The sequence below is a fragment of the Nicotiana tomentosiformis genome, chromosome 11 (assembly GCF_000390325.3).
Source record: "Nicotiana tomentosiformis chromosome 11, ASM39032v3, whole genome shotgun sequence".
NCBI classification, from domain to species: Eukaryota; Viridiplantae; Streptophyta; class Magnoliopsida; order Solanales; family Solanaceae; genus Nicotiana; species Nicotiana tomentosiformis.
In genome coordinates, this window is record NC_090822.1 from 4,687,510 (window position 1) to 4,759,598 (window position 72,089).

General features: G+C 37.8%; 2 protein-coding genes across 3 annotated transcripts in view; one reads left to right on the forward strand and one right to left on the reverse strand.

Moving 5' to 3' along the window:
* The window catches only part of LOC104085299 (very-long-chain aldehyde decarbonylase CER3-like), a 10,258-nt gene extending 5,832 nt beyond the window's left edge, over nucleotides 1–4,426 (reverse strand). The window contains exons 1-5 of one of the 2 annotated variants that reach the window (XM_070187953.1): nucleotides 4,157–4,426; nucleotides 3,287–3,507; nucleotides 2,540–2,772; nucleotides 1,744–1,963; nucleotides 512–639 (exon numbers count right to left, since the gene is read on the reverse strand). In XM_070187953.1, coding sequence (XP_070044054.1) covers nucleotides 512–639; nucleotides 1,744–1,963; nucleotides 2,540–2,772; nucleotides 3,287–3,507; nucleotides 4,157–4,207 — 853 coding nt within the window. In that variant the 5' untranslated portion in view covers nucleotides 4,208–4,426. The remainder of the gene's footprint in view (nucleotides 1–511; nucleotides 640–1,743; nucleotides 1,964–2,539; nucleotides 2,773–3,286; nucleotides 3,508–4,156) is intronic. The other variant, XM_009589298.4, reaches the window with a different exon arrangement.
* A 31,876-nt stretch (nucleotides 4,427–36,302) lies between these two features.
* On the forward strand, nucleotides 36,303–39,825 carry LOC104085298 (WAT1-related protein At4g30420). The gene is made up of 7 exons (XM_009589297.4): nucleotides 36,303–36,509; nucleotides 36,802–36,870; nucleotides 36,962–37,078; nucleotides 37,194–37,440; nucleotides 38,184–38,342; nucleotides 38,840–38,988; nucleotides 39,395–39,825. Exons 1-7 carry the CDS (start codon nucleotides 36,334–36,336, stop codon nucleotides 39,621–39,623), a joined length of 1,146 nt encoding a protein of 381 aa, XP_009587592.1. The 5' UTR covers nucleotides 36,303–36,333; the 3' UTR covers nucleotides 39,624–39,825.
* Nucleotides 39,826–72,089: the final 32,264 nt, after the last annotated feature.

A 72,089-nucleotide genomic window follows, 5' to 3' on the forward strand; every position in this document is an offset into this window, starting at 1 on the left:
TACATTTAAAATTTGTTCAATTTGCTTTTTCTCTAGTGAATCGCTGTCTCATTAATTGTCCTTGGGCTATTATGTTTCCCTTTTTATATGTTGTCCTTGTCTTAGTTATTATAGTTTAAAACGTTATATGAAAAGCCTACCTAGAGCAATGTTAGTTTCTAAGAATAGATATAACCTTGTTTAATTCTGTATAATACTTTTTATAATCTATATTAAATAATTTAAGATTGAGTACTTTTGCACCAATAAATTTAAGTTCTCAAGAAAAGTCGATATATTTACATAATATTGAAATCCAAGTAAGTTAAACTCGATCGATAAACTTTAACATCTACTCTAACTCTGGCGTCAACCAAATAACATATCCATAATAGCTTAAAAGAGATCATTAATAAGGTCAATTACTTGCTACAATATGTTAAATTACATATATTGTGTAAAAATTCTTTATTTTATCGGTATATAAAAGTTAAATCGAATATCATTGAGCTATGTTAAGATAAGTATTTACCTGATTCAACACTTAATTTTGTGTGCATTTCCCATGATTTTGGATTTAGAGTATTCCCTAAAACATCAAAAAGTGGCATAAAGAGGCAATAATTGGTCTCCATTTCTGTGTGGTGTAGGCTGTGATACCTGTCAATATTATGGCCAAAAAAATGAGGAAAGAATGACAATAAATGAGTTATTAAAAAAATAGAAAAATAAATTTGGGATAGGTGAGCAAAAAGAAAAACTTATTGTTTTTTCTTATATAAAATATAATTTGATACAATGGCATTAAATTTTATTAGTTGTCTATGGCAGAGGGAGGCACCAACTTTTTTCAACCACATAATTCCTTGAAAGTGTAATAATAGCTGTAAATAGACTTTAGTGCATTTAGTGCTTATCAATATGCCCAAAAAGATTTGCTGAAAACATTAAATTCACTTGTTCTAACTTTTTCTCGTTTTCGATTTCACGAGGTACTGTGCAAAATAAGTCACCAATTTACCTTTTTTATTTTGGTCCAAAATAAGTGTCCATTTATTTAATCAAGAACAAATTTAATTTTTTTTTTCCAAAATTACCCTTATGTGCGTATCCCTAAAAAGTCTTTTACTCCTCACATTAACTATGCTGCAACATTTAATTAAGGGTAGTTTAGTCACACTAACTATTTTTGTCTAGAATTTTATATTTTCTTAATGAGTGCATGTGCCCAAGGCAAATTGGTCACTTATTGTGGACCAGAGGGAGTAAAACATAACTCGAGTCTATATCATCCATCTTTTAAAGTTTTTGTGTAGTTTTAGAATTTTTTTTTAATAAAATCAATGATAAGATTATTTGTCTAAAATACATTTTATTTCTCTCTTAAACGTTTCACTTAATTAATACTTCAGTAATTAGAGCAATAAGAATAATGAATTAAAAAAAGTTTCTTTAAAACATCAAATAATTTGTCAAAACAATTAATATTTTAGGGCCGAAAAATAATGATTTTTGTGATTGACAAAGTTTGACATGTATATACTCCGCCACTGCAGAGACTTTCTGCACAAATTACTGAAACTAAGTCTCATTATCTACGCAAACAATAACTAAAAGCCATATATATATATATATATATATATATATATATGTGTGTGTGTGTTTACCTTATGTTGACAATAATTTATTTATTAGTCGAAAAAGGGCGTGTAAAACTCAAACATGACAAGTAAAACGGATCGGAGGAAATAAGTAATCACTTACGTTGGGGTGTAGAGAAGATATTTAAGAGTAGGAAATGCTTGAAATAGTTGATGAGGAATAATCTCAAAATTGCTATGTCCCAAACATCTTAAGCAATCAAAGATCAATATATAACCATATATCATAGTTATTGATCCATATCCCAAGAGACAAGTTCCTAAAATTGGAATTCCCATCACTGCAGCTAATATTATGTGCTCCAAAAGTGTAGCATGTCCAGCTGAATTTCCACAAAACACAAGGAGAAAAAGTTTAGAACATCACAAATATTATACATATAAAGTTTGAAAAGTTTGAATATAACTAATATTCACTGACAGTGTAAAGATATAAAAAGGACATGACGGTACACAAAGTATCCCACATACACACATGGTGCAGGGTGCAGGGAAGTGTCGCACCCCTAGAGGTGCCCTAATACAAATACTAATGACCGCTTCCACGGCTCGAACATGTGATTACACTATTAGTATTATTTAGCTTGTTATATCGGGCCGTTGTCTCGCTTACTTTTCAAGTTGCTAGATGCATTCAATATGGGTAATTACCTGTAGTTATCTCTTAGGTGATTTAATAGTATAATTAAATATTCGTTTAGACAATCCGTTTAAAACGTCTGTTTAAACTATCAGATTACTTAAAAGATAACTATAAGTAACAACACATAATAATTGAGATTAGTAACCTGAAAAAAGGCATGTGATGACCTACTAATTTGGTTAAAACATATTAATAGTGAAAAAAATCTCTAAAAATATTTAATATAAAAAAAACTACATTTAAATGAAGAAATTACCTGTAAAGGGTTGGAGTACAGGTGACGAGTGATGGAGTGAATGATAATGGTTGAATAGATAGCTTCCATGAAATTTTTTATGCAAGAAATAATAAAGGGGTTCTGAAATTGCTATATGGAGAATTGCAACAGCCATTAATCCTTTGAAGTCCCATAAAGGAAGATTGATTAGGTCTTTAAGCATGTAGAAAACTAGTGAACCCATTATACCATGAAGCAATATGAAATTATCCCTGCAAAAAATAACAAAATTGTAATTAGTTCTAAATTTTGGGAACAGAAAATAGGCTTTAATAATATAATCATTGTGAATTTATATAGCCAATATATTGCTGATTAGGGCGTATAGCATAATTTCTTCGTGACAGCCTATGCACGAAGTGTCTCGCGTTCACGCAGGGTCCGGGAAAGGACAGCACCCAAGGGAGTTGCATAAGTGGCTGATTTCACTGCTCAAACCCGTGACCCACATGCCACATGAATAACTTTATTGGTGCTCCAAGGCTCCGCTTCAAAAATAAAGGGCAGCCCGGTGCACGAAACATCCCACGTTTACAGTGGGTCCGGAAAAGGGCCTCACTTCGAGGGGGTGTGATGTACGCAGCCTACCTTGATGCAAGTATCAGAGGCTGATTCCACGGTTCGAACCCCTGTTCTATAGATCATACGGAGAACTTTATCGTCGCTTCAAGGCTCCTATTCCGGAATACAAATAAATTATAAAATAAAAAAAGAGATTCAAATTACCAGTCCCACTCATTGTCAATTTGCTTAAAACCAACACCTTCCTTGTTTATTTGTCTGTTTCGAGTTAAGAACAACATGCCACTGAAAGTATTCCAGGTATGATGCATACTGCATCTAAGTAAACATATAATGAGAATATGTAGACACCATGTTTCCTTGATATTGTCTTCTTGATATCTTGAGTACAACCATTTTGCAAGCAAAGGTCCATATAGTAAATACTGTTCCAAAAATAACAAGAAAAAAATACATAGTAAGTACACATTATTCCCCCATGTAAAAAAATTATTTCACTACTAGAAACACGTGTTTTCGGCGGACGGTTGCATCAAAATCTTGGCAAAAATCTAAAATTCCCATGGAAATTGATGCAGCCCAGGGAGAACCAGTGAGGTGGGAGAATCCCAGGCTACATGAATCCCACATCAGCGCATTGCAATACCGATGTGGGACTCAAGTTTCATACCTTGTAATGGACCATAACAAACCACCACGCTTTGGATCCCTCGCTCCCGACGGCCGTGCGCTAGACATTTCTAGCCCCGAGCGAACACTGCGATACCGACATCACCATCCAAAGCACAGTGGGCATAGAGGGTGGTGGGTGGTTCTGATACCATCGATATAACTCAGGGAGAAGCACAACCCCAAAAACTAACTATAAAGGCGGAAGAGTACAAGGCTATATAAACCTCACATCAACATATTACAATAGCGATGTAGAACTCAAGTCCTATACCTTGCAATGTACCACAGACGAGCATAATTTTTGACTGAACAGAAGTCCGTCGAAAAAATGCGTGTTTTTAGTAGTGAAAGAGCAGGAACAAAAAAAAAGAAGATAAATAGATATTTTGGAATTTTAAGTACCTTGAAACTTCCCAAGTTGTCCCATGGCCAAGTTGACAATGGAGCTTCCATGTTAAACAAGAAAAAAGTACTCAAAATCTTCTTATTATTATGTTTTCTGACTAAGAGTTTTGCTCTTGAGAGCAAATAGAAGATAAGAACAGATCCCAAGATGAAAAAAAGAACTTGAGAGAAAGAATGGGAGGAAGATTTTGTTGTGTTTTATAGTTGAGATTTGCTCTGTGGTTCTGAGTTCGTTTTGTTTCTCAAGAAAGTAAATTAAGGGAACTATGATAACATGGGCTGTTCTGACATATATATAGATGAAAATGGAAACAAAAAAAGAAAGAAAATTATAAATATTTATGTTAATTCTACCCTCCTATCTAAAGGGCAGGTCCGCCTCTTTTTGTTTATGGATGTACCAGTACTTACTGCTAACAACCTTTAATGGTTCTAAAAAAATATATGTATACATCTTAAATAATTGGTATATATTTTGATTGACACCCTAAGATTTAAATCTTGGACAGCTGTATTAGTTGATTTGTAGGAGGATAACTTGACTGTATACTGCGTGAGTTCGATTCTGACTCTAGTATTTGCTCAAATTTATATTCGACAGTGATGTCCCCGCCACTTTCAAATCCTGAGTCCGCCTCTAATTGGAGGTCTCAAGTTCAAGCCTAGGTATGTATGGAGTCATTTTTGGTAGGAAACACTTGGCGTGAATTCGAACTAAGCGGGTTCTAAAGGGAATACCGGAACATCGGATAAAAAAACAAAATAATTTCTACAACTACTTAGAGAATATTATTTTTATTTTAAATGCACACAGTTAGAGTTCCTAATGTGTCTTTATTAGTGTTTGTAACAGACAAATGGTCTTTGAAAAAGTGAACAACGCGTCAAATTTGTTCCATTGAAATAGGAGTAAGTAGCACAGCTGTAGGGATGGTGAGAATTTAATGTGGCAAAAATGTGTATTGTATTGAGGTGGGAATTGTAGGGAAGCAATATGGGCAATCATACTGGGGACTGGTCTTTACACTTCCTCACCTTTGTCTCGTGGGTCTTATTTTATATAATAATTTTTTTATATAATTATGGTGTCCGAATCAACGTTCGCGTGTATTGATTGCTCGCCAAATACTTATTATCTCCCACCATTATAGATAATCAGACTAGCTTCCACAGCAAAGACATACCCACGCGCATTTCGATTATTTTGCTAGGTACTAGTACCCATGCCTACGTTCTACCTTTATAATATAGGGGTAAAGTTTGCATACATACTACCTTTCTCAGACTCCAATTGCATGTGAGAATACAATAGGTATGTTATTGTTATTGTTGTACTAGTACATGTGTCCGGAGCAGTTATTCTACTAGGTACATAATACCTCCGCCAGTACATGTGTCCAAATTATCAGGTTGCACACTTCGACTATTCTACTGGATACTTGATATCTCTCACCACTACGATATAGTATAACTTTGCCAATCAAGGAATAGAAAATTTAAAAAAAAATTACCTACTAGTATCTTTTGTCTCTATTATAAACTCACTTTATTGACCGCTACGCAGCACTTTTAAATATGTGTGGGCCTTAATTAAACACCACTGGATGCAATAACCTGTCACGTTGTTTTGTCCTCATTTTTATTGTTGGTTCAGTCGGTTCAAATTTTGCTGCTCCATGTTAAATATTGTTGGATCTTTAATTTGATTCATAAATGCATATACTAAACATTACAAGGGTTGGCTAGCTAGTGGGATGAATAGTCAATATATGGGTCTGTAAAATAGACTATGTTGTAGTACTATGTTCACATGTTGGCAGAGAGGGTCCGGAATGGTAAAAAAATATCTGCACCTAATATTTACAGTACACAAATAGACATATAATATGTAGTTGTTAGTAGGATATAATAATTTAATCATGATTTGCAGTTTTATCTATCTTTTTAATCTGATACTTGCTGAGGCATATTTCAAGGGTTCAAAATATAAGAAAAAGTAAACAAACAAAAAAAATCACGTTGATTCAACGTTTACTATATACATGAAAAATATTTTTGACCTAATATATATAATGTAATTTTTTGCCGAAGGAGGTTTGGATGTATTCCATCCGTCTCTAGCTCCGCTTGGGTCTGCTGGTAACTTTATACAAAAAGAGGAGAGAAATTCAAAAATAATCATATTTACAAGTGATAATTGAAAAATAGTCATCGTTTTAAAAGTAATAAAAATTTAGCCACTTTTCATGTAAAAGATAATCTAAACAAAAATACCGTTCAAAATCCGGAAATATTCCAGCACATTAATATGTTGGAGTTCGAATTTTTTACATGTGAACTTCTAGCATAACATGCTGGAATTCCATAATATGCTGGAGTTCCAACATAATATACTGAAAGTCCCTACACAGGTGCTCCAATCTCCAGTATATTATGCTGGAATTTTTCGTACACAGGTCAGTGCTCCAATCTCCAGTATATTATGCTAGAACTTTTCGTGTTGCAGCAAAATAGTGGTTATTTTTTAATGATTTTGCTAACGCTAGCTATTTTTTAATTACCAATGCGAAAACTGATTAGCCCGTACTATTTTGATCAAAAGGTGGTCGTAGCACCAGAATATTTGCTACTTAGGATTAATTGAGTCTCTCTTCCTCAAGAAAAATTAATAGTGGGCTACAAGTGGGTTAGACACTTGGAATATTGATGGATTCTATCGTATAACTCCTTCCGCTCTACATTATTGTGTGCTTATTTAATTGGAACTTTTCACAGTCAAAATCAACTGGCGCTTCTTGTGATAACTTTTCACATTCAATTTAGTGTTTGTACATAATTTAATAATTAATTCTACTTGTAGAAGATTTGCTAAAAAATTGCGATCCCACATGGCTGAGTTCTGCCTGTTTATTTTAAGAAAGATAAGGACAAGACATTATTGCTTGAAATCCAATGGATAATTAAATTTCATCTGGTTAATGGCTTAATTATTTTTAGTATCAGCAAACAAATTTGAGCTTCATTGTATATTTCCATGACAACAAATTTGTCACGACCCAAAATCTCACTAGTCGTGATAGCACATAACCCAACCCATTAGGTAAGCCAATTTCCAACTATTAAATTCTAATGAAATTAATTAAAAGAAAATATCTAAAACCAATACATCTCTCAAAGAACTGGTAGTACAAATCATGAGCTTTTGAAAATAGATTATACAAAGCGGAAATAAAATAATACATAGTCTGTTTGAATAATACATAAACAGAGCTTTTATAAATCTAGGGCTACCCTGAATAAGAGGCAGCTACAACAGGAACGCAGGTACATCTTCAGATCCCGCAACCATTGAGCACAGTAACAACGACAACCAATATCTGCACGCAATGTGCAGAAGTCTAGTATCAGTACAACCGACCCCACGTACTGAGTAAGTAACAAACCTAGCCATAGGTTGAAAGTAGTGACGAGCTTCCACCAAGGTTGGGTCCAAAACCACTAGTCCACAACAGTCCATAACAACATAAAGCAAATAATACCAGAAGTAACTCAGAGATAAAATGCTCAGCCAAATCATGATTTCAAAAATAATAGTTCTTCCTTTCAAGTACAATAGTGAAAAACCTAAATCGTTTACCGAAATTTCAAAAAAAATATGAATAAATTTGAAAGCAATAATTTTTCCAAAATCCGTTCAATAATAAATAAAATATCTCATTTTCTTTCCCAGATAACCGATGTAAAACAAATGCCTCACTATGACCATCTGTCAACATGTGTGTGAAATCATGAATAATGTGATACCGTACAATATGAAGAAAACACATCTCTATGCATATATGTCATGTGTTCATGTCAATGTAATGTATCTCAGAGATTGCACTCATGTACTCACACTCTCAGACTACTCAATCTCATTGTCTCGCATTCTCTCTCACTGTGCTCAGCATACTCAATCACTCAGCGCTATACAATACCTGCTGCGGCGTGCAGCCCGATCCCTGTTTATAGTCGACTGCGCTTACTGGGGTGTACAGACTCATGAGGGGCTCCTACAGCCCAAGCGCTATAAGCATGGACAACCCACGTACTGCACGGACAACTCACGTGCCATAATATAAATATCTGGATCCGCACGGACAACTCACGTGCCATAATATAAATATCTAGATCCGCACAACCAACTCACGTGCAATATTAATATAAGGATCTGCACGGCCAACTCACGTGCAATAATAATATCTGGATCCGCGCGGCCAACTCACGTGCAATAATATAATATATATATATATATATATATAAAGCCAACATGGCCTGCTGCGGCGCGCAGCCCGATCCCAAAAATATCCTCACAATCAGGCCATCGGCCTCTCTCAGTCATCAATCTCTCCAGTCTCTCTTTCATGGGCTCACAATGTCATGAGAATATCCCAAAAGAATGATGATATGATGTATCAATAAATAACAACAGAGATTGGGATATGATATGCAATGAAATGAATATGAGTGAGTATGAATTTTTATTTTAAAATAAATATTTCACAATAATATGACCTCCGTGGGTCCCAATAATACTGACACAGAGCTTCAACATGATTTTTAATATGCATTTCAGCTCAATTTCTTTAACTCATAAAATCGCATTGAAAATGCCAAGATCATTTAACTACAAAATTCAACAGAAACAATTACGCCAATAATTCTATAGTGTACGCCCACACGCCCGTCACCTACCATGTGCGTCACCTCCCAACAATTCACGAAATACATATATTGAGGGTTCATGCCCTCAACTCCAAGATTAGAAGAGTTACTTACCTCGAACAAGCCAAATCCAATAGGAAAATGGGACTAAGTCCTATTTTCTGAACTTAAACTTTCTGTCCAGACCACTCTTTTTCGCGAACGCGACAGGTCCCTCGCGTTCGCGAAGCACAAAATGTGCTTCCCAACATTTGCTCTTCGCGAACGCGAGACACTGTTCGCGAACGCGATGCTTTACAGAGCCCTTCTTCGCGAACGCGAGCTCCCTTTCGCGAACGCGAAGGCAAAAACCCATGCCCACTATGTTTCCCTTCACGAACGCGATACCCCATACGCGAACGCGATGCACAACCCAGTTTCTCTTCGCGAACGCGAGACCCCCTCGCGAACGCGAAGAGTAAATCCTGCCCGTCTGAAATTCCTCTTCGCGAACGCGAGGGCCCACTCGCGAACGCAAAAGAGAAAATTCGAAAAATGCAGCAACAGATATTCAGCAATCTCACAAAGGCCAAACATGATCCGTTAACCATCCAAAAATTCACCCGAGCCCCTCGGGACCTCAACCAAATATACCAACAAGTCCTAAAATATCATTCGGACTTAGTCGAACCCTCAAATCACCTCAAACAACGCTAAAACCATGAATTATACTCCAATTCAAGCCTAATGAACTTTGAAATTTCTAGTTCTACAAACGACTCCAGAACCTATCAATTCACGTTGGATTGACCTCAAATTTTGCACACAAGTCATAAATGATATAACGGAGATATAAAAAATTTCAGAACTGGATTCCGACCTCGATATCAAAAAGTCAATGCCCCGGTCAAACTTTTCAAAATTTAACTTTCGGCATTTCAAGCCTAATTCCACTACGGGCCTCCAAATAATTTTTCGAACACGGTCCTAAGTCCAAAATCACCAAACAGAGCTATTGGAATAATCAAAATTAAATTCTGGGGTTGTTTATACATAAGTCAATATCCGGTCAACTATTTCAACTTAAGCTTCCAACATGAAAATTCATTCTTCCAAGCTAACTCCGAAATACCTTAAAACCAAAACCGACAATTCACACAAGTCATAATACCTCGTAGGAAGTTATTCAAGACTTCAAATAGTTGAAAGAAACATAAATGCTCAAAATAACCGGTCGGGTCGTTATAATCTCAACTACTTAAACATACGTTCGTCCTCGAACGTGCCAAGAGTTGTTCTTAACCTTCAAATCTCTATTCCACCTTACCACGCACATACCCAGGGGTGATCTCATGTCACCCTATTCTATATAGGCCTGACCACACAATATAACTGAAAATCATTAATTTAACATTAGCCCAAAAACCTTGGAGCCAAATTTCTAATATCCAAAATTCTTTTCAAGACCCGAATATCCCATCTACACACTGTATAAGCCTGAACAATGTTGTATCAAGCTATAGCCATAACCCCAGATATGATCACATTGCATACTACACAACTCACATACTCGCAGCACCATTCCCGATCACAGTAATTACTCCAAACCAACATAGTACTAGTATAAAACCTCATATCAAGCCAAACCTCATTACAAAACATTCATACACTGCCAATGATGAAGAAACAATCATAAACTCATAACCACTCATCAGATCAACTAGCCATGGAGCTCTCTAGCCCCAACCAAAACCATAACCCTCTTGAATATACCATAATCAAGCCTGATAGTACCCATTCTAGGTCCAATGACCTTATATTATTAAACACAAATATCCCACAGACACGCCGCATCAATATAAGTCTAGCCACCACTGCACAATCCATGTACCCAAATATGGGAGATGTCTCAAGGAAGAGAATCGTATTACAAGTTCAACTAGCACTACCACAGCCGCAATGTTACAACCAATTCCTTAAATTTCGTGAAGCCATAGGCGCATGTGCACAATTGTAGAGGAAGAAAATTAATGAATCAGATAAATTATCATAGAAATAAAATTCCCACACATGACACGGACAACTCACGTGCCACGTGCCAATAATATGAATCGCCCGGCATGGTCACGGACCTCCAGTCCCAGCATATCATACATGAGAAATTAAATAAGTACACTTGTAAATGATAATAAAATAAGATTCCCATGCTCCTGGACTAGTATAAATAATACGCCATAGTGTAAGCATGTGCAAAGTCTGCTATCACACTTCAAATCGGCAATTTTACGTAGAATTAGTAACTACCCCGTTTATTTAGGGAATGATCTTCTTTGTAACCTCAAGTATAGCCCAGATAGTTCTCAACAAAGGTACGAATACGGGAAATGTTATAACTTTACGCTAAACAGTCGACTCTTGGCATATAATAGCCTAAGCATTCTTCCGAATATGAATACTTGCTCTAATGCCCGCACATAGGCTCCAACCTCACATATATGCACACTTATAGAGCGTAGCTATCATAAATAATTAACGCAACTAGTGCCTCCACTGAGTTATAATAAAATACTCACCTCAAACAGGCCGCAACCCGAAACAATATACTTCTGAGAACTCCCAGTCTCCAAATTCATCAATCACATGAATCACCGTAACTGATCCCAACTCCAGCACTAGAATGACTAACATATCTTCCATTCACGATCTTCCCATAAAGAATACTTTCATAATTCTTCCGTGCCATATAGCAATAATTTGAATATCAGCAGTCTATCAACCAGGTGAGTACTGCCATACCAATGCGCACCCTTTTCAGGGATTACCGAGCAGTTATAACATTTATCTAATTATCTGAAATTTGACCATTCTGTCCAAAATTTGTGATCTTCCTTTCAAGAATGAGCTGCCACCTCGTACATGCAAATCTTAATCCCGTGCCACACACCACATCTATCATGTCATCATGTGACAAGCACGAGAATCTCATTATCAACTTTGGGTAACCAACAAATTACATATCCGGTCATTCAGTAACCTTCATCTTGCTTCCTTCCAGGAGGAATTCATAATACACAACACGTTCCCTACACCGGTAGAATATATTCGGTTCAACCCATGGTAGAAACTATTAAGAACACTTTGAAACCATTTGCACATAACCAAGCTATCAGAACTAAATCCTTATAACTCTACCAAGCTACACAAGTTCCCAAATCCGAGAGTATTGTCACAAAACACCCGTAAAGCCTTACCTCATCATAAGAACTAAAAGAACCGAGCATACCATTACCATATTGATCCAGCATGTTGCCCATTTGTCCTATTTCCTTCGAGTTTCTTCTGGATTATCCTCAAGTTGCCATTTCTCCTTGTCAGAACACCACTACTTTACCCAAAGCTCACTAAAAGACATCCTAACATAAAACTACACCGTCCTAAGGCCCATAAGCCATTGTATTCTCCTTAAGCACCTCCATAAATACCACAACTGTAACACTCACTCTGAAAATACCTTATGCGAGTCTAAAATTGTTCCTCTTTCCTTTCTTATACTGAAATGTAGAATTCATAGTCAAACAGAATTACTGCACATCCCGATACCATCCAATGTAAGTAACTGATTCTAGTGATATACAAATTCGAAAAATTTTCAATTTCCATATATACATTTTGAATCCATTAAAAACCTCTCGAGAGTCATTCACTCTACTCAATTCTAATTTACTCCGCCCCAAACGAGCCGAAAGATATGTTCCCCTTTAGCACTATCAATACTCAAAGAAGTAAACCTGCCTTAACATGACCAATCGAATTCATACTTCGTGCGCACTACATCCTTCAAATTAACAGCTTAATCATTCCATAATTTTCATATTTTCATAAAGTTAAATGTAACCCGTATCCAGGAATTTACTTACCCGAGTCATCCTCGATCTTCACCTCTGTAAGTCATAACTAACCCACAAGTATGCCTCAAATCAAAACTAAAATTTAACATATATCCATGAAATTGAATTGTCAATAACAGACTTCCCCACTTGGCTCAAAGCCATAGAACAAAATATTCCATAATTCACAATACCCATACCCTATTACTGTCATAATACCGTAGTCAGTGCAACAAAATTCTTCTCAAGCTCATGCAATGCCGACCATAAAAATATCCCAAATCATCCGCTAAGATCGCAATCATTCTCTTGATACTCAGGTTAACTTTCTCAGCCAAATTCGAATTCAAATCTCCACACATACGCCCCACTAGCAGAAAAGAAACCCTCCACTCACATTACAAGGAACACACCTACATAGATTACTCTTCAGGAGATAACCCACCTCCCTAGCCTCAATTGGCATCTTGTTATGTATTTTCGCAACCACAATTTCTATGCAATCACTAAATCTTTCCAAGTCCAAACTTATTAACAAGACACAAGAATTTAGTCTATCCCAAAATTTAACAATGTAAAAGATCCTTCAAAATATTCATACTCGAGACTATACGTCACATCAAAACGAAAATCAAGCACCCAACGACCTTCCTTTACACATCAAGGAAACACTTCTCGCCACATTCACATCATCTTAACACATCCTGCAGTTACATCATACTCATCACAAAGCCATTTCACCGCTCATCGAGCCACAAATTCCAATATAGGGTCATTACCGGACATATGAGTACAATTGTACAGGTTATAACTGAAGCTACCGAGCTCAAGCTACGGTCTAACCATGGCCTCAAGTCCTCCAGACTGGCCCATCACTAAAACACAGAATACTTACCTCGAACCTCATTCCTAGAATCACAAGCCGGCGATGCCCAGCTGATACCGAGCGCTCATGCGCGCATACGAATACGTGAAAGGAATTCAAAGAGTTATGTCCCAAGCTGAATCAATCCCGAATGATAAGGAAAGAAAGATGGGAAGTATATATTCTAAATGCCTTGTAGCCTCTCGAAGATAAGTATGGACGTCATCAATACCGATCCGCAAGACTCTACTAGACACTTGCTCATGACTTGTAGAACCTATGAACCTAGGGCTCTGATACCACCTTGTCACGACCCAAAATCTCACTAGTCGTGATAACACCTAACCCAACCCGTTAGGTAAGCCAATTTTCAACTAACCCATTCCAATAAAATTAATTAAAAGAAAATATCTAAAACCAATACATCTCTCCAAGAACTGGTAGTACAAATCATGAGCTTCTAAGAATAGAGTATACAAAGCGGAAATGAAATAATACATAGTCTGTTTGAATAATACATAAACAGAGTTTTTATAAATCTAGGGCTACCCTGAACAAGAGGCAGCTACAACAGGAACGCATGTACATCTTCAGATCCCGCAACCATCGAGCATAGCAACAACGACAATCAATATCTGCACGCAATGTGCATAAGTGTAGTATCAGTACAACCGACCACATGTACTGAGTAAGTAACAAACCTAGCCGTAAGTTAAAATTAGTGACGAGCTTCCACCAAGGTCGGGTCCAAAACTACTAGTCCACAACAGTCCATAACAACATAAAGCAAATAATACCAGAAGTAACTCAGAGATAAAATGCTCAGTCAAATCACGATTTCCAAAATAATAGTTCTTCCTTTCAAGTACAATAGTGAAAAACCCAAATCGTTTACCGAAATTTCAAAAAAAAATATGAATAAGTTTGAAAGCAATAATTTTCCCAAAATCCGTTCAATAATAAATAAAATATCTCATTTTTTTTCCCAGATAACCGATGTAAAACAAATGCCTCACTATGACCATCTGTCAACATGTGTGTGAAATCATGAATAATGTGATACCGTACAACATGAGGAAAACACATCTCTATGAATATATGTCATGTGTTCATGTCAATGCAATGTATCTCAGAGATTGCACTCATGTACTTACGCTCTCAGAGTACTCAATCTCATTGTCTCGCATTCTTTCTCACTGTGCTCAGCACACACAATCACTCAATGCTATACAATGCATGTTGCGGCGTGCAGCCCGATCCTTGATTATAGTTGACTGCGCTTACTAGGGGTGTACAGACTCATGAGGGGCTCCTACAGCCCAAGCGCTATAAGCACGGACAATTCACGTGCTGCACGGACAAATCATGTGTCATAATATAAATATCTAGATCTGCACGGATAACTCACGTGCCATAATATAAATATCTGGATCCGCACAGCCAACTCACGTGCAATAATAATATAAGGATTCGCACGACCAACTCACGTGCAATAATAATATCTCGATCCGCACGGCCAACTCACGTGCAATAGTATAACATATAGATCCGCACGGCCAACTCACGTGCAATAATATAATATATATAAAGCTAACATGGCCTGCTGCGGCATGCAGCCCGATCCCAAAAATATCCTCACAATCAGGCCCTCGTTCTCTCTCAGTCATCAATCTCTCTAGTCTCTCTTTCATGGGCTCGCAATGTCATGAGAATATCCCAAAAAAATGATGATATGATGTATCAATAAATAATAACAGAGATTGGGATATGATATGCAATGAAATGAATATGACTGAGTATGAATTTTCATTTTAAAATAAATATTTCACAACAATATGACCTCCGTGGGTCCCAATAATACTGGCAATAGCCTCAACATGATTTTTAATATGCTTTTCAGCTCAATTTCTTTAACTCATAAAATCGCATGGAAAATGCCAAGATCATTTAACTACAAAATTCCACAGAAATAATTATGCCATAATTTCTATAGTGTACGCCCACACGCCCTTCATCTAGCATGTGCGTCACCTCCCAACAATTCACAAAATACATATATTCAGGGTTCATACCCTCAACTCCAAGATTAGAAGAGTTACTTACCTCGAACAAGCCAAATCCAATGTCGAGCAAGTTAAGCAATGCTCCAGAAATTCCACTCTGCGTGTATCAATTTCCAAACGGCTCGAATCTAGTCACAATTAATTTGATTCAGCCCACTAAATTTATAGAAATTAATTCCATATAAAATACTAATATTTTTACAAAATCCGAAATTACGCCCCAAAAATACTTGTGGGGCCCACATCTCGGAATCCGACGAAAGTTACAAAATATTAACGCCCATTCAACCACGAGTCCAACCATATAAATTTTACTCAAATCCGACATCAACTCGACCCTCAAATCTCCAAATTAAACCAAGAGGGTTTTCAAATATTTTCCAACTTAATTCACCAATTAAATGTTAAAAACAACCATGGATTCCGGTGATTTAACCAATATTGAGTTAAGAATACTTACCCCGTTGTTTCCTCTGAAAATCTCTCCCAAAATCGCCTCAATCCGAGCTCCAAATCGTTAAAATGGAAAATGGAAGTCCTATTTTCTGAACTTAAACTTTCTCTCCAGACCTCTCTTCTTCGCGAACGTGACAGGTCCCTCGCATTCGCGAAGCACAAAATGTGCTTCCCAACATTTGCTATTCACGAACGCGAGACACTGTTCGCGAACGCGATGCTTTACGGAGCCCTTCTTCGCAAATGCGAAGGTAAAAACCCATGCCCACTATGTTTCCCTTCGCGAACGCGATACCCCATACGCGAACGCGATGCATAACCCAGTTTCTCTTCGCGAACACGAGGGCCCACTCGCGAACGCGAAAGAGAAAATCTGAAAAATGCAGCGACAGATATCAGCAATCTCACAAAGGGCAAAAATGATCCGTTAACCATCCAAAAACTTACCTGAGCCCCTCGGGACCTCAACCAAATATACCAACAAGTCCTAAAACATCATACGGACTTAGTTGAACCCTCAAATCACTCAAACAATGCTAAAACTATGAATTACACCCAATTCAGGCCTAATGAACTTTGAAATTTCTAGTTCTACAAACGACTCCGGAACCTATCAATTCACGTTCGATTGACCTCAAATTTTGCACACAAGTCATAAATAACATAACACAGATATAAAAAATTTCAGAACTAGATTCCGACCTCGATATCAAAAAGTCAACTCCCCAGTCAAACTTTCAAAAATTCAACTTTCGGCATTTCAAGCCTAATTCCACTACGGGCCTCCAAATAATTTTTCGGACACGCTCCTAAGTCCAAAATCACCATACGGAGCTATTGGAATCATCAGAATTAAATTCCGAGGTCGACATATAAGTCAATATCCGATCAACTATTTCAACTTAAGCTTCCAACATGAAAATTCATTCTTCCAAGCTAACTCTGAAATACCTTAAAACCAAAACCGACAATTCACACAAGTCATAATACCTCGTAGGAAGTTATTCAAGACTTCAAATAATCGAAAGGAACATAAATGCTCAAAACGACCGGTCGGGTCGTTATAATCTCCCCCACTTAAACATACGTTCGTCCTCAAACGTGCCAAGAGTTATTCTTAACCTTCAAATCTCTATTCCACCTTACCACACACATACCCGGGGGTGATATCATGTTACCATATTCAATATAGGCCTGACCACACAACATAACTGAAAATCATTACTTTAACATTAGCCCAAAAACCTTAGAGCCAAATTTCTAATATCCAAAATTCTTTTCAATACCCGAATCTCCCATCTACACATTGTATAAGCCTGAACAATGTTTTATCAAGCTATAGCCATAACCCCAGATATGATCACATTGCATACTACACAACTCACATGCTCGCAACACCATTCCCGATCACAGTAATTACTCCAAACCAACCAAGTACTAGTATAAAACCTTATATCAAGCCAAACCTCGTTCCAAAACCTTCATACACTGCCAATGATGAAAGAAACAATCAAAAACAGATAACCACTCATTAGATCAACTAGCCATGTAGCTCTCTCGCCCCAACCAAAACCATAACCCTCTTGAATATATCATAATCAAGCCTGATAGTACCCATTCTAGGTCCAATGACCTTATATTATTAAACACAACTATCCCACCGACACGCCGCATCAATATAACTCCAGCCACCACTGCACAATCCGTGTACCCAAATATGGGAGATGTCTCAAGGAAGAGAATCGTATTACAAGTTCAACAAGCACTACCACAGCCGCAATGTTACAACCAATTACTCAAATTTCGTGAAGCCATAGGCGCATGTGCACAATTTTAGAGGAAGAAAATTAATGAATCAGATAAATTATCATAGAAATAAAATTCCCACACACGGCACGGACAACTCACGTGCCAATAATATGAATCGCCTAGCATGGTCACGGGCCTCCAGTCCGACCATATCATACATTAGCAATTAAATAAGTACACTTGTAAATGATACTGAAATAAGATTCTCATACTCCTGGACTGGTATAAATAACACGCCATAGTTTAAGCATTTGCAAAGTTTGCTATCACACTTCAAATCGGTAATTTTACGCAGAATTAGTAACTACCCCATTTATTTAGGGAATCAACTTCTTTGTAACTTTAAGTATAACCCAGATAGTTCTCAACAAAGGTACGAATACGGAAAATGTTATAACTTTATGCTAAATAGTCGACTCTAGGTATATAATAGCCTAAGCATTCTTCCGAATATAAATACTTGCTCGAATGCCCGCACATGGGCTCCAACCTCACATATATGCATACTTATAGCACGTAGCTATCACAAATAATTAACGCAACTAGTGCCTCCACTGAGTTAAAATAAAATACTCACCTCAAATCCGAGAGTATAGCCCTATAACTCCACCAAGCCACACAAGTTGCCAAATCCGAGAGTATTGCCCCAAAACACCCGTAAAGCCTCACCTCATCATAAGAACAAAGAGAACCGAGCATACCATTACCATATTGATCCAGCATATTACCCATTTGTCCTATTTCCTCCGAGTTTCTTATGGATTATCCTCAAGTTACCATTTCTCCTTGTCAAAACACCACTACTTTACCCAAAGCTCACTACAAGAAATCCTAACATAAAACTACACCGCCCTAAGGCCCATAAGCCACTGTATTCTCCTTAAGCACCTCCATAAATTCCACAACTGTAACACTCACTCTGAAAATACCTTATGCGAATCTAAAATTGTTCCTCTTTCCTTTCTTATACTGAAATGTAGAATCCATAGTCAAACAGAATTACAGCACATCCTGATACCATCCAATGTAAGTAATTGATTCTAGTGATATACAAATTCAAAAAATTTTGAATTTCATATATACATTTTGAATCCATTTAAAATCCTCTCGAGAGTCATCCACTCTGCTCAAATCTAATTTACTCTGCCCCAAACGGGCCGAAAGATATTTGCCCCTTTAGCACTATCAACACTCAAAGAAGTAAACTTGCCTTAACACGACCAATCGAATTCATACTTCGTGCGCACTACATCCTTCAAATTAACAACTTAATCATTCCATAATTTTCATATTTTCATAAATTAAATGTAACCCGTATCCAAAAATTTACTTACCCGGGTCATCCTCGATCTTCATCTCTGTAAGTCATAACTAACCCATAAGTATGCCTCAAACCAAAACTAAAATTTAACATATATCCATGGAATTGAATTGTCAATAGCAGACTCTCCCACTTGGTTCAAAGCCATAGAACAAAACATTCCATAATTCACAATACCCATACCCTATTACTGTTATAATACTGTAGTCAGTGCCATAAAATTCTTCTCAAGCTCATGCAATGCCGACCATAAAAATATCCCAAATCATCCGCTAAGATCGCAATCATTCTCTTGATACTCAGGTCAACTTTCTCAGCCAAATTCGAATTCAAATCTCCACACATACGCCCCACTAGCAGAAAAGAAACCCTTCACTCACATTACAAGGAACACACCTACGTAGATTACTCTCCAGGAGATAACCCACCTCCCTAGCCTCAATTGGCATCTTGTTATGTATTTTCGCAACCACAATTTCTACGCAATCACTAAATCTTTCCAAGTCCAAACTTATTAACAAGACACGAGAATTTAGTCTATCCCAAAATTTAACAATGTAAAAGATCCTTCAAAATATTCATACTCGAGACTATACGTCACATCAAAATGAAAATCAAGCACCCAACGACCTTACTTTACACATCAAGGAAACACTTCTCGCCACATTCACATCATCTTAACACATCCTGCAGTTACATCATACTCATCACAAAGCCATTTCACCGCTCATCGAGCCATAAATTCCACTGTAGGGTCATTACCGGACATATGAGTCCAATTGTACAGGTTATAACTGAAGCTACCGAGCTCAAGCTACGGTCTAACCATGGCCTCAAGTCCTCTAGACTGGCCCATCACCAAAACACAGAATACTTACCTCGAACCTCGTTCCTAGAATCATAAGCCGGCGATGCCCAGCTGATACCGAGCGCTCATGCGCGCATACGAATACGTGGAAGGAATTCAAAGAGTTATGTCCCAAGCTGAATCAATCCCGCACGATAAGGAAAGAAAGATGGGAAGTATATATCCTAAATGACTTGTAGACTCTCGAAGATAAGTATGGACGTCATCATACTGATCTGCAAGACTCTACTAGACACTTGCTCATGACTTGTAGCACCTATGAACCTAAGGCTCTGATACCACCTTGTCACGACCCAAAATTCCACTAGTCGTGATGGCACCTAACCCAGCCCGTTAGGTAAGCCAATTTCCAACTATCCAATTCCAATGAAATTAATTAAAATTTTTTTATCTAAAACCAATACATCTCTCCAAGAACTGGTAGTACAAATCATGAGCTTCTAAGAATAGAGTATACAAAGCGGAAATGAAATAATACATAGTTTGTTTGAATAATACATAAACAGGGCTTTTATAAATCCAGGGCTACCCTGAACAAGAGGCAGCTATAACAGAAACGCATGTACATCTTCAGATCCCGCAACCATCGAGCATAGCAATAACGATAACCAATATCTGCACGCCATGTACAAAAGTGTAGTATCAGTACAACCGACCCCATGTACTGAGTAAGTAACAAACCTAACCGTATGTTAAAAGTAGTGACGAGCTTCTACCAAGGTCGGGTCCAAAACCACTATTCCACAACGGTCCATAACAACATAAAGTAAATAATACCAGAAGTAACCCAGAGATAAAATGCTCAGCCAAATCATGATTTTAAAAATAATAGTTCTTCCTTTCAAGTACAACAGTGAAAAACCCAAATCGTTTACCGAAATTTCAAAAGAAATATGAATAAGTTTGAAAACAATAATTTTCCCAAAAATCCGTTCAATAATAAATAAAATATCTCATTTTCTTTCCCAGATAACCGATGTAAAACAAATGCCTCACTATAACCATCTATCAACATGTGTGAGAAATCATGAATAATGTGATACCGTACAGCATGAGAAAAACACATCTCTATGCATATATGTCATGTGTTCATGTCAATGCAATGTATCTCACAGATTGAACTCATGTACTCACACTCTCAGAGTACTTAATCTCATTGTCTCGCATTCTCTCTCACTATGCTCAGCACACTCAATCACTCAGCGCTATACAATACCTGTTGCGGCGTGCAGCCCGATCCGTGTTTATAGTCGACTGTGCTCACTGGGGGTGTATAGACTCATGAGGGGCTCCTACAGCCCAAGCGCTATAAGCACGGACAACTCATATGCTGCACGGGCAACTCACGTGCCATAATATAAATATCTGGATCCGCACGGCCAACTCACATGCTGCACGGCCAACTCACGTGCAATAATAATATAAGGATTCGCACGGCCAACTCACGTGCAATAATAATATCTGGATCCGCACGGCCAACTCACGTGCAATAGTATAACATATAGATTCGCACGGCCAACTCACGTGCAATAATATAATATATATATATATATATATATATATATATATATATATATATATATATATATATATATATAAAGCCAGCATGGCCTGCTGCGACGTGCAACCCGATCTCAAAAATATCCTCACAATCAGGCCCTCGGCCTTCCTCAGTCATCAATCTCTCCATTCTCTCTTTCATGGGCTCACAATGTCATGAGAATATCCCAAAAAAATATTGATGATATGATGTATCAATAAATAACAACAGAGATTGGGATATGATATGTAATGAAATGAATATGACTGAGTATGAATTTTCATTTTAAAATAAATATTTCACAATAATATGACCTCTGTGGGTCCCAATAATACTGGCACATAGCCTCAACATGATTTTTAATATGCTTTTCAGCTCAATTTCTTTAACTCATAAAATCGCATGGAAAATGCCAAGATTATTTAACTACAAAATTCCACAGAAATAATTATGCCACAATTTCTATAGTGTACGCCCACACGCCCTTCACCTAGCATGTGCGTCACCTCCTAACAATTTACGAAATACATATATTTAGGGTTCATCCCCTCAACTCCAAGATTAGAAGAGTTACTTACCTCGAACAAGCCAAATCCAATGTCAAGCAAGCTAAGCAATGCTCCAGCAATTCCACTCTGCTTGTATCAACTTCCAAACAGCTCGAATCTAGTCACAATTAATTTGATTCAGCCCACTAAATTTATACAAATTAATTCCATATCAAAATACTAATATTTTCACAAAATCCGAAATTACGCCCCAAAAATTACCCGTGGGGCCCACATCTTGGAATCCGATAAAAGTTATAAAATATTAACGCTCATTCAACCACGAGTCCAACCATATAAATTTTACTCAAATCCGACATCAACTCGACCCTCAAATCTCCAAATTAAACCAAGAGGGTTTTCAAAAAATTTATAACTTAATTCACCAATTAAATGTTAAAAACAACCATGGATTCGGGTAATTTAACCAATATTGAGTTAAGAACACTTGCCCCGTTGTTTTCTCTGAAAATCTCTTCCAAAATCGCCTCAATCCGAGCTCCAAATCGTTGAAAATGAAAAATGGGACGAAGTCCCATTTTCTGAACTTAAACTTTCTGTCCAGACCTCTCTTCTTCGCGAACACGACAGGTCCCTCGCGTTCGCGAAGCACAAAATGTGCTTCCCAACATTTGCTCTTCACGAACGCGAGACACTGTTCGTGAACGCGATGCTTTACAGAGCCCTTCTTCGCGAACGCGAGCTACCCATGCCCACTATGTTTCCCTTAGCGAACACGATACCCCATACGCGAACGCGATGCACAACCCAGTTTCTCTTCGCGAACACGAGGGCCCACTCGCGAACGCGAAAGAGAAAGTCTGAAAAATGCAGCAACAGATAGCAGCAATCTCACCAAGGCCAAAAATGATCCGTTAACCATCCAAAACTCACCCGAGCCCCTCGGGCCCTCAACCAAATATACCAACAAGTCCTAAAATATCATACGGACTTAGTTGAACCATTAAATCACCTCAAACAATGCTAAAATCATGAATTACACCCCAATTCAAGCCTAATGAACTTTGAAATTTCTAGCTCTACAAACGACTCCGGAACCTATCAATTCACGTTCGATTGACCTCAAATTTTGCACACAAGTCATAAATGACATAACGGAGTTATTAAAATTTTCAGAACTGGATTCCGACCTCGATATCAAAAAGTCAACCCCCCGGTCAAACTTTTCAAAATTCAACTTTTGGCATTTCAAGCTTAATTCCACTACGGGCTTCCAAATAATTTTCCGGGCATGCTCCTAAGTCCAAAATTACCATACGGAGCTATTGAAATCATCAGAATTAAATTCCGGGGTCGTTTATACATAAGTCAATATTTGGTCAACTATTTCAATTTAAGCTTCCAACATGAAAATTCATTCTTCCAAGCTAACTCCGAAATACCTTAAAACCAAAACCGACAATTCACACAAGTCATAATATCTCGTAGGGAGTTATTCAAGACTTCAAATATTCGAAAGGAACGTAAATGCTCAAAACGACCGGTCGAGTCGTTACAAAATTTCTTATGGATAAGGAAGCTGTCAAGATATTTGTCATCACGGGCGGAGCTAGAGTGTCATTTACGGGTTCAGCAGAATTCAGCAGCTTTAGTTCAAATATTGTATTTATCTTTAAAAAATAGGTATTATCACTTTTTGCCCGCGCTAGAAACTATTTACATCTGGTAGCTAAAAAAGTGTATAGAACTTGTATAATTTTTGTATATAACATAAAAACTATATTTATATACCAAAAAAATATATAAATTTTATATATTGTTTCGGCTATTATTTTTACACCGGCTATACAGTGTCATTTATGTATATTTTTTATATATCTTTTGTATATAAATATATGTTGTATGTTATATACAAAAATTATATAAATTTTATACATTTCGGCTACCTAATGTAAATAGTTTCTGGCACAGGTTAGAAGTGATAATACCCCTAAAAGATTCACGTAATATGTACAAATGATCAATTTAGAATCCAACAACTTAGAAAAATTAAAATTCCGAACTCATAAGTTTCGAATGCTGACTCTGTTTGCCTATCATTCTTATGTTTAACGAAGTTTTTGGATCTTTATAGTGTTTTGATAAAGACTTCTACATACATGAAAGATGTTCCAAAGACGAGAAAATCTTAGTAATAGTTAGTTGGAATCTGAACTTTACCTTATTATCAATTTAGAACCTAGTAACTTGAAAAATTAAAATTCCGAATCTATAAGATTCAAATTCTGACTCCGCCTTTGTCTGTTATTTTTTTATTTAGCGAACATTTTGGATATTTATAGTATTTTGATATAAGACTTCTACATACATGAAAGATGTTCTAAAGACGAGAAAATTTTGGTAATGCAGTTAGTTAGCTATCTGAATTTTCATCTTATTAGTGAAGATTTAATTCGACGCGTAATAATTTTTCGTCCCATTATATATAGTCTATACTATATTAAAAGCACAAAGGTCCTTAATGAAATGTCGTTCGCCTTTTTACTCTTTAAAAATACACTTTACATTGGATAAAACTGTAAAATAAAAAAAATCCTAATATTTAGGAGTTCTAAATCAAAATTTATTTTTATAAAATAAATATAATTTAGTGTTTGATATCTTCTCCTAATAGGGATATAAAATATTAAGACTCTAAAAGAATACAAAAAAGTAGGAGAAAAATTTCTTTTCCAACAAGGAAAATCCACGATGTATTTTTTTAGAAGCTTGGTTGTTAAATCTATTTGTTTCTATTCTTAAAATTTAATAAGGCATTAGGTTTTAAAATAGTAATTATTGTTGGAGAAACAAGGTAGAAGCTTGGTTGTTAAATCTGTTTGCTTCTATTCTTAAAATTTAATACGGCATTAGGTTTTAAAATAGTAATTATTGTTGGATAATTACATGAATTATTAATTTGTGATAAAAAATTAATTACCATAATTAATCTACAGAAATACCTAAATTATTAATTTTTTGGTAAAAAAGAAACTAATATTATTGCTAAGAAATTTTATTACATAACTTGACATTACAAAATAGGAATTAGTTACAAAATTCATTTTGTATAGCTAATAAGATATTCTTATAACCTATCACTAATTCTATCACTGAATATGAATTTTATTATATAGCTACATAATTGGTCCATCACTATTTTTATTTTTATTTTTCGTAACTGGCATATCTATAATAAGTACCTAGACGATCATTTTGATACGAAATTAAAATAAAAAAGGGATACATAATATAACATTGATCTTTCAAGATTATCTTGATTGTTTTCATGCTTAGTCAGGTCATTCGCTATTTTTGACTAAATAGGATTAATATTCATCATTTTCAAGAGCTTAAATTTTTTAAAATTTTATTTTCAAGATTTTATATGTTTTTAAATTTTATATACATCGATATAGGGTACACGCATCACGTGTATCCTAAAACTAGTAAAATTTAAAAAGAGAAAGATGTTCCAAAGACAATTGTTGAACTGAAATATTGTTTTATCCTTACTTTTACTAGTTACGTAATATCCTTTAATTTTTCTCAAATGCAATTTATATTTGGTTCCTCTATCTGTCTGTTTGTCGATTGTCAAGTATTTATATATCTATTAATATAATCCCACTGGTTCTGAATAGGACAAGCAAATTGAGACAGAGTTTTAGTTAGAAGTTAAAAGACTCAAAATTAATTAGGTTGGATAACTTAGCCTTTAAACCTCTTTCTCAAGTATTTAGCTTGCTATTTCGTGGATAGGTGTTTTTATCGACGAAGTCAGAATTTAAAGTTAATGAATTTTAAATTTTTCATCGAAATCATAAGTAATAAGTAGGCAACGGATGTATGACATGTCCCTAAGGGAAGAATAATTAAGTTATTCATTCACGTATAGATAATTAAATTTTGTTAATTATATTGGGCGAAATTCTTGAAGATTATCCCCTTTCATAAAATCCAATAAAAGGATTCAAAAAAACAAAAAAAAAACAAAAAAAAAACTAGCTATGAAATTCATCGCTAAATAACCTGTTACTAATAAAATTTTTGATAATCGCGTAACTAAGTAGAATTAACAATGGATTTTTTTTATTTTTAATGACAGAATTTATTTGTCCCTATCCTATTTTACTTGTAGTGATGTAAAAATACAATATCTAGTGGAGTATTTTTTTTTTTAACCACACTGCACTAATAGTTTTTTTATTATATTTATTTCGAATGGATTCAAAAATTTATATATATACAAAATCAATTTATTTTTACCCAATTTACGATGTAACTTTCGAATGAATAAAATTCTATTGATTCTCCTTGCTTACATGTGGCTCTGCTACTGTTGCCCGACTATCGTCGTAGAAATTCTTATTTATTTTCTTTAAAAATGCTATCATAATTTTTGTTCACCGTCCTAATTAATAACCCTAATTTTGTGTTATACAGCTACTACTATGGTCGACTTTGTTAGGGGAAGGTATACAGACCATGATTTTTGGCCAGAGTTAGTTGGGAGGGCTAAGCTGCATTTATTGCAAACTTTGAGGGGTCAAATTCTGATAAAGCAACATAATAGTTTGGGCCCTCTTTGTTGATTTGGTACTATAGCTTTTGAGACTTTAGAGAGGGCCCAATATTCCTGTTGCCTTTTCAATGTAGAAACAAAACGTCCATTTTTTACGCGAAAAAATAATACTATATAGCCGCCGTAAAAATATATAAAATTTATATGTATATGTTATATATAAAGACTATACAAATTTTATACACTTTTTCGGCTAGCAAATGTAAATAGTTTTTGGCTCGAGTTAAAAGTGATAATACCCTATTTTACGACAAGAAATTATATTTAATAACCTTTCACTATTAAGTTGACACATTTTGTTTATCGAGAGTCAATTTGACTACACTTTAAAGCTAAACTACAATATTTTTTTCAAGTGAAATACATGTCCAAATATAATTTCAAATTTCAAATGTTATTTTTTCAATTTAACTCCATAGACTATTTTTTTTAGAAAATAAAATACAATTTCTATGTCCAAACGTCTACTAAGTTAATATTCTTTTTCAACTTCAACTTCAAATACATCAATTCTGACTCAACCCATTGTGATTCATCCTTAATATTTAAGGTAAGTTGAGCAAAGTTTTGGACAATGTCCTTGAGTCAAGCCTAAATGTGTGGCATTGAACTTTTCTCAACTCAGTTATAATATACAATTGCAGGTCAATTTGTTAGAAAAATATAAACGTTATATTCAAGCAATTGGTTTGATTCTTTCCAACGTGCTTATTTAGGAAATCTTAAACCAAAAATAGAATCGTTGATCCGATTAATTTTGATTCACGCCAGATGCATCCATGAAGGAGCGTTAAACGCTCCAAGAAATTTTTTATTCCCAGTGCTCAAACCGAAGACGTATATATAAGGGTAGACATAGGCGGATTTAGGACTTATAGTGGGTGCACTAATAAAAAAAAAAGTATTATGTAGGAATTGATGCCTATTCTTCTTGGTAAATAACTCAATCTTCAACCAAATGCATCATTCAACCTTCTTAAAATATGGTTTCCAACAATTAATATTATACAAAGTTTAGAAAATATGTACATAAAATATCTAATTTTGCAGAAAGACCATGAGTTCACGTGCCCCATAATTTTGCCTATAAATCCACTCATGCTCTTAGGTGGTGCCTTAACTAAGATCAACTTTGAGTAGAAATGTATGTGAAATATGTTACTTCCTCTGTTTATTTCCTTATTGGTCTATATAAAAAAAAATTTACGTTTTATATTTTTTATGACAAATTTTTATAACCATACAAATGTTATGGCATACTTAAAATCACAAGTTTCAAAAGTTTATGATCACATAAATATTATGAAATATGTAATATCATAAGTTTCAAAAGTTTTTTCTTCTTTATCATCGAATCAAGCTACGATAAATACAGTGAAACGGAAGAGTAAATGTCTTGATATATAAGATACATATAAAAATAGATAAAATTGGAATTTAACTATCTAAATTCGTACTTTACACGTTTGGCAAAATATCTAAGTTCGTACTCCTTAATTATTAATTAGTTTGACTCTTTACCTTTTTGTTTTCTTATTAATAGGAGCAATAACTACTATCTTTTGCTGTACTGAACGATTTGAAACAAGATGTAAAATGTAACAAGTGAGCATTAATTGAAAGTAATATTACAAATCTTTACAAATTTATATATATCAGCTGCATCATGTGGTTTGTACTGTCAAGCAAAATCATCACCTCTTTTACGTAAGTTAGAATAATTGAGTCTCTATATTTTCCTTTTGGGATAGTACAACTTGTGAAAAACTTTCAACTACATACTTTAACAATCAACAGTATTCCCCCACAATGTTAAAAAATTCTGGTGATTCGTCAGAATTTGAGCTAAAATGCTGACGATTACTATAATTACTGTGTACTTTAAAATTTTGGTAATCGAAGAAAATTCTAGGGAGCTAACTTTAAAATTCTGGCATGAGACTATTTTACAAAATTATATTACCGAGCTAAAAAAAAAATCAATAGTAGCACCGAAGTGTCCGATATAATTTTGGAGCTTCTGATTAGATGGCAGATGCAAGTGCAATATGGGTTTCATCGTTCAGCTGAATCCAACATTTTCAACGCGCACATAACTTAAACACAAAGCGGAAGTTACAAAATTTTTATAAAATATAAAATTCATAATTTCATAAGTGTAATAGATACAATAATATGGACATACAAATTGAAATTAACCTGTTATAATTATGCAACGAAGAAAAAAAGGTTCGAGCTAAATGAAAACATTGAAAGAATCACAAAGACAAACACCTCACAACCCTATTCTAATTACGTTAACTATAATGTGAAATATACATCACATAATCGTTGATTAATGCAACAGGATATATATGATTAAATTTTAAAACTTAAATACAATCATGTATTTCTCATATTGTATACGTGGATATATTTAGCTTTGTTTTTCACGAACTACTGCTGAATCCATGGGTAAGCAAGAGATAACCTGGTGAACGAAAATATCTTAATTAGTAGCAAGAGAAAAAGAAAGTAAAAGTAATTCTTGTAGTAGCGGCAAGTAAAGTGAGAGCCACTTAAACCGTGAAAAAGGAATTGTGAGAGAACAATACAAGGGTCGTGCTATTCTTTTTAATGTGTTTCATATTAGTTTTGGAAATCTTCTGGGGCAACATATTTCATTTCTCAAGCAAGTTGCTCCAACATTTTGTATTATTCCTTGGACTGTATTTCACATCGAGTCCCTACACAAAATTAATTAATTGACATGAAAAAAAAAATAACTAGATGTTTTAAAACCCTACCAATAAAAACCCCTAATTGTTTTTTAATATTTAACATAAGCAAGTTGCCAATTAAGGTCCTAGGGTTCAAGATTATGACATTCCAGCAAATGTAGTCTGGATAATTTTAAATGCAAGAATCAAACTTGCCATGTGAGTGAGTACAATCCATCGTAAATTGTTCCCCAGATAAAGACTTGAAGTAATTATAGTAATTTTCTCCTTCTTCTTAAGACAAAGTAATTATAGTACTTTTCTTCTTCCTAGACAACTTAATAAGTTCATTGAATATGTACAATTTATTAATTTAGAACTCATCAAATTAAATTGATTACATTTCCGAACCCATAAAGTTCAAATCCTAGCCCCGTCTTTAACTCCAGTACAATAACTCACAGATCACACTGAAGAAGTAAATCACATTAGACCGGTGCGACAAGCTTGGCCGAAAAAGCATTCAGGGATTTCGAACCTAAGACCTCCTATTTGGGGAGTAATTATACTTATTACCCATATTATATAGTAATAAATTTAACTTTCGGTTCAATGTTTTTTAACAAGTCAGAGGGAATAGTTTTTAGTATATACCAAGTCGGCTAGTACTTTTGAAGTTCTTTTTCAGTGTATTTTTATTTCTATTGATCGATTGAAGGTAGCTGAATGTATTTTTTTTTTTATTCATTGACATTTGGGGCATTCAATTTCTTTTTCTGAATTTATTATAAAATTTGAATGTTCTGCATTACTTTGGCATGCATTTTCTTTTTAGTTATTAAAGCTACCCTGAATCCCCTTTTTTACTTGCCTTTGATTTTGTGTTTTTAGACAAAACTTTCTATAACAAATCTAAACAACTGAACTACTTACGATTGTGGTGGGATGAATAAGATCTCTTCATCCTAATCAGGTGTATCAAGTTCGAGTATCGAGATGAAAAAAATCATATTAGTAAGTTCTTCTTAATAGGCCTTACATGGTGCAAATTCGGACTAATTGAAGCGCAGATGTCGATGTCGAACACCTGATAGGAAATCAAATAAATGAATAATTTTATTTTTTTTATTTTATGTGGCCGGACTCGGCCTAGCCCATGAGCTAGCAGACTGGTTCGGGTTTGGATTAAGAAGTCTTAATTTTAAATGGGCTAAAAAAACCTTAACCAACCAACTTACTGAAATAATGAGTTGGGCTATAGCCCATCTAAAGTCTATATTGACGGCTTTAGAAAGTAGAAATGACGCTTGGTAGCCACTCTAAAGGGTTCATATTTAAAAATTAGTCAATACATTCAAAATTTTAGTTTTTTAGTTCGATTTGTCGGAACACAATTGTCCTAAATTATCCCAAAATTAAGATTTTTCGTTTATACTAAGAAACTGAAATGGAGGTTAGATATGTTACCCTTTTCCGTAATTTAAAACCTTAAGTTAATGGGTAGAAAGTTTTGTCTAAGAACAGGGGAGTGCTTACTAATAGGGAAATGTTAATATCTCTCGGCCCTTATTAGTAGTAGCGAACATCAGATAATTTTGTGTTGTAAAACGACAAATTAGTAATGAAAGGCAATGAACTAAGAAAACGCAACAACCTTTATCTCGAAAAAACTAGTCCAAACAATTAAAAATCTTTAAATAACGAGAAAGGACATGCATATCCTCTAACAAAAAGAATGTTCTATTCTATATGCTTTTCTCAAGATCTAAATTACAATCATAGTTTTTCATTGAGATTCCCCAAAAGAGATAGAACAATTATTTAAAGGAACAATTACAAGACATGAATCTACGTAGCTAATAATATCACATTGTATTATTGTCAAGGACAATTATATTAATTGTTATATATTAGAAAAAGGTGTTGCGAATGACTTTTCGCCACATAAAAGATACCAATTTTGATATATAAAGTATAGTATTATTTCTTCGATATAACCTTAACAATCCACTTGCCAACAGCATCTTGACAGTATTATTTCTTTAATGTTTGAAATTATTCAGAGTTTTAAGCAGGGCATATACTCTCGAACTATTCATCCCATTTTCCCCCCATAATCATCCTTTTCCTTTTGGGATTTAATATTGACTTATAAGGAGGCAGCGTTCAACCATCCACTCTCGAGATTCATATTGATTGATAGATCTTGGCGTCCTACCAGTCCGCTAAGTAAACTCTCTCAGCAAAAACTTACTTACATTTGGTGTTTACACCAAATTGTTTTAATTTACCCTAGTTATGCAAATAATTAATATGAGAATGTATATTAATCAAATATGATTTAATGATAATCATATTTGTGAATACATGAATCGTGTATTTATTGAACTCTGTGTTATGATACTTAATCTACATGAATGTCTTAAATTGCTTTATTTTCTAATGTTCAATTACTTGAATTTTTATCGTAAACTCAATATACCACCTCTCTTATAACATGCTGAAAGTTGATATACCAACGTATAACGTATAGTAAGAACAACATCAATAATTTTCTTAGAAGAAAACAAAGAGAAAACCTCTTATATATCTACTTTAAAAAGCTTATGTATTAATTAATTTCTAATCCTCTATAAATGGATATCGTACTTAGAGGTACAGTAATTTACTCACCCTTCTCAATTTACGTTTTAAGTTATATATGCAGATAAAATGATTTAATCGGTTATTGTAGAATACATACTTTATTTTTCAAGTTATCATATAGTTACATTTAGATGGGTGAATTCAACCAAATATGTAAAATTTATTTACATTTTCAATATCTTTTTGCTCTATCTATCTCCTTCTCCCTAATTAAACTGTCAGATTCCCTTGTCCGTACCAATTTTGAGTTGGTTGCTTGACGCTTGAGGAAGGCCCCCCAACGGAACGTTTCCAAGTTCGCCCTCCGGCTGGCACGCGGCAATTCAATTTCGTCGCGGGAGAAGCTCGAGGAGTTCACCGACAACCGACAGGTTTGGGACTGGGTCCCCATGCCCAGCCCTCAAAGTCAATTATTTTTCCGAAGAAATTAGAGATCCATTTTGCCGACTTTCCTTGCCTACAATGCTCCATTGTCGAGAGGTTGTGTCACGACTCAATTTCATCTATAGGTTGTGATGGCGCCCAACATCACAGATAGGCAAGCCAACTAGTGAATTAAACATATATTTATTCTTTTAATAATTTTCCGAGTAATTAAACTCTTCTTACTTGCAAAATTTAAGAAAAATATAGAAGATTCTGTTTAAATAAAACCAAGAAAATAATTCAAACCTCAATTCTACTAGTGTGTGTGCCAAGACCTGGTGTCACAAGTATACGAGCATCTAGTAGATTATACAACAATTTTAAATACTGTCTGAAATAAAATAGACAGAATGCAAATACAAAGAGGGGTACTAGTTGCTGCAGAATGACTCAGAAAGGCAGCTCACCCTTAGGCCTCGGGGTAACGTGGATGCGCACCGGTAGGACCACCTAAGGCTCCCGTCTCAGATCCTGCACAAAAAGTGCAGCAAGCGTAGCATGAGTACGTAAACAACGTGTACCCAGTAAGTATCAAGTCTAATCTCGAAGAAGTAGCGACGAGAGGTCGACTTTGACGCTCACTATGGGTCAATAATATTAAATTAGAAATATTTAAATAAACATGATTTATATGAACAACAATAATTTTCTTAACAAGCAGAAATAATTAATTCTTTCAAATTCAATAATTTGCAATTTATCAATTAGCTTCACAAGCTGCAATAGAATGTCAAGGTATCGTGTAATTATTATTATTATTAGGCACGATTCCTGCCGAGGTCATACGACCCGATCCAGAGTGTCATGTACACTGTCGAGGGATGTGCGGCACGATCCATAGATGCATCTATACTGCCGAGGCGTTCGGCTTGCTCCACAAGAAAGGAGGACATTTTCTTATGAACCTCTGGAATGAGAAGTTATTATAAGGCTAACAAATAAGGATGTAGAGTTTCTATTAACAGTCAAGTAATTTGTACAAAAATTCAAGTATATGAATTTCGGTCTTTTACTATTTCCTCTAACAATTTCAAATATAATTCCAGTACTTTAACTAATAAATGATGCAATTATTACAAGTAATTAATGATTTGAGTCCTAAATTACCCGGACATAGCATAATTAGTAGCTACGCACGAACTCTCGTCACCTTGTGCGTACGTAGCCCCTCTCAACTAGCAACAATTATTAATTTAAATCACCTATGGGTTAAATTCTCTCTTACAAGGTTAGACAAGAGACTTACCTTGTCTCAAAGTCCACTTTCCGATCACAATGTCACGTTAAAGTCTCAATTCGATGCCGAAAAATTCGAAACTATCCAAATGTTATACAAAATAATTAATACATGCTCAATAATTCGAAATTAGACTATTAAATTAATTACCCGATCCAAATTGATAAAATTTCTAAAATTTACCCCGGGCCCACGTGCCCTACTATCTCTCCCTATCTGTCTCTCTAAGAACATTAGAGGCAAAGATAATAGTATTGTAGTTATAATTAAAATCAATTAAGTTGTAGTAGCCATTGTGCATCATCCCATATGATTATAATTTGTTCGATTATAATTTTTATAAATCGCCGCCGCAGCAAAACGCACTTCATTAGTACTTACGTTGTCCACATGGAAGTCTTATGTTTTCAAAGTCTTAGCAACTTACATGATAAAATTGAACATGGGACAGTATATTATTTGGATATATATATTTACTTTACTTTATTTTAGAAAAAGAAACATAGTCACATTAAATGACAAAAAACGAATGCTGTTCTCAGTATCATCTCTGATATGTTAACTGCTAATTCCAAATCTTCTGAGTCAGCTACTCATCAGAGCCACCTTCATTGAATTTAATTAATATTTGTATATATTAATAGTACAAAGAATTTGTACTTCACATATTATAGCATTATCACTTATTATGAACGCTTACATGATGTGTTTGGTATAACAAAAAATATTTTTTTTACAAAAATAAACTATTATTTTCCTTGAAATATATTTTACATGTTATAAGGGGAACATGACTTTCTTCACTTATGTATCTTATTGTTCCTGAATGGGTCTGTTTCATCCTTTTAGGTTTATGATCTACTACTCTGGGTAAAGATCCGTTCGATTTGGATTTGTACATATAGGATACAATTGCTTCCGAGTCCGACCACAATGACCGAATTAATTTACTAGATTACTTGGTAGAAAAAGTGAGACAAAAGTTTCTAACACTACCTGAACAATATTTTCTTTCAAACCAAGCACTCTCAATGTCTTTTTAAGTAACCAAATAATGTAAATAGTATACACTATCAGTTTATAGAGGTTACATTTTTTATTATAAAAATCTAGCTAGTCGTTAAATTTCCTTAATTTTTTCATTTTCTTGTTTTTGCGCGTGAGTGTAGATGTTATGAATTTTTAACATCACAAAGAAAAAGAAAAAAGGATATAAATATGACGAAAACCTTTCGGCATTTTGACGCATTATCAATAAAAATATAGTAATAGCAAGGAAAATACAAATGATAATGCAATAGCGTTTTCAACAATTATTTTAGAAAGGAAAGCCAAGCACAAGAAATCCAAGAAAATTTTGTATTCTGTTTTGTTAAAAATTTCTCTTAATATATTGCAAAACATTGTGAGGACTCACTTCAAATTGGCTTTCAGCTTACCACAATCTTCCTCATTCTTTAGATTTTATGCTTTTTAGAAGTCTTTTAGCTCAATAAAAGATTTTTATATCAATAAAAAAAATATAGAGAATTTCTAAACTTTTTTTTTCTTTATTTTTTTTATTTCTATCAAAAAGAAAAAAGAAAAAAGAAAAAAAGGCAGTAGATTGCCCATCGTCCCACCTGAACCCCTGCCATCTCCGCCTTTATCTCCTTGTCTTCCTCTTCCGTAAATCCTTTCCAAATAAGTTTGGGTCGATTATATGCTGAGTGAAAATTCATATAGCCGATACAAACTTATTTGGAGCTATGACGTAATTGTTATTGTTGTAATTTGCAAAACATTCTTTTATGTTTGTGGCAAAGAGTAACAGAAATGTTCATACTTTTTAATGTTACATGCACAAGCTATATATTTCTCTATTAAGTACAAATCATTATGTGTCAAAAAATAATTATGTGTAAAATAAGGAAAATACTTTAAAATATTTCAACAACAACATCTTGATTTTATTTATTCTGCATAGTTTATGGTAAGTCTATAATTTTGCATGATGTGGCACCACAGCGGCAGTCTAAAGGGTATCTATCCTTCACCATTTTGCAAAATATTTTCCTTATATATGTGCAACTATTTTTCAAAAACAAAAAATGTATATATGTGCATATAGGTTGAATCCGCTCGAAAATAATACAAATAAATTAAATATCAATTTGAGACATCAAGTATCAAGCCTCTAAACCGAAATAATCTTAGAGCCAAACCAAAACGAATTGTGACGATAAGCTGACACTACTTACATAAAATCTTGCGTACACCATCGTCGCACTATGTCCATACAACACATTCATTGGCTTAAGGTGGCCAATAACAGAAACTATGTAATTTCCAATATACATGTTACTTTGATTTTTCATCTTTCCTAGTAGCTGCTTGGTTGGCATTATATCATGACATATAATATACAGTTGTATTAAAATATTACTAATATTATATATTTTATTCTCCATTTTTTTTCTTATAAATCAAGCAAAGTTCCATAGCTAATTTTCATAGGTCTTTGTTTACTACTACCTTTTATTTTTTTTGCAAAAAACAAAAATGGGGTTTGAAACTTACAAACCTACATTTGTTATGATTGCTTTGCAATTTATGTATGCTGCTGTTACTCTATTTAGTAGAGCTTCTCTTGTACAAGGAATGAGCCCTAGAGTTTTTGTAGTTTATAGGCAAACTATAGCCTTTCTCCTCATTTCTCCTATTGCTTTTGTCCCAAGGTATGTGTAAAATTTCTCTTCATAACTTGACCCCTATTCCTCCCCTCACCTCCCCCCCTCTCGAACGCCACCTGACCCCTCGTCGAATTTGGCGACTCGTTTTTCAAAAAAAAAAAAGATCTTGAACCCTGAATTCTAAACCCTAAATATATTTGGAATGACACAAAGCGATTGAACTTGCGTATCATAATTTGTGTGGCCTTGTACTATTTTTCTAAACCTTAAGGGTAGAAATTATACTAAAAATTGTTAGTTATTTATGTGGTGCTATTTTTTTATTTTGTTTTTATAGAAGAAAAACAGGAAGTAGTTGCTTGGGATGGAAGAGTTTCTGGTTGATAAATTTAGCAGCTCTCACTGGGTAAGAAATTATAAATTTCTTTATTTTTTCCAGCATAATTTTTTTACTAAATGTACATATATAAATAAGAAGATTCTTTATTTATTTTCAGTGTAACAATCAATCAGAATATCTATTTTTCTGGTTTGTATTATGCTTCATCTTCCATTGCAAGTGCAACTGGCAATCTTGTTCCAGCATTCACTTTTCTCATGGCATGGTTCATGGGGTAAGTTTCAAAAACTCAATTTGTTTTTCAATTTATAAAAACAAATGTCAAAAAATTATGGCGTATCGATGAATATTTTAATTAATATTTTTGTTAATTAATGTTTTTTATTTAGAATGGAGAAAGTGCAAATCAATAGCTTGAGAAGTATAGCTAAAGTGATTGGGACAATTCTATGTGTTGCTGGAGCTGTTGCAATGGCATTACTTAAAGGGCCAAAGTTGCTAAATTCAGAATTCATTCCAACAAATGAATTGTTAGTTCTTGGCAAAGAAAATAGTGAGAATCTGAATAATTGGATGCTAGGTGTAATCTTGCTCATTGCAAGTGCTTGTTGCTGGTCATTTTGGCTCATTTTGCAGGTATTTTAACATCTCGTAACATTTCTGGTAACAAGCGTTTTCCCATTTTAATAAAGTTTACGCAACACGAATCCTACTTAGTCCAGTTATAAATTTCGAATACCGGATGCATTTTGGCTCATTTTGGATGTATTTTAACATCTCTTAACATTTCTGGAAAGGAGCGTTTTTCCGTTTTAGTAAAGTTTACGCAAACACAAATCCTACTTAGACAGGCTAAAGTTTACGCAACACAAATCCTACTTAGACCGGCTAACAAATTTCGAATACGGATATGCATAAAGTTCCAAGGAAACATTCCTTATTTTCAACTGAAAGAAAAATCAATTTTAAAAGGAAGTTGAATGATCACTTTAACCCTATAATAAGACCTGAAATTTCTATATTATTTTTCAAACTAGGATGTTTCTAATTTACTTATTTATTATTTTGAAAAGGGAGTCAAATTATACTTCAACCAAAGCTAAAAAACAATGTTTTTTTCAAGAATTCTTTAATATATTAAAACTAGAAATTTCACACTATCTCTTTTACACTATAAATTCACTTAAAACATTAAAAAATACCTTTAGTTAACAGTTCATAATAAGTGGAACGAATTACCTAAAAGATAAACCTGAAAAACCTGCTACAACATATTAAATTACACTGATAGTATAAAAATTATTTACACTCGCAACATATATAACTTAATCCCAATTTTAATTTTCTAATTAAGTTGCTAATAGGATATTGTGAAACAGGTGACATTGTCAGCAAATTGCCCTGATCATCTATCTTTAACAGCCTGGTTATGCCTCATGGCTGCAATTCAATCTGGAATTGTCACATTCTTCTTTGAACCTAATTTGAATAGCTGGAAAGTAACTTCATCTCTGGAATTCATTTCTATCTTCTATACTGTAAGTATTCTTTCTTTCCTTTCTCTTTTGGATATTATAAATTTATTTTAAAGGGCAGTCCGCTGCACGAAGTATTTTGCGTTTATGCAGGATCCGGAAAATGATTGCACTACGAGAGGGTGTGACATAGAAAGCCTACTTAACGCACGCGTTAGTGGCTCATCCACGACTCAAACCCGTGACCTATAAGTTACACAAAGACGACTTTATTGTTGTTCCAAGGCTCCCCTTCATATTAAAAATTACAAAAAAATGGGACAGCCCGGTGCACAAAACATCCCGTATTCATGCAGTATCCGGGGAAGGGCCGCACCCCAAGAGGGTATGATGTAGGCAGTCTATCTTGAGTGGCTGATTCCACGGCTCGAACCCGTGACCTATAGGTTACACGGATACAACATGACCGTTGCTCCAAAACTCCCCTTTATTTACAATTTAAAATAATAACTAAAATCTTGTTAAATTATTATTAATAATTTTTGAATTTTTGTAAACAGGGATTTTCATCAGCTGTTTCTTTCTTTGGGCAAGCTTGGTGTATTTCACGTAGAGGACCATTATTTTCTGCTATGTTCAATCCTCTATGCACAGTTATAGTAACAATCATTGCCTCAGCATTTATGCAAGAAGAGATGTACACTGGAAGGTAAATTACTAAAATCATCTTCACTTACTTTATTGGTTTTATCGTTTAAACTTTTTAAACTATTTCTTGAAAACCCCAGATTAGGAAATTCAAATTTTGAATTATTTGGCTTTAAAAAAAGATATTTAATAGCCTTATCATAGAAGAATTTATCTAAATTACTACTATCATTTATCTCCTTAAATGTCTCACTTAATAAACACTATGCGGATTCAATAGTAAGGATGACTTCTTCATTTTCTAAAACGTCAAATATTTTGGAATAAATTCAGTTTGCAAAATGACAAATAATATGGATCAGAGGTAGCACGATGCATTTTTTTTTTTTTTTTTTTACAATTTTTGAGAATTTTTACTTTTTTAAAAGTATGATAAGGTTGTTTAAACTTTTTTGATTAAATTTCAGCTTGGTGGGATCACTTGCTGTGATTTTTGGACTATATGTGGTATTATGGGGAAAGGCAAAGGATAAAAAAGAGGACAATATTTTAGAGGAAGAGCCAGTGAAGCAACATATTCAAGAAACAACAATTGCAATTCAAGATTTTCCAGATTTTACAAGTTTTAAAGTTGATTTAGAGGAACCACTTTTGACTAACAAATCAATAACCAATATTGTAGATGACCATATATAGTAGTATAAAATTAAAAAAGAAGAAGAAGTCATTTGTAGTCATAATTTATCATCAATTTATCAGCATTATTTATTGTGTTGTACGCAGTTAGTCTTTTCTTTTTCTCTTCTCTGTAAAATTTGTTGAGGAATTTTGTTAGTACTAATTTTCTCTCTCTATAAATAAAAGTGATGCATATTTTCCAACTTTGGAAGTTTAGAACTATATTTTCTTCTGGATATTGTTGTTTTTAATTGTACTTGATTTGATTTGTGAGCCAAAAATTGCATAAGTTATGTTATCATCTCACATGTCTATACACTAAAGATACTTGACGTAAACCTTATATTTATATTATGAAATTCAATAAATATATATTCATCGTTATAAAATTCAAAACTCATAAATTTCAAATAATAAATCTACCTCTAATGACTAAATAAACATACATGCACGTCAATACAAAATAATGAAGACTATAGTTTTTGAAGCTTTTGATTTAATGTAAAGTTGTAATATTTTTTAACAAGTAGCTAACAGTATGTGACATGAAAATGACACAACATATATGCATCTTTATCAACATATTTAGCATCAACTTACATTACGTCATAACATAGCTGTAATAAACAATTTTATTTACCAAATGAATATTCACAAAGCATAAAAAATAAAACAAGCACCTCCTGGACAAATGGTCCCACGGTTGCTCTACCTCTAGCCGTCGGAACTTTTCAGTAGCTACCAATACAATCATTAACACTTCTCCTGAGGACCGACAAAATTTCAGTTCAATCCGAGTTCGTCAATTTTTTTTTTACAAAATTAGTACGTACTAGTACACATGAAAAAGTGAATATAATCATAAATTCGTGTTGCATGGCCACGAAACGCCATAAAATGAACACAAAAGTCGCCTAAAATTTTGTAGACCAATCAGAAATAAACTAATGAACAATATTCATTGTTTCTCCATGACCGTTTCTCGTTTTTATGGTGTTTTAGGGCCATAAAATAGAAATTCGGCATGATGTCTATACCATCTTCATAAATTCGGGCGACCGTCACCGAATCGCCTAAAATTTTGTAAGTCCATTATAAACGACCTAATGAACAAGAGGCATTACTTCTCCATGACAGTTCTTCATTTTTTAGCGTTTTCGGGCCATAAAACAAGAATTCAAGACGATTCCCATATTTTTCTATGCTATAGTCCACGCCATCTGCATGAATTCGAGCGACCAACCCCGAATCTCCTAAAAGTTTGCAAGCCCATCAGAAACAGTCTAACGAGCAATAGTCATCGCTTCGCCATGATCGTTCCTTGATTTTCAGCGTTTTAGGGCCATAAAACAGGAAGTTGCGACCATTTCCAAATTTTTGTGTGCTATAGTCCACACCATCTGCATGAATTCGAGCAAGCAGTCCTCAATCTCTTAAAATTTTGCGGGCCCATAAAAATGACCTAATGAACAATAGTCAATGTTTTGCCATGACCGTTCCTTTTATTTAGCGTTTTAGGGCCATAAAACAGGAATTCAGGATAATTTCTAGATTTTTGTGTGCTATTGTCCACGCAATCTTCATGAATTCGGGCAATTTGCCCGAATCTCTTAATATTTGCGGGCCCATAAAAAATGACCAAATGAACAATAGTCATCGCTTCGCCATGTCCGTTCTTCATATTTAAGCGTTTTAGGGCCATAAAATAAGAACTAAAGACGATTCACATATTTTCGTGTGCTTAGTCCATGCTTTCTATATATTTTTGGCCCCGAATCTCCTAAAATTTTACACGCCCATCAGAAATGGCCTAACGTACAATAATCATCGTTTTCTATGACCGTTCCTCGTTTTTCGGCGTTTTAGTCCATAAAACAGGAAGTCGCGATGATTCCCAAATTTCATGTGCTATGGTCCACACTATCTGCATGAATTCAGGCGACCGGTCCTGAATCTCCTAAAATTTTGCGGGGCCCACAAAAATAATCTAATGAACAATAGTCATTTCTTTTCCATAATCGTTCCTCATTTTTTGGCGTTTTAAGGTCACAAAATAGGAATTCGAGACGATCCCCAGATTTTCGCGTACTATGGTCCACACCATCTACATGAATTCAGGCGACCGACGCCGAATCTCTTAAACTTTTATGGGCGAATCAGAAATGACCTAATGAACAATAGTCATCACTTCACCATGATCGTTCCTCATTTTCGGCATTTAAGGGTCATAAAATAGGAATTCGGGACGATCCCTAGATTTTCATGTACTATGGTTCACACCATCTGCATGAATTCGGGCAACTGATGCCGAATCTCCTAAATGTTTGCGGGCCCATAAAAAATAACCTAATAAAAAATAGCCATCACTTCGCCATGGTCGTTTCTTGTATTGTTGCGTTTTAGGGCCATAAAATAGGAATTAAGGATGATTCCTAGATTTGTGTGTAATATGGTCCACGCCATCTGCATGAGATGACCCACCGCGAATCTCCTAAAATTTTGCGGGTCCATAAAAAATGACCTAATGAACAATACTCATCACTTCGCCATGATTGTTCCTCATTTTTTGGTGTTTTAGGGCCTTAAAACAAGAATTCAAAAAGATTCCCAAATAGTCCACGCCATCGGCATGTATTCGGATGACCGGCTCCGAATCTCTTAAAAGTTTATGGGCCCATCATAAAAGACCTAATGAACAATATGTATCACTTCGCCATGACCGTTCCTAATTTTTTGATATTCCAGGGCCATAAAATAAGAATTTAGGATGATTTCCAGTTTTTCGTGTGCTATAGCTGTCACGACCCAATTTCATCTATAGGTCGTGATGGCGCCCAATACTACAGCTAGGCAAGCCAACTAATAAGTCAATCGTACATTGGTTAACTTTTATTCCAAGAAAATAATAAAATACCAACTTCTACCAATGTGTGTGCCAAGACTCGGTGTCACAAGTGCATGAGCATCTAGTAGATTATACAAAACTCTAAATACTGTCTAAAATGAAATAGACAGAATATAAATATAAGAAGAGACACTGGTAACTGCAGAACGGCTCAGAAAGGCAGCTTACCACTATGCCTTGGGATGCCGTGGGTATGTGATGGTAGGTCCTCCACTAGTACATGTCTCAGGTCCTGCACAAAAAGTGCAGCAAGTGTAGTTTGTGTACGTAAACAACGTGTACGCAGTAAGTATCAAGCCTAATCTCGAAGTGGTAGAGACGAGATGTCTGACTTTGACACTCACTATGGGTCAATAATAACTGAAATAAAACTAGGATATTTAAATCAGCATGATTTACAGAATTCACAATAATTTATTTAATCAGCAAAAATAATCAAATTCCTTCAAATGTAACAATTCTCAATATATTAATTAAATTCCTTCAATTCAAATAAATTCTAATTTATCAATTAAATCTCATTTACAGGAGTAACAATTAATTCCTAAGCAAGTAAGAATAATAATTCATTAAATTCCAAGGATTTTTCAATTTATTAATTAGCTTCACAAGCTGAAATAAATTATTAAAGTATCGTGTAATTATTATTATTAAGCACGATTTCTGCTGAGGACGTACGGCCCGATCCAGAGTGTCGTGTACACTGCCGAGGGACGTGCGGTGCGATCCATAGATGCATCTATCCTGCCGAGACGTTCGGCCCGCTCCACAAGAAAGGAGGACATTTTCTTATGTGCCTCCGGAAGGAGAGTATATTCATTATAAGATGAATTTGGGAGGAGAACAATTTTTTTTAACAATTAATTGATTTAAACAGACAATCAAGCCTATGAGATTACCATCCTTTAATATCTTTATCTAACAATTCACAATATATTCATATAGATATCAATTAATATAAATAAATCAAAGAATACAATTTACACAAGTAAGGCATGCTTTGAGTCCTAAACTACCCGGACTTTAGCATTAATAGTAGCTACGCACGGACTCTCGTCACCTCGTGCGTACGTAGCCTCCCACAATTAGCAACAATTATTTAATTTTAATCACCTATGAGGTAATTTCCCCCTCACAAGATTAGACAAGAGACTTACCTCGTCTTGCTCCAATTTAATCCACAATTTTGCCTTTTCCACGATTATCCAACTCTGTCTGGCTCGAATCTAGCCAAAATAATTCGATACAATCACTAAAAATTATAGAAAATAGATTCTATAAGGAAATACTACATTTTTGATAAAAATCCCGAAATTAATTAAAAATTCGCCCGCGGGGCCCACATCTCGGAATCCGGCAAAAGTTATGGAATCCGACAACCCATTCAATTACGAGTCCAACCATACCAGTTTCACTCAAATCCGACTCCGAATCGATACCGAAATCTCAAAATTTCGTTTCTATGAGATTTCTAAACTTTTCCAAATTTCAATCTCAAAACACTAATTAAATTGTGAAAACAATGATATACTTGTATATGTAGACCAAATCCGAGTTAGAATCACTTACCCCAATATTGTTCCCTTGAAAATCTGCCAAAAGTCGTCTCTGCTCAAGCTCAAGTTCGTCAAAAATGGCAAATGGGACGAATGCCCTCTTTTTATAAAACTGCCCAGCAGCCTTCGGAACTGGTCCTTGAACTGGGCCTCGATCGCGGCTTCGATCACAGGCTCGAGCCTGGACCTCGGTCATGGACTCGATCAGGGCATCAAACATGTGCCTTCGATCAGGGCATCGAACATGTGTCTTCGATCAGGGCATCGAGGTTGGGCCTTCGCTCAGGGCATCGAGCTTGGGTCTCGATCTTAGCCCTCGAGCCTTGCCTTCGATCATGCCCTCGAGCCTTGCCTTCGATCGAGGTTTCGATACTGAGCCTCGTCCCTGGCGTCGACTCAGGGCTCGATCGTGGGCTCGATACCTGGGCTCGATATCTGGGCTCGATCACAGCCCAGAATGTCCAACAGAAGAGGAAAAATTGCAGCAGCTTTTTAACTCAAATTTTTTATCCGTTAACCATCCGAAACTCACCCGAGGCCCTCGGGACCTCAACCAATTATACCAACAAGTCCTAAAACATCATACGAACTTAGTCGAACCTCTAAATCATATCAAACAACACTAAAACCATGAATCATCCCCCAATTCAAGCTTAATGAAAGTAAGAGTTTTCAACTTCTACATTTAATGTCGGAACCTATCAAATCAACTCCGATTGACCTCAAATTTTACACACAAGTCATAAATTACATAACGGAGCTATGAAAATTTTTGGAACTGGATTCAGACTCCGGTATCAAAAAGTCAACTCATTGGTTAAACTTCCAAACTTAAATTCTTGTTTTTAGCCATTTCAAGCCTAATTTAACTACGGACTTCCAAATAAAATTCCAAACACGCTCCTAAGTACAAAATCACCATACGGAGCTGTTGGAATCATCAAAATTCTATTCCGGGGTCGTTTTCACAAAAAATGTTGACCGAAGTCAAACTTAGCACTTTAAGGCCAACTTAAGGAACCAAGTATTCTGGTTTCACCCCAAACACTTCCAAATCCCGAACCAACCATCCCCGCAATTCATAAATCATAACAAGCACCTACAGGAAGTTTTTTTTTTTTTTTTAGGGAACGAGGTTCTAAAAGTTAAAATGACCGGTTGGGTCATTACATTCTCCACCTCTTAAACAAACGTTCGTCCTCGAACGGGTTTATAATTGTACCTGGAGTGCTGAATAAGTGTGGATATCTGCTCCGCATGTCTTCCTCGGCCTCCCAAGTCGCTTCTCGACTGGTTGGCCCCTTCACTGGACTTTTACTGCAGAAATCCTCTTGGATCTCAACTGGCGAACCTGTTTATCAACAATGGCAATTGGCTCCTCTTCATAACCCAAGCTATTATCTAGCTGAACTGTGCTGAAGTCTAACACATGTGATAGGTCGGCATGATACTTCCGGAGCATAGATACGTGAAAAACCGGATGAACTCCCGATAGGCTGGGAGGCAATGCAAGCTCATAAGCAACCTCCCCAACTCGTTTCAACACCTCAAATGGGCCTATAAACCTTGGGCTCAACTTGCCCTTCTTCCCGAATCTCAAAATTCCCTTTATCGGCCAAACCTTCAAGAGAACTTTTTCACCTACCATAAATGATATATCACGCGCTTTCTGATCCGCGTAACTCTTTTGTCTGGACTGTGTTGTACGAAGTCGCTCCTGAATCAACTTTACCTTTTCCAAGGCATCCCTTACCAAATCAGTACCATATAACTTAGCCTCACCTAACTCAAACCATCCGATAGGTGAACGACATCGCCGACCATATAAAGCCTCAAATGGAGCCATCTCGATGCTGGATTAGTAATTGTTATTATAAGCAAACTCGGCCAAAGGCAGTAAACGATCCCACTGACCTTCAAAGTCAATCACACATGCCCTGAGCATATCCTCCAAAATCTGAATTGTCCTCTCTGACTGTCCATCGGTCTGCGGATGAAAGGCTGTGCTGAGCTCTACACGGGTCCCCAACTCACTCTGTACTGCTCTCCAAAAATGTGAAGTAAACTAAGGACCTCTATCTGATATGATGGAAATTGGCACACCGTGCAACCGAACTATCTCCTGAATATAAATCTGAGCCAACCCCTCTGAAGTATACGTAGTCACAACAGGAATAAAATGTGCCGACTTAGTCAACCTGTCAACAATCACCCAAACTGCATCAAAATTCCTCAAGGTTCACGGCAACCCAACTGCAAAATCCATAGTAATTCGTTCCCATTTCCACTCTGGTATGGTCATTTGCTGAAGTAGGCCACCTGGCCTCTGGTGCTCATATTTAACTTGCTGGAAATTTAGACACCGAGCTACATACTCAACTATGTCCTTTTTCATTCTTCGCCACCAATAATGCTGACTCAAGTCACGATACATCTTCGTAGCACCTGGATGAATAGAATATCGAGAACTATGTGCCCCCTCCAGGATCTTTTTCCTCAGTTCATCCACATTAGGAACACGCAGACGATCTTGGAGTCGTAGAACACCATCTGTACCAATAGTGACTTCCTTGGCACCACCTTGTAGTACCATTTCACGAAGAACCACCAGGTATGGGTCATCATACTGGCGAGCCTTGATTTGTTCAAATAGTGAAGACCGGGCCACAACACATGCAAGAACTCGGCTGGGCTCTGAAATATCTAGCCTCACAAATCTGTTAGCCAAGGACTGAATATCTGAGGCTAATGGCCTTTCCTCTGCTGAAATGAAAGCCAAACTACCCATACTCTCCGCCTTTCTGCTCAAGGCATATGCAACCACATTTGCTTTGCCCGGATGATACAGGATAGTAATATCATAATCTTTTAGTAAATCCAGCCATCTACGCAGCCTCAAATTTAGATCCCTTTACTTGAACAAATGCTGCAAACTGCGATGATTAGTGTAAACTTCACAAGACACCCCATAAAGATAATGCCTCCAAATCTTAAGAGCGTGAACAATTGCAGCTAACTCCAAATCATGTACCAGATAATTCTTTTCATGGGGCTTCAGCTGACATGAAGCATATGCAATAACTTGCCCTTCCTATATCAATACACAACCCAAGCCAACGCGCGAAGCGTAGCAATACACTGTATACATCCCCGAACCGGAAAGCAACACTAACACTGGTGTTGTAGTCAATGATGTCTTGAGCTTCTGAAAGCTCACCTCACAATCATCGGACCATCGGAATGGAGCACCCTTTTGGGTTAATTTGGTCAAAGGTGCTGCAATAGATGAAAAACCTTCCACGAACCGATGATAATAACCTGCCAAACCCAGAAAACTCCTGATCTCCATCGCCTAAGTAAGACGATGCCAATTCTAAACTGCCTCAATCATTTTGGGATCAACTTTAATTCCTTCGCCCGATACGATATGTCCCAAAAATGCTACAGACTCTAGCCAAAACTCACATTTAGATAACTTAGCATATAGCTTTTGTTCCCGCAATGTCTGAAGCATTACTCGCATATGATGCTCATGCTCCTCCTTACTACGCGAGTAGATCAAAATGTCATCAATGAAGACAATGACAAATGAGTCAATATATGGCCTGAATACCTTGTTCATCAGATCCATAAACGCTGCCGAGGCATTAGTTAAACCAAAAGACATTACCAGAAACTCATAATGACCATATCTAGTACGGAAAGTAGTCTTCGGAACATCCGAATCCCGAATCTTCAACTGATGGTACCCCGACCTCAAGTCGATCTTAGAGAATACCCTAGCACCCTGCAACTGGTCAAATAGGTGATCAATACGCGACAACGGGTACTTGTTCTTAATAGTGACTTTGTTCAATTGGCGATAATCAATACACATCCGCATTGTTCCATCCTTCTTTTTCACAAATAATACTGGTGCACCCCAAGGCGATACACTCGATCTGACAAACCCTTTGGCTAGTAACTCTTCAAGCTGTTCTTTCAATTCTTTCAATTCTTTCGGAGCCATGCGATACAGTGGGATAGATATAGGCTAGGTATCTGAAGCCAAGTCAATACAGAAATCAATATCACGATCAAGTGGCATACCTGGAAGATCTGACGGAAATACATCGGGGAACTCCCGAACTACAGGCACTGAATCAATAGCTGGAGTCTCTGTAGTAGTATCCCGAACATAGGCTAGATAAGCCAAACAACCCTTCTCAACTATGTGTTGAGCCTTTATAAAAGAAATAACTCGATTAAATGAACTAACAGGCGAACCCTTCCACTCCAGCTTAGGCAATGCTGGAATAGCCAAGGTAACAGTCTTGGCATGACAATCTAGAATAGCATGATATGGAGATAACCAGTCCATACCCAGAATAATTTCAAAATCGGTCATCTCAAGCAATAGGAGATCCGCTCTAGTTTCATAACCACAGAATGTAATAATACAGGACCGGTAGATCCGGTTCACGACAATAGAATCGCCCACAGGAGTGGACACATAAATAGGAGTACTCAAGGACTCACGAGAAACACTCAGGAATGGAGCAAATAGAGATGACACATATGAATATGTAGATCCTAGATCAAATAATACTGAGGCATCTTTGCCACAAACAGAAATAATACCTGTAATCACTACATCTAAGGCCTCTGCATCTGGTCTAGCCGGAAAAGCATAGAACCGAGCTGGAGCGCCAACTGTCTGGCCTCCGCCTGACTGACCTCCACCTCTAGGACGGCCCCTACCCACCTGTCCTCCACCTGTGAGTGGTCGGACTACTGGTGGAGCAACTGGTCCGGTAAGCATAGGCTGGTGACCCTGCTGTACTGGTCTACCTCGAAGCCTGGGGCAAAACCTCCGTATGTGACTGGGATCCCCGCACTCATAACAACTCTTCGGTGCGATGGGCTGCTGACTAAGTGTCTGGACCTGGGGACCTGAATACCCATTGGGAGGACCCTGAATAGCTGGTGGGCGGTAAAAACTCTCTGGGATAGCATTAAGATAAGGTCGTACTGGAGCACCTCGAGGAGGTGGTGGTGCTGGATATGGGGGTCTGCTGGACTGTCCCCTCACGAACTGACCTCTTCCCCCGGACGGAGCACCTCTGAACTCTCCAGAGTACCTGAACAGCTTATCTCTCGTAATCTGCTCTCGGCTCCACAGACGTACACCCTCAATCCTCCGGGCTATCTCCACAACTCTATCATAAGAAGTACCCATCTCAACCTCTCGAGCCATAGTGGCCTGAATACCAGTATGTAAACCAGATACAAACCATTGCACTCTCTCCGCCTCAGTAGGGAGTATCATTAGTGCATGGCAAGATAATTCAGAAAACCTCGCCTCATAATTAGTCACTGACATCTGGCCCTGCTGGAGCTGCTCAAACTGAAACCGCAACTCTTCCCTCTGGGAGGGTGGAATATACTTGTCCAAAAAGATACGGGTGAACCTGCCCCAAGTCATGGGAGGAGAATCTGCTGGTCTGCCAAGAGCATAAGACTGCCACCATCTACGGGCTCTACCCTCTAGCTTAAAAGTAGCGAAATCAACCCCATGGGATTCCAATATCCTTATGTTGTACAGTCTATCCTTGTAACGATCAATGAAATCCTGTGGATCCTCATGTCGCTCACCCCCGAAGACAGGAGGATGTAGTCTAGTCCATCTGTCCAATAGTTTTTGAGGATCGGCGGCTACAGCTGGCCTGGGCTCAGGTGTAGCTGCTGCCACTGGCTGGACTCCACCCACGGGTAGTGCACCCTGGGTATGATATACAACAGCTGCCTGTCCATGAGCCTGCGCAGTAGGGGTCTGTGCTCCCCCGCCCGCCTGAGATGTGGCTGGGTCTGCCGGAAATAAACCGGCCTGAGTCATATTATCCATGAATCGCAGGATACGACCCATGACATCCTGAAATCCCAGTGCAGATGTGAAGTCCACCGGAGCTGGCTCTGCCACAGGCACCTCACCCTGCTCCTGAATAATGGGATTCTCTACTGGATTCACTGGCGGCATAACCGGAATAGTCCTGGGACGTCCTCGCCCTCTACCACGGGCTGGAGCCTTCCCTCGGCCTCTAGCAACTGGGGGAGTAGCTCTTCCCTGGTCTGGAATCTCATTAGAGCGTGTTCTCACCATCTGTGAGAGAATAAGAGAAGGATATTTAGTACTACATCAATTACACAATGGAATATGAAGAAAGGTAGTTTTCCTAACACCATATAGCCTCTCGAAGATAAGTACAGACGTCTCTGTACCGATCCGCAAGACTCTATTAGGTCTGCTCATAACTTGTGAGACCTACGTCAACCTAGTGCTCTTATACCATGTTGTCACGACCTATAAGTGAAATTGGGTCGTGACAATAGCCACGCCATCTTCATGAATTCAGGCGATCGGCCCGAATCTCCTAAAATTTTGTGGGCCCATAAAAAAGACCTATGAACAAATAGTCGTCACTTCATCATGACCGTTCCTTATTGTTTTGACATTTTAGGGCCATAAAAAAGAATTCAGGACGATTCCCATATTTTCTTGTGTTATAGTCCATGCCATCTGTATAAATTCAGGCGACACACCCCGAATCTCCTAAATATTTTGCAGGCCTATCTGAAACGCCCTAATGAACAATAGTCATAGCTTTGTCATGATCGTTCCTCATTTTCTGACGTTTTAGTGCCATAAAATAGGTAGTTGTGACGATTCCCAAATTTTGGTGTGCTATGGTCCACACCATCTACATGAATTTGGGCGACCGGTGCCGAATCTCCTAAAAATTACGGGCCCATAAAAAATGATCTAATGAACAATAATCATTGCTTTACCATGATTTTTCCTCGTTTTTTGTTTTATGGCTATAAAAAAAAGAATCAATGACGATTCCCAGATTTTTATGTGCTATAGTCCACGCCATCTGCTTGAAATCAGGTGATCGGCCCCGAATCCATAATATTTTATGGGTCAATCAGAAATAACCTAATGAACCTTAGTCATCGCTTTGCCGTGATAATTCCTCGTTTTTGGCATTTCAGAGCCATCAAATAAGAGTTCAGGATGATTACCATATTTTCTTGTACTATAATAGTCCACGTCATTTGCATGAATTCGGACGACCGGCCCCGAATCTCCTAGTATTTTGTGAGCCCATAAAAACGACCTAACAAATAATAGTCACTACTTCTCCATGACCGTTTCTCATTGTTTTTGGAGGTTTAGAGCCATGAAAGAGGAATTCAAGACAATTCCTAGATTTTCGTGTTCTATAGTCTATGCCATCTCCATGAATTCAGGAGACCGGGCCAGAATCTCCTAAATATTTACGAGGAATGACTAATAAATAATATTTATCGCTTCTCCATATTCGTTCCTCATTATTTTTGCATTTTAGGGAAATAAAATAGGAATTCATGAAGATTCCCAGATTTTCGTGTGTTATAGTCCACGTCACCCGCACAAATTCGGGCGATCGGCCTCGAATCTCCTAAAATTTTGCGGTCCCATAAAAATGACCTAATGAACAATAGTCATCGCTTCACCATAACCATTCCTCATTTTTTGGCATTTTAGGACTATAAAACAGTAATTTGGGATGATTCCTAGATTTTCATGTGCTATAGTCTACGCCAGTTGCATGAATTTGGGCGACCAACCCTAAATCTCCTAAAATTTAGTGAGCCTATAAAAACTGACCTAATGAACAATCGTCATCACTTCGCCATGAGTATTCCTCATTTTTGGCATTTTAGGAAAATAAACAGGAATTCAGGACGATTCTTAAATATTCGTTTGCTTTAGTCTATGCCATCTGCATGAATTCGGACGACCGACCCCGAATCTCCTAAAATTTTGCGGGCCAATAAAAAAGACCTAATGAACAATAGTCATCACATCGCTATAAATGTTTCTCGTTTTTACATTTTAGGGCCATAAAACAGGAAGTCACGACGATCCCCAAATTTTCTTGTGCTATGGTCCACACCATCTGCATTAATTCGTACCACTGACCTTGAATCTCCTATAATTTTGCGGGACCATAAAAATGACCTAATGAACATAGTCATCACTTCACCATGACCATTTCACATTTTGGTATTTTAGGGCCCTGAATGACGATTCATTCCTAGATTTTCATGTGCTATAGTACACTCCATCTCCATGAATTCAGACGACCGGCCCTGAATCTCCTAAAATTTTATGGGCCCATAAAGAATAACCTAATAAAAAATAGTCAAAGCTTCGCCATGATAGTTTCTCATTTTTTGTCGTTTTAGGGCCATAAAACAGGAATTCAGGACGATTACTAGATTTTCGTATGCTATAGTCCATGCGATCTGCATGAATTCGGGTGACCGACCCTGAATATCTAAAAATATTTATGGGCCCATAAAAATGAACTAGTGAACAATAGTTGTCGCTTCACCATGACCGTTCCTTGCTTTTTGGTGTTTTATGGCCTTAAAATGGGAATTCAGGACGATTCCTAGATTTTTTTGTGCTATAGTCCACGACTTATGCATGAATTCTGGCGATCGACCCCGAATCTTCAAACATTTCACGGGATCATCAAAAATGACCTAATGAACAATAATCATCGCTTCACCATGAACGTTCCTTATGTTTTGGCATTTTATGACCATAAAATAGGAATTTAAGACGATTCCCAGATTTTCGTGTGCTATAGTCCACGCAATCTGCATAAATTCAGGCGACCGACCCTGAATTTCCTAACATTTTGTAGCCCATAAGAAACGATCTAATAAACAAGTCATTGTTTCGCCGTGATCGTTCCCCATATTTTGGCGGTTTAAAGCCATAAAACAAGAATTCAGAACGATTCCCAGATTTTCGTGTACTATGGTCCCTTTCATCTGCATGAATTCAGGCGACAGACCCCGAATCTCCTAAAATTTACGGGCCCATAAACAATGACCTAATGAACAATAGTTATCGCTTCGCCATGACCGTTTCTCGTATTTTGTCATTTTATGGGCATAAAATGGGAATTCAAGACGATGATACTCCATGGCTTTTGCATGAATTCGGGCGACCGGCCCTGGATCACCTAAAATTTCTCAGTCCCATAAAATATAACCTAATAAACAATAGTCATCGCTTTTCCATGACCTTTCCTTATTTTATTTTTGTGTTTAGGGTCATAAATAAGAATTTAGGACGATTCTCAGATTTTCGTATGCTATATATAGTACACGCCATCTCCATGAATTCGGGCAACCAGCCTCCAATATCTTAAAATTTTATGGGCCCATCAAAAATGACCTAATGAACAATAGTCATCGCTTCGCCATGACCGTTACTAATGTTTTGGTATTTTAGGGTGATAAAACAGGAATTCAAGATGATTTCTAGATTTTTGTGTGCAATAGTCCACGCCATCTGCTTGAATTCGGGCGACCGACCCCGAGTCACCTAAAATTTTGCGGGCCTATGAAAAGCGACCTAATGAACAATATTTACTACTTATCCATGGTCGTTCCTCGTTTTTTTTGGTGTTTTAGGGCCATAAAACCAGAATTCAGGATAATTCCCAGATTTTCGTATACTATATTCTACGCCATCTTCATGAATTCAGACGAGCGACCCTGAAACTCCATAAATTTTGCAGGCACATAAAAAAAGTCCTAATGAACAATAGTTATTGCTTCGCCGTGATCTTTCCTCATTTTTGGCATTTTAGGGTCATAAAACAGAAATTTAGGATGATTCCAAGTTTTTCGTGTGCTATATAGTCCACGCCATCTGCATGAATTCGGGCGACTGACTCCGAATCTCCAAAAGTTTCGTGGGTCCATAAAATATGACCTAATTAACATTAGTTATCGCTTCAACATGGCTGTTCCTCTTTTTTGGCGTTTTAGGGCCATAAAATAGAAATTCCTGTCCATGCCATCTACATGAATTCAGGCGAAAAAACTAACCTAATGAACAATAGTCATTGCTTCTCCATAGTCGTTGCTCATTTCTTTACGTTTTAGGGCCATAAAATAGAAATTGACCATTTCGAGTTTTTTGTCTGCTATAGTCCACACCATCTGCATAAATTCGGGCGACTGGCCCCGAATCTCCTAAATTTTTGAGGGCCCATAAAAAACAACATAATGAATAATAGTCATAGCTTCTCCATGATCGTTCCTAACGTTTTGGAATTTTAGGGCCGTAAAACATGAATTCAGGATGATCCTTAGATTTTCGTTTGCTATAGTCATGCCATTTGCATGAATTCGGGCGACCCGCCCTAAATCTCCTAGAATTTTGTGGGCCCATAAAAATTACCTAATGAACAATAGTCATCACTTAGCCATGCCCGTTCCTCGTTATTTGTATTTTAGAGCCATAAAATAGGATTTTAGGATGATTCACAAATTTTCATGTATTATAGTCCACGCTATCTTCATGAATTCGGGCGACCAGCCCCGAATCTCCTTAAATTTTGCGGGCCCATAGAAAGCCTCCTCATGAACTATAGTCATCGCTTCGTCATGACCATTCCTTATTTTTTTGTATTTTAGGGCCATAAAACAGGAATTCAGATCGATTCATAGATTTTCGTGTGCTATCGTCCACGCCATCTGCATGAATTCGAGTGACTGACCCCGAATCTCCTAAAATTTTACAGGTCCATAAAAAATGACCTAATGAAAAATAGTTATTGCTTCTCCATGACCGTTCCTTATTTTTTGGCGTTTTAGGGCCATAAAATAGGAATTCAAGACAATTTCTAGATTTTTGTGTGTGATAATCCATGGCATCTACGTGAATTCAGGCGACCGACCCCCAATCTCCTAAAACTTTGCGGGCACATAAAAATGACCTAATGAACAACAATCATCATTTTTCCATGACCATTCCTTATTTTTTGGCATTTTAGGGCCATAAAATAGGAATTGAGGATGATTCCCAGACTTTTGTGTGCTATAGTCCACGTCGTCTACATGAATTCAGGTGACCGCCCCGAATCTCCTAAAGTTTGGCGGGCCTATCAAAATGGCCTAATCAATAATAGTCAGTGCTTCTCCATGATCATTCCTTAGTTTTTGACATTTAGGGCCATAATACAGGAATTCAGGAAGATTCCCTGATTTTTGTGTGCTATAATCCACGCTATGTGCATGAATTCGGGTAACCGGCTCTAAATCTTCTAAACATTTTCGGGCACATAAAAACGGCCTAATGAACAATAGTCTTCGTTTTTTCATGACTTTTCCTTAATTTTTGCCATTTTTGGGCCATAACAAAGGAATTCAAGACGATATTAGATTTTCTTGTGCTATAATCCACGCCATATGCATGAATACGGGCGAGCGACACCGAATCTCCTAAAATTTTGCGGGCCCATCATAAATGACCTAATGAACAATAGTGATCGCTTCGCCAGGATCGTTCCTCATTTTTTGGCATTTTAGGGCCATAAACAAGAAATTCAGAACGATTCCTAGATATTCGTGTGCTATAGTCCACGCCATTTACATGAATTCGGGCGACTGGCCTCGAATACCCAAAATATTTTCAGAAAAAGTCCTAATGAATAATAGTCATTACTTTGCCATGACCGTTCCTCGATTTTGGTGTTTTAGGGCCATAAAATTGGAATTTCGCCCGAATCCTATATTGTTTTGTGCTATAACCCACGCCATCTGCATAGCTCTGGGCGACCGGATCCGAAATGCCTAAAATTTTGCAGGCCTATCAAAAACGACCTAAGGAATAATAGTCATCGCCTCGCCATGACTGTTCCTCATATTTTTGGCGTTTTATGGTCATAAAACTTGAATTCCGCCCAATTCCCAAATTTTGGTGTGCTATAGTCTACGCCTTCTGCATGGGTCTGGGAGACCGGACCCCTATCGGCTAAAATATTGTCGGGCCACCAAAAACAACCTAAGGAACAATAGTCATCTCCTCGCCATGACCGTTCCTTTTTTGTGGCATTTTAGAGCCATAAAACTTGAATTCCACCTGTTTCCTTGATTTTCGTGTGATATAAACCATGCCATCTGCATGGGTCCGGGCGATCGGACCCGAATCACCTAAAACATTTTATGCCTATCATAAATGACCTAAAGAATAATAGTCATCATCTCTCCATGACCTTTCCTATATTTTAGTCTTTTATGGCCATAAAACTAGAATTTCGTCTGATTCCTTAATTTTCGTGTGCTATAGTACATGCCACTTGTATGGGTCCGAACGACCGGACTCGAATTGCCAAAAATTTACCCACCCTACAAAAACAACCTAAGAAACAATATTCACCGTTCCTCGTTTTTGGCATTTCAAGTCAATAAAACTGGTATTCTGTAGATTTGCGTGTGCTAAGGCCCACGCCACCTGCATTGGTCCGTGCGACCGGACACAGATCTCTAAAATTTACTCTGCCCATCAAAACCGACCTAAGGAGAAATTTTAATTCCCTCACCATGACCGTTCCTCGTTATTTGGCATTCTAGGGCCATAAAGCTAGAATTCTGCCCGATTCCTAGATTTTCGTGTGCTATAGCCCATGCCATTTGCATGGGTGGGTCGACCAGACCCGAATATCTTAAAATTTTGTTGGTTCATAAAAATTGACCTAAGGAACACTAGTAATCGCCTCTTCATTACCGTTCCTTATTTTGTTTTAGTAAAACTGGAATTCTGCCTGATTCCCAAATATGTTTGTACTATAGCCCATGCCATCTGCATGGGTCAAGACGGCCGGATCTCCTAAAGTAATGTCGACCCATAAAAAACGGACTTAAGGAACAATATTCATCGCCTCATCATGACCGTTCCTCATTTTTTAATATTTTGGGCCATAAAACGGGAGTTTTGCCCGATTTCTAAATTTTTGCGTGTTATAGCCCACGCCATCTACATGGGTCTGGGCAACCGGACCCTAATCACCTAAAATTTTGTCGGTTGATCTATAACGACTTAAGGAATAATAGACATCGCCTCATCATGACCGTTCTTCATTTTTATTATTTTATGACCATAAAACTGAAATTTTGCCGGATTCCTAGATTTTCATGTGCTACATCCCATGCCATCTATATAGGTCGGGGCGACCGGACCCGAATCTCCTAAAATTTTGTTGGCCCATAAAATGACCTAAGGAATAATAGTCATCGCATCGCCATGACCGTTCCTCGTTTCTTGTGCTATACTCCACGCATATTTATGGGTCTTGACGACCGGAACCGGATCACCTAAAAATTTCTTGGGCCATCAAAAACAACCTAAGGAATAATAGTCATTGCCTCGCCATCACCGTTCCTCATTTTTTGGCATTTTAGGGCCATAAAACTTAAATTATATCTGATTGGTAATGAGGCGATGGACCTCACCATAACCGGACCTCGATCGCCTAACATTTTAGCGGCCTATCAAAAATGACCTAAGGAACATTATTCATCGCCTCTCCAAGACCTTTACTATTTTTTTATCGTTTTAGGGTCATAAATCTTTAATTCCGCCCGAATCCCAGATTTTTGTGTGCTATAGAACAAGCCATTTGCTTGGGTCTAGGCAACCGGACCCGAATCTCCTAAAAGTTTTCCGGCCTATAAAAACTGAACTAAGGAATAATAGTCATCGCCTCACCATGACTGTTCCTCATTTTTTGTTTTGGATTTTATGGCAAAACAACTGGTATTCCGCCGATTCCCAGATTTTCGTGTACTATAGCCCACGCCATCTGCATGGGTTCAGGCGACCGGACATGGATTTCCTTAAATTTTGACGGCTCATCATAAACGACCTAAGAAACAATAGTCATTGCCTCGCCATGACCGTTCCTTATTTTTTGAAATTCTAGGGCCATTAAATTAGAATTCCGCCCAATTTCCAGATTTTCATGTGTTATAGCCCAGGTCAACTGCATGGGTCCGCGCAACTGAACATGGATCTCCAAAAACAACCTAAAGTATAGTTGTCATCGTCTCACCATGACCGTTCATTGTTTTTACGTTTTAGGGCCATAAAACTAGAATTTCGCCCGATTCAAAACATTTTGTGTGCTATAGCCCACGCCATTTGCATGGGTTTGGGCAATCGATCCAGGATCGCCTAAAATTTTGCTGGCCCATAAAAAATAACCTAAGGAATAATAGTCATCGCCTCTCCATGACCGTTCCTCGGTTTTTGGCGTTTTAGGGCCATAGAACTAGAATTCTGTCGGATTCCTTAATATTTGTGTGATGTAGCCCACTAAATCTGCATAGGTCCGGGCGACCGGACCTGGATAGCCTAAAATTTTGTCGACCTATAGAAAACGACCTAAGGAACCATAGTCATCACCTCACCATGACCGTTCCTTATGTTTTAGCATTTAGGGCCTTAAAAATGAAATTCCGTTGGATTCCTAGATTTTTATGTGCTATAGCCTACGCCATCTACATGGATCCTGGCGAACGGACCCTCATCTATTTATATTTTGTCGGCCCATAAAAAACGACCCAAGGAATAATAGTCATCAACTCGACATGACAGTTCCTTGTCTTTTGGCGTTTTAGGGCCATAAATCTAAAATTCCGCCTGATTCCTAGATTTTTATGTGCTATAACCCACGCAATCTGCATGGGTTTGAGTGATCAGAATCACATCGCCTAAAATTTTGCCGGCCCATCAAAAACCACCTAAGAAACAATAGTCATCGCCTCTCCATGACCTTTCCTCATTTTTTGGTATTTTTGGGCCACAAACTAGAATTTCGCCAGATTTCCAGATTTTCGTGTGCTATAGCCCACGCCATATGCATCGGTCTGGGCGACCATACTCGGATCACCTAAAATTTTTTGGCCCATCAAATACGACCTAAGGAATAATAGTCATCGCTTCGCCATGACATTTCCTTGTGTTTTGGCATTTTATGGCCATAAACTGGAATTTCGGGCGACTGGACTCCATAAAGAACTACCTAAGGAAATATAGGATCGCCTAAAGTTTTGCCGGCTTGACAAAAATGAATAAAGGAATAATAGTCATCGCCTCGCGATGACCGTTCTTCATTTTATTGCATTTTATGGCCATAAACTAGATTTGTATGTACTAATCAACAAAGGTCCGGGCGACTGGACTCGGATCGCCTAAACTTTTGTTTTCCCATCAAAACCGATCTAAGGAGTAATAGTCATCGTCTCTCCATGTCCGTTCTTCGTTAATTGGCGTTTTAGGGCCATAAAACTGGAATTCTGCCCTATTCTCAGATTTTTGTGTGCTATACCCCACGCCATCTGTATAGGTCAGGGCGACTAGTCCCGGATAGCCTAAAATTTTGCTGGGCTATTAAACAATGACCTAAGGAATAATAATCATGGCCTCGCCATAATCGTTCCTCATTTTTTGGCGTTTTAGGTCCATAAAACGAGAATGTCGCATGATTCCTAGATTTTCGTGTGCTATATCCCACACCATCTGCATGGGTTTGGGCGAACGGAACCGAGTCGCCTAAAATTTTACTGGCCCATAAATAATGACCACAGGAACAATCATCGCCTTACCATGACCGTTCCTCATTATTTGGCACTTTATTGCCCTAAAATTGGAATTCCATCTCACACCATCTGCTTGGGTGAGGTTGACCGGACCCCGATCGCATAAGATTTTGATGACCCATCAAAAACGACCTAAGAACAATTGTCATCACCTTGCCATGACCGTTCATAGTTTTTGGCATTTTAGGTTGATAAAGGTTTGCTTAATTCCTCGATTTTCGTGTGCTATAGCTCATGCCATTTGCCCGATTCCCAAATATTCGTGTACTATCTGCATGGATCCGGGCGACCGGACTCGAATCACCTCATATTTTACTAGCCCATCAAAAATGACCTAAGTAACGATAAAAATCACTTCGCCATGACCGTTTCTCATTTTTGGTGTTTTAATGCCATAAAATTAGAATTCTGACCAATTCCCAGATTTTCGTGTCGTATAGCCTACGCCATATGCATGGGTTCTGCCCATCAAACCTGGGTTGGCTAATATATTGCCAGCCCATAAGAAATGACCTAGTTTGGCGTTTTAGGGCCAAAACACTGGAATTCCGCCCGATTTTCAGGTTTTCGTGTGCTATAGCACACGCCATCTTCATTGATCTAGGCGATCGGACCCGGATCGGCCAAAATTTTATTGGCCTATAAAATATGACCTAAGGAAAAATAATCATCGCCTAGCCATGACTGTTTCTCATTTTTTGATATTTTAGGGCACTAAAACTGGAATTCCGCCTGATTCCAAGATTTCCCTGCGCTTATAGCACATGCCATCTTCATGGGTCTAGGAGAACAGAACCGGGTCACCTAAAATTTACCGGCCCATAACAAACGACCTAAGGAACAATAGTAATCGCCTTACCATGGACGTTCCTCATTGTTTTACGTTTTAGGACCATAAAATTAGAATTTTGTCTGATTCCTAGATTTTCATGTGCTATATCCCATGCTATCTACATGGGTCTGGCCGACTGGACCCCGATTGCCTACAAGTTTTCCGGCCCATAAAAAATTACCTATGAACAATAGTCATTAGCTTGTTATGACCGTTCTTGTTTTTTATCATTTTAGGTCCGTCAGACTGAAATTTCGCTTAATTTCTAGATTTTCGTGTGCTATAACCCACACCATTTACATGGATCTAGACGACCGGACACGGATCTCCTAAAAAATACTTGGCCCATCAAAACTGACATAAGGAACAGTAGTCATCGCCTCGCCATGACAGTTCCTCATTTTGGGTCGTTTAGGGCCGTAAAACCGAAATTCCGCCCGATTCTCAGATTTTTGTGTGCTATACACCACGCCATTTGCATGGGTCTGGGCGACCGGACCCAAATCGCCTAAAATTTACTGTTCGATCAAAAATGACCTAAGGAACAAAATTCATCGCCTCACCATGACTGTTCCTCATTTTCTGGCATTTTAGGGCCATAATACTAGAATTCCACCCGTTTCTCAGATTTTCTTATGTTATAGTCCATGCCATCTGGGTCCTGGCGACCGGACACTCATCGCTTAAAATTTTTCCGGCCAATAAAAAATGACCAACGAACAATAGTCATCGCCTCTCCATGATCGTTTCTCATTTATTGGCGTTTTAGGGCCATAAAACCGAAATTCCACCCGATTTCTAGATTTTCGTGTGCTATAGCCGACGCCATCATCATGGGTCCTGGAAAACGAAACTGGATTGCCTTAAATTTGACCAGACCATAAAAAATGACTTAAGGAACAATAGTCATTGCCTGACCATAAAATATGAATTCCGCCTGATTCTCAGATTTTCATGTGCTATATAGCCCATGCCATTTGTATGGGTCTGGGCGATCAGACCCTGATCGCCTAAAATTTTGCCGACCCATCAAAAATGACCTATGAACTATAGTCATCGCCTCGTCCTGACTGTTCCTAGTTTTGTTTTTGGCATTTTAGGTCCATTAAACTAAAATTCAGCTTGATTCCTAGGTTTTCGTGTGCTTATATAACCCACGCCATCTATATGGGTCAGGGCGACTGAACCTGGATCTCCTTAAAGCTTTTCGGCCCATCAAAAGCGATCTAAGAAACAATAGTCATCGCCTCGCCATAACCGTTCCTCTTTTTTGGCATTTTAGGGTCATAAAACTGAAATTTCGCCTGATTTCCAGATTTTCGTGCGCTATAGCCCACGCCATCTGCATGGGTGTGGGCGACCGGACCTGAAATGCCCAAAATTTTGGCGTGCTATCAAAATTGACCTAAGGAATAATAATCATGTCTTCGCCATGACCGTTCCTTATTTTTTGGCGTTTTAGGGCCATAAACCTGGAATGCCGCCTGATTCCCAAAGTTTCGTGTGCTAGCCCACACCATCTGCATGGGTTCGGGCGAACGGAACCAAGTCACCTAAAATTTTATCGGCCCATAAAAAATGACTTAAGGAACAAAATTCATCGCCTCACCATGACCGTTCCTCATGTTTTGGCATTTTAGGGCCATAAAATTTGTATTCCATCAGATTCTCAGAATTCCGTGCGCTATAGCCCATGCCATTTGCATGGGTCCAGTCGACCGGACCCACTTCGCCTAAAATTTTGACAGCCCATCAAAAACGACCTAAGAACAATAGTCATCTCCTTGACATGACCGTTCATAGTTTTTTTCGCATTTTAGATCCATAAAACAGGAATTCAGCTTAATTCGTTGATGTTCATTTGTTATAAACCACGCCATCTGCAAGTGTCCGGGTGACCGAAGCCGGATCTCCTAAAACTTTTTGGCCCATAAACAACTACCTAAGGGGTAATATTCATCGCCTCTCTACGACCATTCCTCAGTTTTGGCATTTTAGGGCCATAAAATCAAAATTCCGCCCGATTCTCAAATGTTCGTGTGCTATAGCCTACGCTATCTGTATGGATATGGGCAACCGGACTCGAATGAACTCAAATTATACTGGCCCATCAAATATGACCTAAGGAACGATAATCATCACCTCGCCATGACTGATCCTCATTTTTGGTGGTTCAACGCTATAATATTAGAATTCTGCCCAATTCCCATATTTTCGTGTGGTGTATCCTACACCATCTACATGAGTCTCGTTTCCGGCCCATAAAAAATGTCCTAAGGAATAATATTTGTCACCTCGCCATGACAGTTCCTTATTTTTGGCGTTTTAGGGCCAAACAACTAGAATTCTGCCTGATTCGCAGATTTTCGTGTGCTATAGCACACGCCATCTGCATGGATCAATGCGACCGGACCCGGATCGGCTAAAATTTTACTGGCCTATCAAAAATGACATAAGTAAAAATTATCATCGCCTCTCTATGAACGTTCTTCATTTTTTGGTACAATAGGGCCATAAAACTGGAATTCCGCATGATTCCAAGATTTTCGTGCGCTATAGCCCATGCCATCTTCATAGGTCCGGGCGAACAGAACTGGGTGGCCTAAAATTTTATCGGGCCATAATAACGACCTACGGAACAATAGTCATCGCTTTATCATGATTGTTCCTCATTGTTTTGCGTTTTAGGGTCATAAAATTAGAATTTCGGCCGATTCTCTAATTTTCATGTGCTATAGCCCATGCCATCTACATGGGTCTAGGCCGGACCCGGACCGTCTAAAATTTTTCCAGCCCTTCAAAAATGACCTATGATCAATAGTCATTGCCTTGTTATGACCGTTCTTGTTTTTTGGCATTTTAGGTCCATAAAACTGAAATTCCGTTTAATTTTTAGAATTTAGTGTGTTATAGCCCATGTCATCTAATGGGTACGACCGGACCCGAATCTCCTAAAGATTTTTCGGCAAATCAAAAATGACCTAAGGAATAATAGTCATCGCCTCGGCATGGCAGTTCCTCTTTTTTGTCGTTTAGGGCTGTAAAATCAGAATTCCACCCTATTTCTTGATTTTCGCATTCTATAGCCTACACCATATGCATGGGTCCAACCGATCAAACCTGAATCACCTAAAATATTATTGGACCATTAACAACGACCTAAGGAACGACAATCATCGCCTCACCATGACCGTTCCTCATTTTTCATATTTTAGGGTCATAAAACTGAAATTTGTCTCAATTCTGAGATATTCATGTGCTATAGCCCACGTCATCTGCATGGGTCTGGGTGATTGGATCCGGATTGCCTAAAAATTTTCCGGCCCATAGAAAATGACCTAAGTAATAATAGTCATCGTCTCGCCATGACCGTTCCTCGCTTTTTGGCATTTTAGGGCCATAAAACTGGAATTGCACCCGATTTCCAGATTTTTGTTTGTTATAGCCTACATGCATAGGTCCGGTCGACCAGACCCCGATTGCCTAAAGATTTGTCGTCCCATCAAAAATGACCAAAGGAACAATAGTCATTGCCTCGCCATGACCGTTCCTCTTTTTTTGCCATTTTAGGGCCAGATAATTGGAATTACGCCTGATTCCCAGATTTTCGTGTGCTATAGCCCACGACATCTGCATGGGTTCGGGCGACCGAACCCGAATCGCCTAAAATTTTCTATCCTATCAAAAATTATCTATGGAATAATATTCATCGTCTCGCCATGGCCGTTCCTTCTTTTTTGATATTTTAGGGTCTTAAAACTTGAATTCCGTCTGATTCCATATTTATGTGTGCTATATAGCCCACGCCATCTGCATGGTCCATGCCGGACCCGGATCTCCTAAAATTTTATCATCCTATCAAAAACAACCAAAGGAACAATAGTCATCTCCTCGCCATGACCGTTCCTCATTTTTTGGAATTTTAGGGCCATAAAAATAGAATTCCACCTTATTCCCAGATTTTCATGTGCTATAGCCCTCTCCATCTACATGGGTCCGAGCATCCGGACCCGGATCACCTATAATATTGTTGGCCCTTAAAAATGACCTAAGAAATAATAGTCATTACCTCTCCATGATCGTTCCTCATTGTTTGGTATTTTAGGTCCATAAAACTGGAATTCCGCCTAATTCCATGATTTTTTGTGTGCAATAGCCCACGTAATCTGCATGGGTCCGGGCGACAGGAACCGGATCGCTTAAAATTTTGTCGGCCCATAAATAACTACCTAATGAAAAATAGTAATTACCTCGCCATGGCCGTTACTCATTTTTGGGCATTTTAGGGCCATAAAAGTGGAATTCTGCCCGGTTCCCACATTTTCGTGTGCTATAGCCCATGCCATCTGCATAGGTCCGGGAGACCGGACTCGAATCGTCCAAAAGTTTTCCCGGCCCATTAAAAATGACCTAAGGAACAATAGACATCGACCCACCATGACCGTTCCTCATTTTTGGCATTTTAGGGCCATAAAACTATAATTCCGTTCGATTCCTAGATTTTCATGTGCCATACTTAGCCCACGCCATCTGCATGGGTCCGGGCGACCGGATCCGTATCGCCTAAAATATTGTCGGTCCATCAAAACCAATCTAAGGAACAACAGTCATCGCCTCGCCCTAACTGTTTCTCATTTTTCGGTGTTTTGATGCAATAAAACTAGAATTTTGCCTGACTCCTAGATTTTCATGTGCTATAGCCCACACCATCTGCACGGGTCTGGGCGACAAGAATCGGATCGCCTAAAATTTTGTCAGCCTATAATATTGACCTAAGAAATAATGGACATCGCCTCGCCATGATCGTTCCTTATTTTTTGCCTTTTTCGGGCTATAAAATAGATATTCCGCTTGATTCCCAAATTTCGTGTACTATAGCATATGCCATCTGCATAGGTTGTTAGGCGGCCATACTTCAATCGCCAAACATTTTACAGACCCATCAAAAATGTCCTAAGGAACAATAGTTATCGTCTCGCCATGACAGTTCCTCATTTGTTTCGGTATTTTAGGGCCATAAGACTGGAATTCCGCCCGATTCCTAGATTTTCGTGTGCTATAACCCACGCCATCTACATGGTTTCGGGGAATCAGATCCGGATTGCCTAAAAAAAATTTGTCTTATAAAAAACCACCTAAGGAATAATATTCATCACCTCGCTATGACCATTCCTCGTTTGTTTTGCATTTTAGGGCATTAAAACTTAAATTCCGCTCGACTCTCAGATTTGCGTGTGCTATATAACCCATGCCATCTATATGGGTCTGGGCAATAGTATCTGGATTGATTATAGCTTTTTCGGCCCACTAAAACCTACCGGGGGACAATAGACATTGCCTAGCCATGATCGTTCTTCATTTTTTGCATTTTAGAGCCATAAAACAGGAATTCTGCGTGATTCCAAGATTTTCGTTTGTTATAGCCCACACCATCTGCATGGGTTTGGGCGACCAGACCCGGATCGCCTAAATTTTTTCCAGCCTATCAAAATGACCTAAGGAAACATAGTCATCGCCTCGCCATGACCGTTCCTCCTTTATTTGTGTTTTAGGTCCATAAAACTGGAATTCCGCTTGATTCCCAGATTTTCGTATGCTATAGTCCACGCCATATGAATGTGTCTAGGAGTCCGAACCCGGATCGCCTATAATTTTGTTGGCCCATCAAAAATGACCTAAGATATAATAGTCATCGCCTAGCCATGACCGTTTCTCGTTTTTAGCGTTTTAGGGTCATAAAACTAGAATTCCACCTGATTCCTAGATTTTCGTATGCTATAGCCCATGCCATCTACATGGTTCCGATTGACCGGACTAGGATTGCCTAAAATTTTGTCGGCCCATCAATAAAAACCTAAGGAACAATAGTCATCGCCTCGCCAAGATTGTTGCTCGTTATTTAGCATTTTTAGGACCATAAAACGCAAATTTTGCCTGATTCCCACATTTTCATGTACTATAGCCCACGCCATCTGCATGGGTCCAGGCGACTCGACTCGAATGGCCTAAAATTTTTCCGCACTTTCAAAATGACCTAATGAATAATACTCCCCGCCTCGCATGACCATTCCTCATTGTTTGGCATTTAGGACCATAAAACATGAATTCCGCCTGATTCCCATATTTTCATGTGCTATAGTCTACGCTATCTGCATGGGTCCGGGCGACTCGACCTGAAGCCAGCCCATCCAAAATGACCTAAGTAACAATAGCCATTGCCTCGATATGACTGATCCTTGTTTTTTGATGATTTTGGGCCATAAAACTTGAATTTCACCCAATTCTAGATTTTCGTGTGCTATATAGCCCTCGCCATTTGCATGACACCAGCTAACTGGACCCGTATCACCTAAAAATCTATCGGGCCATCAGAAATAACAAAAGTAATAATAGTCATCGTCTCTCTATAACTGTTCCTCATTTTTTGGCATTTTAGGGCTACAAAACTTGAATTCCGCCTGCTTCCTAGATTTTCGTGTTATATCCACGCCATTTGCATGGGTCCAGGAGACCGGACCCGGATCGCCTAAAATTTTGCCGACCTATCAAACCCGACCTAAGGAACAATAGTCATCACCGTGCCATGAACGTTCCTCATTTGTGGTGTTTTGGGCCAAAACAAACATGAATTTCACCCGATTCCCAAATATTCATGTACTGTAGCTTACACCATCTACATGGGTCCGGGAAAGCAGGCCCAGATCGCTTAGAATTTTGCTGGCATATAAAAAATGTCCTTAGATACAATAGTACTCGTCTCGCATGACCGTTCTTCTTTTTGTCATTTTAGGGCCACAAAATAGGAATTCTACCTGATTCCTAGATTTTTGTGTGCGATAGTCCACGCCATATGCTTGGGTTTGAGCGACCGAACCCGTATCGCCTTAAATTTTACCAACCTATAAAAAATTACCTAAGGAACAATAGTCATCGCCTCGCTATGAACGTTCCTCGTTTTTGGCATTTTAGGGCCATAAAATAGGGATTTTGCCTAATTTCTATATTTTTGTGTGCTAAAGCCCACGCCATTTATATGGGTCCGGGCGACCAGACTCTGATTGGCTAAAATATTGACGGCTCATCAAAAATGACCTAAGAAAAAATATTCATCACCTCTCCATTACCGTTCCTTGTTTTTTACCATTTTAAGGTAATAAAACTGGAATTCTGCATGATTCCTAGATTTTCGTGTGCTATAGACCACGCCATCTGCATGGGTCAGGGCAACTGAACCCGAATCGCCTAAAATCTTTCCGGCCTATTGAAAACGACTTAAGAAATAATATTCATTACCTCACCATGACCGTTCCTCGTTGTCTGGCGTCTTTGGGCCATAAGAATTGGAATTCCTCTTGATTCTCATATTTTCGTGTGGTATAGCCCACGCCATCTGCTTGGATCCGGATGACCGAACCCGAATTGCCTAAATAATTTCCAGCCTATACAAAATTACCTAAGGAACAATAGTCATCGTTTTGACACGATCATTCCTCTTTTCTTGGCGTTTTAGGGCCATAAAATTGATATTTCACCCGATTTTCCAAACTTTCATGTTTTATAGCCCACACCATCTGTATGGGTCCGGGCGACCAGACCCGGATCACCTAAAAAATTTTCGGTCCATAATAAATGACCTAAGGAACCATAGTCATCGCTTCGCCATGACCGCTCCTTATTTTTTGGCATTTTAGGACGATAAAACTGGAATTCCACGCAATTTTCCAGATATTTGTGTGTTATAGCCCACACCATCTGTATGGGTCCGGGAGACCAAACCCAAATATCCTAAAAATTTATCGGCCCATAAAAAATGACCTAACGAATAATAGTCATTGCCTCTCCATTACCGTTCCTCATTTTTTGGCATTTTAAGGCCAACCAACTGGAGTTTCACCCAATTCCCTAATTTTCGTGCGCTATAGCACACACCATTTGCAAGGGTCAAGATGACCAGATCAAAAAAGACCTAACAAACAATAGTCATCGTCTCGCCATGACTTTCATGTGCTACATCCCACGCCATAACATTTGAATTTTAAGGCCATAAAACTTGAATTTTGCCTGATTCTCATATTTTCATGTGCTAAGCCCACGCCATCTGTATGGGTCCGGAGCGACCGAACCCCGATTGCCTAAAAATTTTCATGCCCATCAAAAATGATCTAAGGAACATTAGTCATTTCCTCTTCATGATTGTTCCTCATCTTTTGGCGTTTTATGGCCATAAAACTTAAATTCCGGTTGATTTCTATATTTTTATGTGTTATAGCCCACGCCATCTGCATGGGTCTGTGCGACCGGACTCGGAGCTATTCCATCTAAAATGACCTAAGGAACAATAGTAATCGCCTTGCCAATATTGATTTTAGTTTTTTTGCGATTGAGGGCAATAAAACTTGAATTTCACCCGGTTCCTAAATTTTCATGTGCTATATATGCCACACCATCTGAATGGCTTCGGGCGACCATACCCGTATCGTATAAATTTCTATCGGCCTATCTAAAATGACATAAGGAACAATTGTTATCGTCTCTCCATGATCGTTTCTTATTTTTGGTGTTTTAGGGCCATAATACTGGAATTCTATATGATTTCCTGATTTTCGTGTGTTATACTACTCCGTCTGCATGGGTCCGGCCGACAAGACTAAGATCGACAAAAGTTTGGCTGACCAATCAAAAATGACCTAAGGAACAATAGTCATCGCATTGCCATGACCGTTCCTCATTTTTTGGCGTTTTAGGGCCATAAAACTTGAATTCTACCCGGTTTCTAGATTTTCGTATGCTATAGCCCACGCCATCTGCATGGGTCCGGGAGATCGGACCCGGATCGCCAGTAATTGTGCCGACCCCTAAGGAACAATAATTATCTACTCGCAATGACTGTTCCTCATTTTTTAGAGTTTTAAGACCATATAACTAGAATTTTGCCCGATTCTCAGATTTTCGTGTATCGCCATCAGCATGGGTCCATGGGAGCGAACCCCGATCGCCAAAAGGTTTTCTGGCTTATCACAAATTACCTAAGGAAAAATAATCATTCCCTCGCCATGACTTTTCCTCTTTTTTTGGCATTTTACGGTCATACAACTGGAATTCTACCTGATTTTCACATTTTCTTATGCTATAGCTCACAACATCTGCATGGGTCCGAGTGACCGGTCCTTGATCGCCTAAAATTTTGTTGACTTTTAGAAAAATACCTAAGGAACAATAGCCATCGCCTCGCCATGACCGTTACTCGTTTGTTGGCGTCCTACGACCATAATATTGGAATTCCACCCGATTTCAAAACTTCCATGTACTATATAGTCCACGCCATATGTATGTCTACGTGCGATCAAAACCGGATCACCTAAAATTTTGCCTGCCCATCAAAAATGATCTAAGGGACAATTTTAGAGCCATATAACTAGAATTCGTCTCGATTCCCAGATGTTTGTGTGTTATAGCCCACACCAACAGCCTTGGTCCAGAAGACTAGAATTATGCTCGATTCTTTGATTTTTGTGTTCTATGGCCCACGCCATCTGCACGGGTCCAGGCAATCAGCCCTGTATCGCCTAACGTTTTGCATGCCCATCAAAAATGACCTAAGGAATAATTTTAGAGCTATAAACCTAGAATTTGTCCCGATTCCCAGATTTTAGTGTACTATGGCCCACACCATGAGCTTGGGTCCGGAAGATCAGACACAAATCACCTAAAATTTTAGCGCCCCATCAATAACGACCTACGGAACAATAATCATCTCATCGCGATGACTGTTCCTCTTTTTTTGGCGTTTTAAGGCCATATAACTAGAATTCTGCCTCATTCCCAGATTTCCGTGTGCTACAGACCACGCCATCGGCATGAGTCCAGGAGAGCGGACCCCGATCGCAAAAGATTTTTCCGGCCTATCAAAAAATACCTAAGGAAAAATAATCATCCCCTCGCCATGACCGTTCCTCCTTTTTGGCATTTTACGGTCATACAACTAGAATTCTACCTCATTTTCACATTTTCGTGTGCTATAGCTCACACCATCTGCATGGGTCCGAGTGACCGGTACTTGATCGCCTAAAATTTTATCTACCTTTCAAAAACTACCTAAGGAACAATAGTCATCGCCTCACCATAACCGTTACTCATTTTTTGGCATACTACGGCCATAAAATTGGAATTCCACCTGATTTCAAGACTTTCATGTACTATAGTCCACGCCATATGCATGTCTACGTGCGACCAAAACCGGATCGCCTAAAATTTTGCCTGCCCATCAAAAATGACCTAAGGGACAATTTTAGAGCCTTATAACTAGAATTCGTCCCGATTCCCAGATGTTTGTGTGTTATAGCCCACACCAACAGCCTGGGTCGGGAAGACTAGAATTATGCTCGATTCTCTGATTTTTGTGTGCTATGGCCCATGCCATCTGCACGGGTCCAGGCAATCAGACCCGTATCACCTTACGTTTTGCATGCCCATCAAAAATAACCTAAGGAACAATTTTAGAGCCATAAAACTAGACTTTGTCCCGATTCCCAGATTTTAGTGTACTATAGCCCACACCATGAGCTTGGGTCCGGAAGACCAGACCCAATCACCTAAAATTTTGGCGCCCCATCAATAACGATCTAAGGAACAATAATCATCTCCTCGCGATGACTGTCCCTCTTTTTTTGGCGTTTTAAGGCCATATAACTAGAATTCTGCCTCATTCCCAGATTTTCGTGTGCTACAGACCACGCCATCGGCATGAGTCTAGGAGAGCGGACCCCGATCGCAAAAGATTTTTCCGGCCTATAAAAAAATACCTAAGGAAAAATAATCATCCCCTCGCCATGACCGTTCCTCTTTTTTGGCATTTTACGGTCATACAACTAGAATTCTACCTAATTTTCACATTTTCGTGTGCTATAGCTCACACCATCTGCATGGGTCCGAGTGACCGGTACTTGATCGCCTAAAATTTTATCTACCTTTCAAAAACTACCTAAGGAACAATAGTCATCGCCTCACCATAACCGTTACTCGTTTTTTGGCGTACTAAGGCCATAAAATTGGAATTCCACCCAATTTCAAGACTTTCATGTACTATAGTCCACGCCATATGCATGTCTACGTGCGACCAAAACCGGATCGCCTAAAATTTTGCCTGCCCATCAAAAATGACCTAAGGGACAATTTTAGAGCCATATAACTAGAATTCGTCCCGATTCCCAGATGTTTGTGTGTTATAGCCCACACCAACAGCCTGGGTCAGGAAGACTAGAATTATGCTCGATTCTCTGATTTTTGTGTGCTATGGCCCATGCCATCTGCACGGGTCCAGGCGATCAGACCCGTATCGCCTAACGTTTTGCCTGCCCATCAAAAATAACCTAAGGAACAATTTTAGAGCCATAAAACTAGAATTTATCCCGATTCCCAGATTTTAGTGTACTATAGCCCACACCATGAGCTTGGGTCCGGAAGACCAGACCCCAATCACCTAAAATTTTGGCACCCAATCAATAACGACCTAAGGAACAATAATCATCTCCTCGCGATGACTGTTCCTCTTTTTTTGGCATTTTAAGGCCATATAACTAGAATTCTGCCTCATTCCCAGATTTCCGTGTGCTATAGACCACGCCATCGGCATGAGTCCAGGAGAGCGGACCCCGATCGCAAAAGATTTTTTCGGCCTATCAAAAAATACCTAAGGAAAA

Coding starts and splice junctions, on each gene's coding strand:
- LOC104085298 (XM_009589297.4), top strand. CDS start 36,334: ATGGGGTTTGAAACTTACAAACCTACATTTGTTATGATTGCTTTGCAA. Junction 37,441..38,183: donor CATTTTGGCTCATTTTGCAG/GTATTTTAACAT, acceptor ATTGTGAAACAG/GTGACATTGTCAGCAAATTG. Junction 38,343..38,839: donor TCATTTCTATCTTCTATACT/GTAAGTATTCTT, acceptor TTTTGTAAACAG/GGATTTTCATCAGCTGTTTC.